Genomic DNA, 71252 nt, shown 5'->3' with positions numbered 1-71252 from the left:
TCTGAAAGGATCTATTTGAGAACCATAATTGCTACTATAGACCAAAAATAATAATAGTTTTACATGCACCTAGCAGGAGTAGGACATCCTCTTAAATTTTGGTCTGAGGAAGACTCATGAAAATTGATTGAGATGAGGCATCATTTAACAAGACCTGCAATCTTAAAGGGTCATATACGAAGATTGTAAGAAATGGGAAGGGTAACTAGGCAGACAGATTTAGCTTTATAATTCCTCCAGAAACCAAAGTCTTTCTGAACAGAAACCAACTCAAGGATAAAGCTTACCCACAGCATCCCTATGCAGAAGAGGGGATTTAAGGAAAAACCTAAAGTAAGGAATCAAAGGATCCTACCCTGAGCTCACAAAGTCCCTGCCCTGCAGTTCACCTCTGTCATTCTCAAGATTTTTGTTGTTTCACAACAAAACAAACAAAACCTGCACCAAACTGTTGTGTAAATTGAGACTCAGACCCAGGATTTACCATAAGACTCTGTTGCTTATGAAAATTGTACCATAGGGGCCGGGCGCGGTGGCTCAAGCCTGTAATCCCAGCACTTTGGGAGGCCGAGATGGGCGGATCACGAGGTCAGGAGATCGAGACCATCCTGGCTAATGCGGTGAAACCCCGTCTCTACTAAAAATACAAAAAACTAGCCGGGCGACCTGGCGGGCGCCTGTAGTCCCAGCTACTCGGGAGGCTGAGGCAGGAGAATGGCGTGAACCCGGGAGGCGGAGCTTGCAGTGAGCTGAAATCCGGCCATTGCACTCCAGCCTGGGCGGCAGAGGGAGACTCCGTCTCAAAAAAAAAAAAAAAAAAAGAAAATTGTACCATAGAAAGGAAGGAGGAGTACACATTAGTCAGAGACTGAGGATCACCCTAATGAACCATTTTAGGCTAATCAAGAGAAAACTATAGTTGCTGAAAAAGCTTGAGCTGAGTTATAATGAAAGCTATCCTTGGACCACATTCTGCCATGTATATAAGAAGCCATGAAATAGTTTATTTGACATTTGCTATTAGCTTGATGAAGCCCAAGCTCTCCATTCTTTAAGGTGCTCTGAACACCACCTTGCATGAAAGATTCTTTCAGGATAAATGCAAAAATATTTCAGAGTCATGATGTGGTGCCCTTAGACAAAACATCAGTCATTCAGAACCTGAAACCAATGGCTGATCCCAGGACTGTTTAGAGATCGGACTTAGGTGCTGTCCCTATGGGTACAAGCTGGAAGGCTCACGAGATTCACAGTTTTATTGAAATGGTTTTTGTCCAGTCGCCAACAAATTCCTCATTTTCTAGTCCAATGATAAAATTTTAGTTTTATTCTTTCTTGGTCCCAGTTTGATGCTATTGACCTATCCTAAAACTATTGAAACACTTTCCTCCATTGCTTCTAGTTCACCACTCTATGGGAATGTACTCTGGCTCCTGCGCTTACACTTTCATGGTATGTTTGGTTGATCATTCTTTCCTTACTTATCATTCTCTCCTTACTCCTAAAATACTGTCATCTCCAAGGCCTGCCCTTTAATTTCTACTTCTTTTGCTCTTGCAGAATGATTGTTTTTACTCTTTAAATATGCTGATGACTCTGAAAATCTGCCATTTCTGCACAATTATTATGTGCCAGGAACTGTTTATCTCTTTATACATTTTATTTATTTAAAATTTTACAACAACCTAATGGTTATTTTTAGCATCCCTGTTTTGCATGAGGACCAAAAAAGTGGCCTGTCTTGTTCAAGTCACAACTTGGAAGAGCTGGGATTTTATCTTAGATCTAACTACAAAATGGTTGCCTTAAACTTGGCATATGCCACTCAACATATTGCCTACCCAGATTTCCATCTTGAGCCTGAGACCAGGTCTTCACACAATTGGAGCACATTAGAGACATCAGTAAAAATGCTTTTAAATACAGTCTTTGTCCATCCTGATTCTCAGATGATAAAAATCTTGGCGGATGGTTTGATGCATGGATCTTTATATTCAGCTTTCTATTAGAACATCACCAGGATGCTTCCCAGGAACTTTGATTTTAACCTGAACAAAACCAAATCTACATTCTCCCAAATCTCCCCTTGTAGTTCTTATATTGTTAGTATATCATAATTCACACAGAGATAGACATTTAGGAGTCATCCAAGAGCCCTTCTCCTCTCTCACTTTTCTTATCCTTTTGGCTCCAACTCCTATAAAATTCATCCCAGAGATATCTGGACATCCCCACTGGTACTGCCATCATCTGTCACCTCCTAACCAGCCTCCTTATTTCTAGTCTCTCCGTACTCTAAGTGTGTCCTGCATCTTGCTGCTAAGGCCATTTTAGTTTTTCTAAGAAGTGTCTTTGGGTGACCATGTTAATAATTCTTTTATTATTTTCCATAAGGAAAATGAGGCAGAAAGAGGTTCAATATCTGGTCAAAATATCATCAAGTGAAAGCATCATGGCAGTTTAGTGGCACATTGGCCATTCTTGAATTTTACCTCTGCTGTTTAGCCTTTTGAACTATAGTTCGGATTTGAGTAGATACAGGTGATACTTCAGGAAATCATGAGAGAACACGGATAGGGAAATGGAGGGATAAATAAATGATTTCTGTTTTTCTCATTTTGAATTTTAATGTTTGAAAATAGAATTCCTAGAGTAATGTTCTGAAATGAAGAGAAACAAGGGATTAGTCATCTGGACTACATGTTAATTTAAAAATAAATTTTAAATAGTGGGCTTCACTACAAAAGCATAAACATTTGGGGATACATACACATTAATTGGTAATCTAGTTGTGTTTTTCAACTTGCGAGGCATAGATCCCGAATGGTTTAGGAATTATATAGCAAGGAGTTGGTGAATCTGAATGTTGCTGTCTCATTGTCTATAAATTGGAAAAAAGGTAACTGATACATCTGTGAAAATGATTTTTCAGATGTATAGAATGGCAAATGAAATACAAACTTAAAAGTGTAATAAAAGTCATAGTAGGTTGTTTCATTATGAGTTTTTCTATCAGTGGATACCTAAATACAACACTTCTCAAGTAAGCAATTTGTTTGCTATTTTGATGTTGGGAATGGGCCTCACATACCTGAAAAGGTTAAAAAGTATTGCTTTTTGACAAAAAAAAGAAGTAATTGGGAAAAGACTTCCTATTCAATAAACGGTGCTTGCATAGGTGGCTAGTCATATGCAGAAGATTGAAGCTGGACCCCTTCCTTACACCATATACAAAAATCAACTCAAAATGAATTAAAGACCTAAATGTATAACCAAAAACTGAAAACTCTAGGAGAAAATCTAGGTAATGCCATTCAGGACATAGGCATGGGCAAAGATTTTATGATGAAAACACCAAAAGCAATTGCAACAAAAACAAAAATGGACAAATGGGATCTACTTAAACTAAAGAGCTTCTGCACAGCAAAAGAAACTATCAACAGAGTGAACAGACAACCTACAGAATGGGAGAAAATTTTTTTCAATCTATCTGACAAACATCTGATATCAGAATCTACAAGGAACTTAAATTTACAAGAGAAAAACAAACAACCCCATTAAAAAGCGTGCAAAGGACATGAACAGACACTTCTCAAAGGAAGACATGCATGCAGCCAACGAACATATGAAAAAAAGCTCAACATCACTGATCATTAAAGAAATGCACATCAAAACCACAGTGAGGTACCATCTCACTGCAGTCAGAATGAGTTTTACTAAAAAGTCAAAAAACAAAAGATGCTGGCAAAGTTGCAGAGAAAAAGGAACACTTTTACCCTGTTGGAGTGTAAATTAGTTCAACCATGAAAAACAGTGTGACAATTCCTGAAAGACCTGGGGCAGAGATACCATTTGACCCAGCAATCCCATTACTGGATATATAACCAAAGGAATATATATCATTCTACTATAAGATACATGCACGTGTATGTTTATTGCAGCATTCACAATAGCAAAGACATGGAATCAATCTAAATGTTCATCAGTGACAGACTGGATAAAGCAAATTTGTACATATACACCATAGAATACTATGCAGTCATAAAAAGGAATAAGCTCATGTCCTTTGCAGGGACGTGGGTGGATCTGGAAGCCATTATCCACAGCAAACTAACACAGGAACAGAAAACCAAAGGCTGCATATTATCACTTATAAGTGGTAGCTGAATGATAAGAACACGTGAACACACGGCAGGGAACAACACAGTAGGGCCTGTTGACAGTGCAGGGGCAGGGAGAACATCAGGAAGAATTGTCTATGGATGCTGGGCTTAATACCTAAGTAATGGTATGATCTGTACAACCAACCACATGGCACACATTTACCTATGTAACAAACCCGCACGTCCTGTACATGTACCCTTGAACTTAAAAGAAAAGTTGGAGAATAAATAAATATTTTAAAAGATGGATTAAAGACTTAAATGTAAAACCAAAACCATAAACCCTTGGAAGGCAACCTAGGCAATACCATCCTGGATCTAGTAATGGGCAAAGATTTCATGACAAAGACATCAAAAGCAAACACAACAAAAGTAAAAAATTGCAAATGAGATCTAATTAAACTTAAGAGCTTCTGCACAGTGAAAGGAACTATCAACAGAGTAAGCAAATAACCTACAGAAGGAGAGAAAATATTTGCCAACTATGTATTCAACAAAGGTCTAATATCCAGCATCTATAAGGAACTGACATTTATAAGAGAGAAACAAGGCTGGGCGCAGTGGCTCACGCCTGTAATCCCAGCACTTTGGGAGGCCGAGGTGGGTGGATCACCTGAGGTCGGGAGTTTGAGACCAGCCTGACCAACATGGAGAACCCCATATCTACTAAAAATACAAAAAATTAGCCGGATGTGGTGGTGCATGCCTGTAATCCCAGCTACTTGGGAGGATGAGGCAGGAGAATCGCTTGAACCCAGGAGTCAGAGGTTGCAGTGAGCCAAGATTGCACCGTTGCACTCCAACCTGGGCAACAAGAGTGAAACTCTGTCTCAAAAAAGAAAAGCAACCACCTTAAAAAGTAGGGGCAAAGGACATGAACAGTCACTTTTCAAAAGAAGACATACATGTGGCCAACGAATATATGAAAAAAAGCTCAATATCACTGATCATTAGAGAAATGCAAATCAAAACCACAATGAGATACCATCCCACACCAGCCAGAATGGTTGTTACTAAAAAGAAAAAAAAAAAAAAAAATAGGCCGGGCGCGGTGGCTCAAGCCTGTAATCCCAGCACTTTGGGAGGCTGAGACGGGCAGATCACGAGGTCAGGAGATCGAGACCATCCTGGCTAACACGGTGAAACCCTGTCTCTACTAAAAATACAAAAAACTAGCTGGGCGAGGTGGTGGGCGCCTGTAGTCCCAGCTACTCGGGAGGCTGAGGCAGGAGAATGGCATGAACCCGGGAGGCGGAGCTGGCAGTGAGCTGAGATCCGGCCACTGCACTCCAGCCTGGGCGACAGAGTAAGACTCCGTCTCAAAAAAAAAAAAAAAAAAAAAAAAAAAAATAACAGATGCTGGTGAGGTTGCAGAGAAAAGGGAATCTTTACACACTGTTGGTGGGAGAGTAAATTAGTTCAACTATTGTGGAAAGCAGTATGGTGATTCCTCAGAGAGCTAAAAGCAGAATTACAATTTGACCCAACAATCCCATTACTGGGTGTATACCCAGAGGAATATAAAACATTCTACATAAAGACATGTGCATGGGAATGTTCATTGCAGCACTATTCACAATGGCAAAGACATGAAATCAACCTAAATGCCCATCAACGACAGACTGGATAAAGAAAATGTGGTACATATACACCATGGAATATTATGCAACCATTAGAAAAGAATGAGATCATGTCTCGTTCCTATGAGATTCCTATGGATCATTCCATCCATAGGAATATGGATGGAGCTGGAGGCTATCATCTTTAGAAACTATCACAGGAACAGAAAATATATTATTAGTTTAATGAAAAAATTAAACCCTAACTTTCTCCTCTGACAATCTTAATCATAACCTCTACACGAAGGAAAAGGGGTTAGTCTGGTCTCTAGCCACAAGTCTAACTTTCAGCAGCTAAAAACCCCATTCATCTCTCCTTAATGTGTTCAAGAAGAGCAAAGAGATCAGTATTACTGGGATGTAATGAACTAGGGAGAGGGAAGTCAGAGACAGTTGGAAGGCAATGGAGGTGGATGTTGTCAAGTTTTGGACTAACAATTCGACTCTGATTTTCTGGGGGCCTGTTACTCCAGGGCTCCTGATTCCTAGTTCAGAATCTATAAACAGCATCTATGACTGCACAGGGCATATCTATGTCTGGACAGGGCACAACCTGGAAATGCTTAGGGGAATTCTGTTTGAAGAAAGCTTTTGTTAATTTAACACACATTGTGTTCAGGGACCTGGTCTAGATAATCTTACATTCATTGTTTTATTTAACACTGTAAAATTATACATTCCTCGCCCATGAAAATGTCCAGTTCATCTGTCTCTTTCACTCCCATACTTCTCTCCCATAGCCTGTGACCAAGACTCTAATCATCACTCCTGTTATTGCTCTCAAAAATTAGGTCACTTATGGCTTTACTTATTTCCCTTCCAACTTAAAATATTCAAGCTCTATTAGCTAGTTTAGATTGGGTTATGTTGTAGTTACAAATGATCCCAAGTCTCAGACACTTACAACCAGAAAAGTTTGTTTGCACACTCCAGCTACATATTGATCATGGTAGGTTGTGACCCTTCTCTGCATAATTTTCATTCTGGGTCCTTGGCTGGGGGAGTTCCTCCTACCTGGAATACTGGCAGAGGAAAACAGTTGGTGTTGAGCTACATCATGGTTCTTAAAATTTCTGCTCACAAGTGACACCTGTCACTTCTGCTCACGTTTCATTGGCAATAGCAAGTCACCTGGCTATGCTGATATCAGTGGGCTAGATATAGCATAATCCTCTCCCAGGGAGGGGCACTGCATATTTTTGAGCAATAATAGAACATACCAAAAGTGCATCCCTATGGAGGCACACTCACTGTACCTGTCCTCCTGAGCCCTCTTATCCTTCTTCCACACACACTGTGCCAAACACAGAACCTGGATCCATTCCCCCGATGTCTTGACTCTGGCTCTCAGACTGGCCCAAGTTATTGGAGGCTCTGCCCTCTCTGACGGCGCCAGTCCACATTCATGCTTGGGTTTTCCTCCTTTGCTGGACCACCATGATGCCCATCCATCTTTTCTTTTTCCCCTCATTAACTCTGATATTTGTCTGTTATTTTCAAGTTCACGCTCGCAACACTCCAACCCTTCAGTACCTGCAGAAGATGAGCCTCCTGCTTTTTATGGAAAACGGGCCTATAAGTATGAATTCTTCTAAAACTTGTAAACCCTTCTCTGCATTCCTTTTCCCCTCTCTGCTCTGCTTTTCTCCACAGCACTTATTTATCATCATCGACATACTTAGCTTATAAATCTTGTATGTTGGTTAACATTAGATGTCAACTTGATTGAATTGAGAGCTGCCTAGAGTATTGTTCCTGTTCCTGAGTGTGTTTGTGAGGGTGTTGCCAGAGGAGACTGACATTTGAGTTGGTGGACTGGGAAGGAAGACCCACCCTCAAGGTGGCTGGGCACCAGCCAGTCAGCTGCCAGAGCAGCTAGAACAAAGCAGACTGAAGAAGATGGGATAACCTTGCTAGCTGAGGCTTCTGGCTTAGAAGCCTCTTTTTTTCTTCTTCCCGTGCAGTAAGCTTGCTTCCGTTCCTCCTGCCTTTGGACATCAGACTCCAGGTTCTTCCGCCTTTGGACTCTAGGACTTGCAACAGCGGCTTCCCCGAGGCTGTCAGGCCCTCAGTCTCAGACTGAAAGTTGCACTGCAGGCTTCCCTGGTTTTGAGGCTTTTGGACTTGGACTGAGCCAAATGAATATATACATAATCCATGTTTAATTGTGGGACTTTGCCTTGTAATCGTGTGAGACAATTCTCTCTAATAAACTCCCTTTTACATATATGTGTATCCTGTTGGTTCTGATCCTCTGGAGAACCCTAATACATCTTGTTTATTTTTTCTCCGCTGCCTTTTCTCTTCTTCTAGGCTTACCTAGACCACCACCATTCCTTCCCCCTTTCCTATTCTGAAGTAAAAGTTGTTTTTTCTCGCTTAGTGCATGGTATTGTGCCCATTTCCCATGGCTTCCCTCAGTCCTGCTCTGTTTATTCTTCTGGCTCTCTTAAGAGGAAATTCCTGCCTCTTCCTTGGCTTTTTCCAATTGGTCTACATACTGGTTTCTGTTGTTCCTAGAGACACACTGAGATGTTTCACGTCTCACTGTCACTTCTTAGAAGGGCTCTCTCTACCTCGTCTGCCTGCCGAGCAACCTCTTGGGGAGACACAGGTACTCCTGAGTCATTGAACTTGAGCTGTTTGGTGTTGGCATGTTAATTTATCTTCTTACACCACCTCCCACTTCCTTAACGTCAAAAGACAAGAATAATTATTATTTTTCATGGTTGATGTGAAGAGTACAAATAACTTATACAAAATGCATTGCAGTTAGGAGAGAATAAATGGCAGTGAATGCCCTTATTAATGTTATTCTATCAGTATCAGCTCAGATACCATCTGTTCTGTGAGCTCAACTCTGAATCATATCTAGTTCTTCCCTGGGTTCATTGTGATCTATTCTTAACTGCTTTAAAACAGCAATTATTCTGATTCTAATTAGTGATCCTTCCTAGTAAAATTTTAATTTTTTAGATCTCTTTCTCCCATCCCTGCCCCAGCCTTAGCAGTATTTTCTTATTTCTTTTTGTGGGTACAGGTTAAATCACTGGTCTTCTTTCACTTGTGGCTAAATAAATGTTTTGCTGGAAAAGTAAAGAGTTCCCAGTTCCATGAAATCTATAGTTCTACAAAATGAATATATACATAATCCATGTAAATATTTCACTTTTAAAACAATCTTTAAATATTTAGATAAAATTTAATTTGTGCATGTGTGTATGTGTGTGAGACCAGAGATGGTGGGGGGTGGGGGGGGTCTCACTATGTTGAGCAAGCTAGTCTTGAACTCCTGGCCTCAAGCCACCCTCTTGCCTTGGCCTTCCAAAGTGCTGGAATTGCAGGCGTGAACCATTGCACCCAAACTCACTTTTTGTTTTTGTCTCACACATCCGCGTGAAGAGACCACCAAACAGGCTTTGTGTGAGCAACAAGGCTGTTTATTTCACCTGGGTGCAGGCTGGCTGAGTCCGAAAAGAGAGTCAGCAAAGGGTGGTGGATTATCGTTAGTTCTTATAGGTTTTGGGATAGGCGGTGGAGTTAGGAGCAATGTTTTGCGGACAGTGGGTGGATCTCACAAAGTACATTCTCAAGGGTGGGGAGAATTACAAAGAACCTTCTTAAGGATGGGGGAGAGATTTGTAAAATGTAGATAAAGACCTATTTTCCCACATTGCTTTCCCTCATTGCTCTCAGGTTTAAAATACATCAATTAGGATACAGCAAAGTCTGTTTGATACTGAAAACTTTCCAGCAAGAATAATCCTTAGAACAAGTCATCTCTCATCTTTGCTCTTGCCTGTAACTACTAAGTGACTACTCCATCTTCTGCGCTTAGGGCTTTTAAATTGTTGGCATTTTTTATTTAGCCGGGAATGCGTTGTATGGGGATATCAAACCTGCATGCTCCCCAAACATTGACTGTAGTCTGATCATAGTAGGTCGTGCACATATAATTTTACTATTTCTCAATTTATTTCAGTGCTGATATAATTAGTAAAATACGATTTAAGAGTGTTATGATACTCTTTTAAATCGTGATGTCTTTTCTTCATCAAAGAGATACTTAAAAGCACATAATCATCTTGTGGAGGCAGGTTGACAAAATCCTTTTTGAGATTCTAAAAGGAATCTTTGTACTTAAAAGTTTAAGGACCACTGATATATTTTGGCTTCATGTATCAATCAGATTTAGATTTTATTTTATTGTTTTAGAGATGGGGGTCTCCCTTTGTCGCCCAGGCTGGAGTGGAGCTCACCGCAGCCTCAAACTCCTGGGCTCAAGCTATCCCTCTGCCTCAGCCTCCTGAGTTGCTGGGACTACAAGGGTGTGTCACTATTTTTTGTAGAGATGTGATCTCGCTGTGTTTCCCAAGCTGGTCTTGAACTCCTGGTTTCAAGTGATCCTCTTGCCTTGGCTTCTCAACATGTTGAGATTACAGGCGTGAGCCACCACTCCTGGCCCCGATTTATTAATAGATTTTATAAGGACATTTTAGGCCTCATGCATCAATTTCTTAGAACAAGCTTTTCTCTGCACTGCATACTAAATCAGACGGTAGTGCGACAAATAAACGGTGATGATTTCCCTAAGAACAAATCAAGTACAGAAAACTCCCTAACTGTCAGAACAGCAGGTAGTCTGGACGGATCTCTGAGGCTATCCTTAAACAGGTGCACTGACACGCAAGGTGCTGGAAACAAAAGAGCTCCTCCTTGCGCCCTCCCGCCGCCCCACTTAGTCCTGCTCCGCCCGGGCCACCCCGTGGCCCCGCCCCTATGCGCGCTGGTTGGTCCTCGCAGGCATGATGAAACTTCCCGCACGCATTACAGGAGCCAGGTTGGCATAAGCGCCCGCAGTCTAGCCGCCCGGCACGCTGTCCGCTGCCTGGCCTCCGCTCACCGTATCTCCTTGACTTGCTTACGCCCAGGTGAGCCGGACCCTGCGCCCCGCGCCCTGCGCCCAGCGCCAGCACCCTCCTCGTGTGCCCTGCGGCTGCTCCGGGAGGAGGGGGAGGAGGATGCGCTCTTAAGCCTGGCACCCGGCAGACGCGGTTCGGGGGCGCCTGCTGATGCTACGGCTCCTGCGGTAGAGAGGGCGGGGCGGACGCCTGGCGATTGTTGCGCAACTGGCAGCTAGCTGAAGGACCTCTCTGTACTGGTCCCCTGAGGCATCAAGAGGGAACCGCGTCCGGGAGGCCGGGCTGCTCCGCAGAGAAGGCAGCGGCGGTCTGAGCCCCTGTAAATGTTATATGTGTACTTTTTTTTACTATGTGGCGTCGAAGCCTGTGGACATTTTCGCAGGCCGGGTCCCTGCGGCGGAGGGGTCGACCGTGCTGGTGGCCAGGGCGCAGTCAGGCGTTGCGTGGTCCTGATCTAGGAAGAAGAGACTCTGGCTTTATTACCGCCTCGGTGTCTGTGCTTTCCCCTTCAACTGCCCCCGTCCTCACCTGGACCCCTCACCTTCCTCCTCCTCTCACCCCCCCACCCCTGCCAGTCCCCACCCCTCTCTGTAGACTGCAAGACTTAACAAGTGACTTGCCGAGCAAACCCTGCCGAGAATAGGTCTGTTTAGGGACACAGGCGGCCAAGTACAGAAAAAGGCAGAAGAACTAGCGTGCCTTTTTCAGTGGATGTCATTTTACAGGGCTGGCTTCAGATGATTGTTATAGTTTTAAATAAAAGGACAGTTTTCTTATCGGCCCTTGGCCTACATTATTTCTTTACTGTCCATTGCCCTGGGCGCTTGACTAATAATTTAACAGCATTTTTTGTTTTTTTTTTTTAATTTTTAAATCATGATTCATAGCATTGCTGTAAGAGTAATTAGAGGTAAAATAGAGCTTGAGCCTGTCTGTAGTTGGTTACCTACTGACATCTTAACATAAAAGTAAGGTGAGAGGGTGAAGTTTTAAGTAACGTTAAGTGGAATAGAAATTAAATGCCCTGAAACTGCCATGTCCGGTTCGGTAGGCGCTAGCTACCTGTAGCTGTTGAGCACTTGAAATGCTGGCTAGTCCTAATTGAGGTGTGTTGTGTTAAATACACTGGATTTTGTCGTTGGAGTAGGAAGAACAGTGTAAAATATCTGCTCGATATTTTTTTATATTGATTACATACATGTTAAAATGATACTATTTGGGACATATTGAGTTAAGTATATTTAAAATTAATTTCACCTTTTTCTTTTAATGGGGCTACTAGTATATTTAAAATTACATACGTGGCTCACATATTTATTGGACAGCACTGCTCTAGAAGTTTAAGAAGAAATAAGAAAAATGTTGAGAACAGGTCGCGGTAGTAGGAACTTTGCCCTTCTATAAGACCGATTCCAATAAAAATAATAGGTTATAGTTTTAATTGGCCTTTTCCTACTAGAAAAAATAAGTGTACTTTACATGCCCCTTTGTTCTCCCTCTTTCCCCTCCAGTTTAGTGTTTAGCGTGTATTTATTATAGCAGGATTAATACAGGGATTCACTAATCAGCGTTAAGAAAACTTAGGTAAATGATTCCCTGATGACCACACTTGATTTTCAAAGCACTTTCCTAACCCATTTTTAACTGGTATAGAGTCAAAGGCAGATGGCTTATTAGTAGTCATCTCATTTAAATCTTATGGAATTTTTCCAGTAAATCTCAAATAATTTATTATAGGCTATTTGGGCTATTTGGTCAAGTGCATGGAAGGGACAGCATAGGACATGTGGTACTTCATTTCCAAATTGCTTGAGATGATTTTCATTATAACCATATATTATTTGGCTCTGGTTTTCTGGAAAAGCCAGCTAAACCTTTGATTCTTTTAGATATAAATGAAATATCACCAAAGGATTGCTCAAAGTGACTTATGCAACTTGATATATTTTTTTCCTTAGGGTGTTTATCCCAAATTATCTGGGCATTTGCTGCAATTTGCAGTTTTTTTAAAAAAACACCAAAATAGTTATTTTTCAAGTTAGAGATGTTTTCATAAAAACAGTCATTTTGAGCTGGCAGCAGCCAAATAAAGTAGCCCTTTATTTCACAGTTGAGAATTTGAAATTGGAAAGTAATTAACATATGTAAGGATGACTTACTTGCTTCCTGGCTTATAGGGATGAGCCAAGTTTTTATTAGGGATGTTGTTGCTGTATATGTCCCACCTAATTTGCTTCCTTAGTGAACAATACAACTTTGAGACAGAAATATTTGAGAACATTTTTGTCACTTAGGACATTTTGATAGTGAACATTTTGTATCTTCTATTAACTTAAAATGTTTTATTTGTTATAAAGCCAGGATATCTGATATCAAATTAAATTGTTTTCTTTTCCCTTTAGATTTTCTTCAATCACATCTGAATAAATCACTTAGAGGTAACCTAGATGTAATATAGTGAAATGCTTAAAAGAGCTGTGTATCTTAGTATTACACTTAACAGCAGTATGATTTTCTGTTGTACCCATTATATTGTACCTGCAGCTAGTTTGGATAAAGAGAGGGCATTTAACTGTCAAGACAACCTGAGAGGAGACTCTAGTAATCTGGAAAGTCTCTTGGATCTTTGAGGGATTTTGGGATGGAGAGAGTGGGGCCGGGATCTCTGGCTAGGCTGGAGCCAGCCTGGATTTGTATCTATATCTTGGAAGCAAACTTAGAATGCAGAGACAGATGTGGCCTGGATGCTGCCAGCTCTAGCCAACCACTAAATCCTAAGATGGGAGAGATGCAGGCTTTGACTAGGTGCTAAGCTGCTGTAGCCCATTGAATGTAGAGGTCACTATATTTTCTGAATACCTGTAAGTAAATTAAATCATTCTCTACTCCCGTGTGCCTGCCAACCTAATGGGGAATCCCTATAGAAAAGATGGTTTAATTTTAGTCTTTGAAGTGATTTATGCATGTTTCTGAAATCAAGATTTAATGCAGACTTGGATTGGATATTGAATATTTTTGATTTATCTGCTTTTATCTCCACAGAGAGCTTATAGCTTCATTGCACCATGTGTGGCATTTGGGCCCTGTTTGGCAGTGACGACTGCCTTTCTGTTCAGTGTCTGAGTGCTATGAAGATTGCACACAGAGGGCCGATGCATTCCGTTTTGAGAATGTCAATGGATACACCAACTGCTGCTTTGGATTTCACCGGTTGGCAGTAGTTGACCCGCTGTTTGGAATGCAGCCAATTCGATTGAAGAAATATCCCTATTTGTGGCTCTGTTACAATGGTGAAATCTACAACTATAAGAAGGTAAGGAGAAAGAAACCAGATGTCTGGATGTGATTAAACTTAAGAGTTTGTTGGTCACGATGATATTACATATTCTGTATCATGCTTTTTACTTTGCAAGGCACTCTATATTCGTTATCTCATGTGCTCTAAGTATGTAAATGGGAACTGATGAATAAAAAGGTGAGTGAAATAACATCGTCACAAAAGAAGTGATAAAAATGAGAATTACAGTTCAGTTTCTTTGACTCTTAGAATTTTTTCTCCTTCTCCCCAGCTTTTCATTTTGAAAAAATTTCTAACATACAGAAAAGAACAGAACAGCGAGCACCTAGATTGAATAGTCATTAATGTTTTGCCATATTTGCTTGATTTTTTTTTACACACACACACACACAAACACACACACACACATTTTTGCTGAATCATTTGAGAGTACAGTGCAGATATTATGATACTTACTCCTAAATATATAAGCATTTGTCTTCTAAGAATAAGGATATTCTTCTACATAACATCAATACCATTATTAAACCTAAGAGTCCATAACCCACCTAATATCCAGTTTATTCTTAAATGAAATTTCCCTAAGTATCCCAAGAATTTTTTTTTTTTTTGAGACAGAGTCTCACTCTGTCACCCAGGCTGGAGTGTAGTGGCGTGATCTCGGCTCACTGCAACCTCTGCCTCCCGGGTTCAAGCAATTCTCTTCCCTCAGCCTCCCAAGTAGCTGGGACTACAGACACCTGCCACCATGCCCAGCTAATTTTTTGTATTGTAGTAAAGACGGGGTTTCACCATGTTGCCCAGGGTGGTCTGGAACTCCTGAGCTCAGGCAATCTGCCCACCTTGGCCGCTCAAAGTGTTACCAAGAATATCTTTATAGCTGGTTTTTGTTTGTTTTGAGCTAGATTTCATTCAAGGTTCATGCATTTGGTTGTGATGTTTCTTGGTATTTTTTGAGACTTCTTGATAGATAACCTGTCATGCATTGATAAGAGGTTTATATCCTAATCACATTTTGGACATTTTTTATCTCTGAACAATAGCTTTTGTCATTGTTTGTTGCCTGCTCATAGGAACACTCTTAATAACAGTCTTCTCATTTAAAAAGTTTTAAAATAGTTATCAGGAGATTCCTTTTACACATTTCTTTATGCCTTTATTAAGGGCCTACTATGCACCAGACATCATTTTTCTAGGTGATTGGAGATGAAATGGTGAAAAGGAAAGGCAAGAATGGACTTTCCTGCTAGTGGGAGGTAGAAGAAGAGAGTATTAAAACTTTTCTCTTTCTGAGTCAAATCAGTGTCATATACGTGAGAATGCCAGGTGGTGGTATGGCATTGTCAGCTTGGCTTTCCCCTTAAATGAAATAGGAAACGCCCTGCTTCCTTAAACAGTGTTGTTTCTTTTTATTAAAAAGTTACAAGAAGTTAAATATTTTGAAAATAATTAATTTCTATTCTGAATTAGCCGAATGTTTTATTTGTAAAAATAGAGAAGTTTGTTCCACAAGCATCTAAGCTTATGTAGTTGGGTCAGCTAGCAAACTGTCTAATGAGCAGAATGTATATTTTAGGCTTATATAAAGTATTCAAACCCCCCCCCCATACCTCCTTTTTGGTAAAAATAAAGTTTACCACTACAATAAAATACAGCCAGAGGTGTGCTGGGAGTAGAGGGAGACTGAATGAAAAACAGGAGGAATGGGGTCAAGGCTAGAGCAAAGAGCAGGACCTCTCCCTGCAGGGGAGTATCAGGGGCCTGCAGCCAAGTCAGATGACAGCATGACTTCAGGAGGTAAGATTTGAGGGCTTTTATCTAAGATGCAGCATTGGAATTTGGTTTCAGGGGAGTAGGAAGTGATACATCCGTTACCCAAAGGACCCTTCTCCTTTTTAAGTAAATTACCTGCAAAGTTTAGGCCAAAGAGGTGGGCAAGGTAGATTTTGGGAGCTGTTGCTTGCTAATATCAGTGAATGCTTTATAGTCACTAACCCTTCAGGCAGTTCAGCCCAGAACAGTCAGCAGAAGACTGTTTCCAGACCCCACCTGCTAGTTATAGATCATCCCTGATAGAGCAGAGGGGGTGACCAGGTAGTGACTTTACAGTCACTGGAGGCAAAGCCCATTTTTGGACAGTTCAGTGAGGACTTATAGACAAAAGATCCACAAATGATGGAGTGAGCTGCATGGAGGGTGAAGCATGTTTATGGGTCATGCACATACATAATAGGTTTACTTTTGAAATTTGAAAGCATGTTTTAAGCTTATCTAGGATTTCCACCTGATTTAAACCTCTTCTTTCTCTAATATCAGCCAAAAACCTGAGTACAAAGTTCAAAGAGGAATATATCAAGGACTTTTCATCCTCATAGTTTGCCAGCGATGGTAGAGAGTGTCAGAATTGGGGAGTAGCCTAATCAAACCTTCTTGCTCTGCATGCAGTGGCAGACAGTCCCTTTGCTGTTCCTTTGGGGCATGCAGACTAATAAAGTGCCACCATCATTTTGTCTATAAGTAAGGAGTAGCTTTAATGCTACTGCAGTGGTGGAAGCACTGGGCATTGTCGTCCACCCCTGGGGACCAGCCGCTTTGTTTTGGATCATGTATCTGTTATTGTGATGTAGCCATTTATTTTTCATGGAATGGTGCCAAATGATGTTTGTCCCTTTGCTTTACATTTTTATAGCTAGGACTTTGAAGCTGAACTGGAGGAACTTCTTAGCCAATACTATCTTCTCAAACCAAAATTTTTAGTTGCAGAAGACACGTTTTTTTAGTGTCATGGCAACCAGGCAACCTGTTATCTTAACTTACATTTAGAGGTTGAGCATCCCTAATCTGAAAATCTGAAATTTGAAATGCTCCAAAATCTGAAACTTTTTGAGCACTGACATAATACTACATGTGCATTTTGATGTCACAGTCAAAATGCAGGTGTAAAACACACAGTTTATTTGGTGTGTCCTAGGGAAAAAAGACCCTCTCAGCCCCCTTCAGCTGCAGTATAACTTTTCTACACATGCCCAGATTTCCCCGTGCAAGCATGCCCACAAAGGGTAATAGAATGGCATATGCAAGCTGGACACACCAATGGCAGGATCCAGGATCCCCACAGATGGGACCTCTGCGCATTACCCATTGTGTATTTTTGCTTATTTTCTGCTCTGTGGTGTTAAGATACTGAAAATGTCAAAAAGACCTGTAGATATTTATTTGAGCAGCAATGATAAGGAAAAGTAGAAACATAACACAGAAAGTCAAGCTATAGGAGAAATTGGACTGTAGTGTAAAGGTTTAGATTACATGATGAAAATGTGTGATAGAGATCTTGAAAGGCTGGAGCTACCTGCATTCATAACAGAACAAGAGGTCATGTCAGTTTATAAAATCGAAGGGAGACTTCCAAGACAGAAGCCGTTGTTAATGAGGCAGATGACTCTGGAGAAACACTTAAAAAAGTCATTTGGCCGAGTGCCTCCTCAACCTCAGAGGACCCGCTTCCTGGTTGCTCAGCTGCTTCTGATATTTCTTCTCACCTAAAAAAGGAAAAAAAAAATACAGTGTACAGTAACCTTTTAATCAAAACACAGCATTGTCGGTGGAGTCTGAAAGCCTGCCATTGTTTGTACAGCTGTTTAACTGCTGATACAGGTATTCTGGTGATACTACTATGCTACTTATTATTTTCTTACTGTGTTAATGGTAGGTCATATTTTTTACTTATGTATGAATAAGTGTATGAAAATGATTGCTCTTTAGTAGCATATAAATTCAGAGTCAGGAATGATGGTCAATGATGTCAAACAGCCACAGATTTGCCACATGGTAGCTGAGATAGTGACACCTTTGCTTTCTGATGGTTCCATGTACACAAACTTTGTTGCATGCACAGAATTATTCGAAATATTATATAAAGTTACCTTTAGGCCATGTGTATAAGATATATGAAACATAAATGAATTTCATGTTTAGACTTGGGTCTCATCCCCAAGATATCTCACATATATGCAAATATTCCAAAATCCAAAACACAACACTTCTGGTTCCAAACATTTCAGATAAGGGAGACTCAATCTGAATATATATGTATTACATACATAGTATGTATATAATATGCATTTCCATCCCTCCACAGATTACTGTTCTGGCACATTCCCATTATATTCTGTTTATCAGACTGCAACTAAAATTTTCATGGGTTCAGCTTTATGTTGGACAGAATTTGCAGATTATGAGTTGAAACAAACCCTAGTTTGATAATGCTGTGATTCTCTTAAATCACCAAAGTGCATGAAAGGATTATAGAGCTCAGAAATACTGAAGCAACTTTGCAATAAAAAATTATTAGTGAATGTACAAGGAATCTAACATTTTGGTTTTGCTATTGCTTCATAAGATGCAACAGCATTTTGAATTTGAATACCAGACCAAAGTGGATGGTGAGATAATCCTTCATCTTTATGACAAAGGAGGAATTGAGCAAACAATTTGTATGTTGGATGGTGTGTTTGCATTTGTTTTACTGGATACTGCCAATAAGAAAGTGTTCCTGGGCAGAGATACATACGGAGTCAGACCTTTGTTTAAAGCAATGACAGAAGATGGATTTTTGGCTGTATGTTCAGAAGCTAAAGGTAATAATAAATTTTTCTATAGACTTTCATTATTGTCTTGGTTGTATGTTTTCTTTTAAATTATATTTGAAAATCTCTTAGAGAGCAATCCAGAATTTTACAAGTGACTAATTAAGTTATGAGTCTTTACCTTTTATTAAAAAAACAGTGGAGTTGTACTCTCCTTTTCAGCACTTAAATTCTGTAATACTTGAAGGATGATTCTTTAGTGCAGTCATTTATTTTTTGCTATGCTAATATGCTCTACGTCTAGCTTGATCCTAAGTGTAGTTTTAAGTTTTCCTGTGTCATCCTATAATGGTAGGGTTGACTCTGCGATTATTGCACTGTGGTACTTTGCTGCAGTTATAGTACAGCAGATATTAGGATTTCTAAAACAGCTTTATTGATAATTCACATACCGTGTAATTCACCCACTTGAAGTATGCAGTTTGGTGGTTTTTAGTGTATTCACAGATGTTGGTAACCGACACTCCAGTCAGTTTTAGAATTGTTTTTCCACCTCAAAAAAAAAAGAAAAGAAAAGAAAAGAAAATCCTATGCCCTTTAGCTTAGTTATTGCTGGCAGGATCAACTAGGTTTTTTGTTTTTGTTTTTGTTTTTGATTTTGGAGATGGGGTCTTGCTCAGTTGCCCAGCCCAGGCTGGAGTGCAGTGGTTTGAACATAGCTTAGTGCAGCCTTGAGCTCCTGGGCTCAAGCGATTCTCCCACCTCAGCCTCCCTAGTAGCTAGGAGTATAGGCATGCATCACAACTCCCTGCGTCCTGTGCCCTTTAGCTTTGAATTCCATCTCTCCATATCCATCATCTGCACCCCCGCAGTTGTAGCCCCAGCAATCACCAATCTTTCTGCCTCTGGATTCCCTATTCTGTATGTTTCATATGAATGGGATTATATATCATATGGGCTTTTGTGACTGGATTCTTTCACTTGGCATAGTGCTTTCAAGATTTGTCTATGCCGTAACATGTATCAGTACTTACTTTTTATGTCCAAATGATACTCCGTTACATGGATACACTGCATTTTGTTTATCCACTTGTCAGTTGATGGACATTTAGGACATTGTTTACCCCTTTTGGCTATTACGAATAATGCTGCTATAAACATTGGTGTGCAAGTTTTTGTGTAGACATTTCTCTTGGGTGTATATCTAGGAGTAGAATTGCTGGCACACATGATAACTATGTTCAGTTGAAGAACTACCAGATTATTTTTCGAAATGGCTGCATTATTTTTTATTCCCTCCAGCGGTGTATTAAAATTTCAGTTTCTCCATATCTTCACAAACACTTACTGTGTGACTTTTTAATTCTAGCCATCCTAGGGTATGTGAAGTGGTATCTCATTGTGATTTTGATTTGTATTTTCCTGTTGACAGTGATGTCCAGCATCTTATCTTATGCTTATTGGCCATTTGTGTATCTTCTTTGGAGAAATATTTGTTCAGATCCTTTGCCATTTTTTTTCCTGCTAGGGATCATTTTATTTGAAAAACATAATAGACTTTATTATTTTTTTTTGAGCAGTTTTAGAAAAAATTGAGAGGAAAGTGCAGAGAGTTCACACATGTTCCCCCTACAGTGCCCCTGCCCAGTTTTCCTAACTCTTAACATTTTGCATTATTGTGCTACATTTATTAGATTTGATAAACTGATACTTATATATTAACTGAAGTTCATAGTTTACATTAGGGTTCACTCTTTGTGTTTTATAGATTTTTGGATTTGACAAATGTTTAATGCTATGTACCCACCATTACAGTATTATGCAGAAGTTTCATTGCCCTAAAAATCTCCTGTGCTTCACTTACTGATTCCTTCCTGTCCTCTTCCTCCTAACCCTCCCCCCCCCCGAGTCATTACTGATCTTTTTACTTTCTCTTTCACTTTGCCTTTCCCAGAATGTCATATAATAGTTGTAATCATATAGTTTGTAGCCTTTTCAGACTGGCTTCTTTCACCTAGCACTATACACTTAGGGTTCTTCTATGTTTTTTTCATGGCTTGATAGCTCATTCTTTAAATTGCTGAATGATGTTCCATTTGTTTGCATGTACTGCAGTTTGTTTATCCATTCTTGAATTATCCATCTCTAATTGGGTTATTTTGCCTTTTTATTACTGAATTGTAATAGTTCTTTATGTATTCTAGGTACAAATCCCTTTTGTTCATCAGGGTTTCAGGATACAAGATCAATATACAAAAATCAATGGTGTTTGACACACTTTAACTGAATACTATGTACTTAAAATGAGCAATCTGAAAATGAAATTAAGAAAGCAACTTCATTTATAATAGCATCAAAAAGAATAAAACACTTAGAAATAAATTTAAGAAGTGTAAAACTTGTACTCTGAAAACTATAAAACATTGTTGAAAGAAATGAAAGATCGAAATAAATGGAAAAGTATCCCACGATCATGAATCGAAGGCTTAACATTATTAAGATGTCAGTCCTCCCTAAACTGATTTATGGATTCAACTTGATCCCTATCAGAATCCCAGATGAGTTCTTTGTAAAATCTACAAGCTGGCTCTCAAATTCATATGGAATTGCAAGGGACTAAGAATAGACAAAACAATCTTTTGAAAATGAGGAACAAAGTAGGAGAACTCATACTTACTGATTTTAAAACTTACTACAAGACAATGGTAATAAGGACAGTATAATACTGGCAGAAGGATAGATGTATAGACGAGTGGGATAGAATTGAGAGTCAGAAATGAACACATACATATATAATCAACTTATTTTTGACAAGGGTGCCAAGTGTATTCAGTGGGGAAAGAAGTTCGAAAACTGGCACAGTGGCAACCAGATATGTAAACATATGCAAAACCTGGAGTTGAACCTTTACCCAACATCATATACAAAAACTATGGATACAAAAAAATGCATCAAATGAATCCATTTTGAACTAATCCACATAAATGTAAGGGCTAAAACTATAAAATCCTGAGAAGCAAACATAGAAGTAAGTTGTCATGACCCTGGATTTGGCAAATCTTTCTTAAATATGAGACCAGAAACAATAATACAAATTGATAAACTGGACTTCATCAAAATTAAACAGTTTTGCACGTCTAAAGGACACCATCAAGAAAGTGAAAAGACAGCCCGCAAGTTGGAAGAAAATACTTGCAAATCATGTATAGCACTTTTTGATGGTAAACTTGAGGAAGACATTTATTTTTTATCCCTTACCTACACAGTAGTAACATCCTAAAATCTCTCTCCCTGCCTCTTTTTGCCGTTCTTTAAATCCTTTCTCACTTAATTTTCAGATTTAATGTTGGCCAAAGCAGGGATAATGAGATCAGTCAAAGGGGTACTTAGGACGCTAGTGACAGTGTTTGTACTGATACCGCAACTGGCTTATTTTCAGGCATTTCTAGTGTGATCAGATGGCAAAGAGCAAGTATATATATGTATGTCAGTTGCCAGGACTGCTGGGCAAGCCTGGTAAAGAGAACAGCGGGGAAAAGCAGCCTCCTGCTCCCCTGGGCCTTCTTTGAGCCTGATGATCACTTGATATGGAACTAGAATCACATCCAGTTTACCCTCTGAAATTCCTTGATTGTTGTTTTCTATTTCCTTGACACTGTCCTTTTCCAGACCAAATTATCTCATCTGGAATACTGCAATAGTTTTCCCTTCTCAATGCTTTTAGAATAACCTGTCGAAAACTCATCTGATTATAGTGCTGTCTGCTTAAAACCTTTTAATTACTCCCCATTCCCTATGTGGGCTGCGTAGCTCACTTGAGCTCTGCTAGCTGGTGAGGGAATCTGGGTCCTTTTTCTGGTATTTGAATTCAGTGTTACACAGGTTACTGGCTGGGTAGACAGTCTCAAATTGTAAATCATGGGTATTCCATGTAGATAGTCTGTTACAATCTACAATAAAACATTGATGTTTGTGTCAAAGATCATGGTGGTGTGAGGTTGGGAACCATCAGTGAGAATTTATTGAGGAAATTTAAGTTATATGGTTTTATTCACATATAGTGTATAACACTAGTTAAGGGATAGATGTCTTCCTATCTGACTTTAAAGTAGCTAAGAGTGGATCATTGTACTTGTTAAAGGTCTGGGAACCATGGCTATTTTATTTTGAGACAGAGTCTCACTCTGTGGCCCAGGCTGCAGTGCAGTGGCCGGATCTCAGCTCACTGCAAGCTCCACCTCCCGGGTTTACGCCATTCTCCTGCCTCAGCCTCCTGAGTAGCTGGGACTACAGGCACCCGCCACCTTGCCCGGCTAGTTTTTTGTATTTTTTAGTAGAGATGGGGTTTCACCGTGTTAGCCAGGATGGTCTCGATCTCCTGACCTCGTGATCCTCCCGTCTCGGCCTCCCAAAGTGCTAGGATTACAGGCTTGAGCCACCGCGCCCGGCCGGCTATTTTCTGAAAATACCTCAGTGATGACAAATGACTACCAGACTATCATAACATTAGGACTCCAGTTCATCCCTTTGCTTCATAAGTATGTCTTTTCCTTTTGTATATATTTGCTTTGGTATAGAAGATAGATTTTCTTGATTAGAAATCTAAGAAGAAGAAATTGAACACTGGAGGTTTTTCTATTTCTTTCAATTACTAAAAGTTAGTGTAATTTGGCAGTATATCCCTATGCCATTATTATCTCTCCAGTAAGTAGATGGTATGGCTTAGGAAAATAGGAAATTTTTTTTCCTGTTTTGCTTATTTAGTGGCCATGTGTTTGTATTAAAAAGGGAAAATAAATAGGAATGTAGAGGATGTTAACTAATCGTGACAGTTATTGGGAAGGGTTACCTAATTTGAATAAAGGTATCTTTTTGAATTTGTAGGTCTTGTTACATTGAAACACTCTACGACTCCCTTTTTAAAAGTGGAGCCTTTTCTTCCTGGACACTATGAAGTTTTGGATTTAAAGCCAAATGGCAAAGTTGCATCTGTGGAAATGGTTAAATATCATCACTGTCGGGATGAACCCCTGCACGCCCTCTATGACAATGTGGACAAACTCTTTCCAGGTAGCAGACACGCATCCACCTCTTCCCCATCCTTCTCCAAGGGAAAAAAAATTTTAAGTTGTGCTCTCCCATCATTTGAATGATTTTAGTTTCAAAACCTACTTCCTCTTTTGTTTGGAGGGAACACATTACGATTTGGCACACTCCACCATTGAGTAAATACCATCATGATAGATGTTGATGATTGTGTATTTCATTTCAATAACTAATCCAGCCCAAGATTTTCTGGAGCTGTTTGGTTTACTTGCTGTGTTTATAGGTTTTGAGATAGAAACTGTGAAGAACAACCTCAGGATCCTTTTTAATAATGCTGTAAAGAAACGTTTGATGACAGACAGAAGGATTGGCTGCCTTTTATCAGGTGAAATCAATTAAAAAACCTAATTATATTTTGTGTGTGTTTAATTGAAATGATTTGTAGCCATCCCTTTTGTTTTTACTATAAAATATTTTCTGTATGATTTAATCTTTCCTTCATTATAGGATGGAAACAATTTTTTATAAGCTGCATTTAATACTCATAGTCATACTCCAACTTGAGTTACAGTATAGCTATGTTATTGGTGTTAAGAGTGAGCCAGTGGATGTTTGGAATTCTGTGTAGTGATTTTTAACCAATTCAAATACCACTATTATCACCGTTTGTATATTTTTCTCTTACTGAAGTTGATTTCAGTTTATAAAACTTGCGGATTTTAAATGGTAAAACTATGATCTTGGTGCTTATCAGGAATATACATCTTCTGTCCCTGTCTTATGCAAGGCACATAACTAGGACACTTCCACTTCCTCTTTTGCTTGTAGGGGGCTTGGACTCCAGCTTGGTTGCTGCCACCCTGTTGAAGCAGCTGAAAGAGGCCCAAATACAGTATCCTCTCCAGACATTTGCAATTGGCATGGAAGACAGCCCCGATTTACTGGCTGCTAGAAAGGTAAGGTGCTGTCTCTGTCCCTTGTGTAGTTAGAGTAGACTTATTATTAGAGTGAAAATGGAGTCAATAATGGGTGATTCTACTTCTGCTGCTGTATTGACTGGGACAATTGTTTTAAATTAAATGTATTAAAATAGAATGAAATGGCTGTTGAATATGCACTGTGTTGTACACTGTCCTCTGTGTACTTTTATCTGTTATGACCCATACAATTCTCACAAAGATTCTATGATGATAATTATGCTCTTTTGAAAGTAAAGGTATCTGGGCATGGTGGCCTACACCTGTAATCCCAGCACTTTACAAGGCTGAGGGAGGTAGATTACTTGAGGTCAGGAGTTTGAAACCAGCCTGAGCAACATAATGAAACTCCATCTCTACAAAAAATGCAAAAATAGCCAGGCTTAGTGGCGCCTGCCTATAGTCTTAGCCTCTTGGGTGATAGAGCCTGGGTGATAGAGCAAGACCTTGTCTCAAAAGAAAATAAAGAAAGTAAAGGCATAAGTCAGGTGCAGTGGCACACACCTGTAGTCCCAGATACTTGGGAGGTTGTGGTGGGATGTCTGAGCTCAGGAGTTCAAATCCAGGCTGGGCAACATAGCAAGACGCCATCTTGAAAAAATTTTAAAAAAAGATTTTTTGTTTGTTCGTTTGTTTTTTTAAAAAGAATGTAAAGTCATGGTATCGTGGCTAACACTGCAGGCTTTGGAACCTGACTTGTGATTTGAAATCCTGGTTCTACTCATTGATGTAACAAAAATAATAGTGTCTGCTATGGGGAAATTTTAAGGTGAAATGATATAATTCATGTAAAGTAAGTAGGATAGAACTTAGCATGTAGTAAGTACTTAATGAGTGTTAGCTGTTATTATTATTTTAAAAAGTACTGTATTTAGAATACTGTGGGCAGAGGGTAGCTTGTCTGTATTCAGTGAGCAGGTGACCTAGTTCCCACTATGGAGAACTTTCGTAGCATGGATGAGAAGGAGCTAGAGAGGACTCTCAATGCAAGGTGATCAATGCTGAGAGAATCCAAAATAGCCAAGGAAAGCAGAATGAGGGGAGGAGCCATTCTATATAGGAATTACATTCTGGATATAAAAGTAGGCATTTCAGAAAGACCAAGCTTAGCATGGGACCAGGTTGGACTAGAGAGAGATGAGGTGGGTTAGGTAAAATAGGTGAGGAGGGAGGTGCCTACTGGGAGAAAGGTTGAAGCCTCGGCCCCAGAGGAGCTGAGGGGAGACTTCCTGGTGGTGGAGTTGAAGCAGGCGAGGAAACAGTGCTGGATGGGGCTTGTATGTGGTGGGCTGTAAAATCATTTTTCTTTCCCTTGTTTAATTTTCCCACCATTGTTAATTCATAAAGCTTTGTGAACTCCCGTCATGTTTGATTTTCAAGGGAAGTTATTTTCTTTAACAAATAAATGGGTATTTCTTTATATAATAAGGTGGCAAATCATATCGGAAGTGAACATTATGAAGTCCTTTTTAACTCTGAGGAAGGCATTCAGGCTCTGGATGAAGTCATATTTTCCTTGGAAACTTATGACATTACAACAGTTCGTGCTTCAGTAGGTAAGGTATTATGATATTATTAAATAAAAAGCTTTTTCTAACACTGAAAAAAAGTAAGGTTTAAAAAATTTATTTCAAGCCATATTTTTAAAATGTTATTTAAGGATGAATGCAAATTACATCCCTATGTTACTGATTATTTAAGACCACTTAAGAATTCTCTGAATCTCTTTTGGAGTAAAGGGAACAATAAATACATAGTTCAACCGCCACATTGTTGGTATCACTGCTGGTGTTTCCCCAGGGAGCAGATACGTATTTTCTGCCCTCTGCCTCCCATTTCTCTTAGAGTTTCTCTGGCTACAGTCTGTATACAGTGAGGCAATAGGTCTATTTGGTAATGCATTTTTGATAAGAAATACTCATTTTAGATATATTTTAGTAAATATTCCATCACATAACTTACCAGTCACTAGCTATCATTGCTCTGCAAACAATATTAATTTTATTTTGTAAATAATGTATCTACTGAGATCAGAAGTATACCCCAAATTAGACTGATCCAATGTTAACGAACCTTTGTATGCTACTGCCTCCCTTGAGAGACTTGCCTTGGAGGGCAAAAATATCTTCGGTATTACAATGGTTTATGACCCTCCAAAACATCACAATAAATAAGCAGATAGACAGGATAGCTCTGGTATTGGAATTTCATGGGGCTGGGGTGGGGTTAGGAAAATAAGTGTCTATCACCTCAGCTCTCTAGCTGAGATGATAATAAAAACAAAGCTGAGAAGAAACACTAGTTTAGAGGGATGTGGTGGAGGACCAAGAAGGCAAGTTTAATAACTTATATAGTCTCCCCAGCTTTATGTGAAATCTGGTAAATGGGGAGTGGCAGGGGGAAAGTACCTAACAAAATTAACACTAAACCACCAAAATGGCTGTTCTTATTTTTGTGTCATAATACCACTATGAAAGGCATGATTTTTAGGTATTTGAGTCATTGTTCAGCTTAGCATAGTTTTGAAGTGAACATTCTTGGTCTAAAATCATTAGAATTTTAAAACCTGTTTATAAAATGACAGAATGGTTCTGGGTTATTTTATTTTACAGTAGTGCTTTTGGATTAAGTACATCTAAATGGCTTGTAAATACAAGGTCATTATTGTGGAAACTACTTTATATTAATATGAAGTCCAGTATGGTAGTAACACTTTCAGTTATTTCCAAAAATCAAATCAAAGGCATTTTTGGTGGAAGGTTATGTTGACATTAAAGTTAATTTCTCTCTCTCATTTAAGGTATGTATTTAATTTCCAAGTATATTCGGAAGAACACAGATAACGTGGTGATCTTCTCTGGAGAAGGATCAGATGAACTTACGCAGGGTTACATATATTTTCACAAGGTAACCACTCTGAAGTGGAGGAATATTCATGCTATATTAAGAAAACTATGAATTGTTTGACTATTTTCTATCATCTTTCAGTATGACAGTAACATTTTTGAGTCTCTTGTGAGGTTACAAAAGGGAATCTGATAGAGTTTGTTTTCTATCTCTTGGGAAAGAAAGAAATTTTAATAGTGTAAGATGATTTTTATTCTTTAAAACTAGTTACAGCTGGGTGTGATGGCTCATGCTTATACCCCCAAGCTGTTCAGGAGGCTGAGGTGGGAGGATCACCTGAATCCAGGAGATTGAGACTGCAGTGAGCTGTGATTGCGCCACTGCACTCCTACCTGGTTGACAGAGCAAGACCCTGTCTCTTAAAAAAAAAAAAAGCTAAAAATAAATAAATAAAACTAGTTAAGCTTCTTGAGAATCACCTTTCTGCCATTTCTTAGCATCCTGTGGAATTATGACTGTTGCCCAGTGTGTTCATTTTATTCTAATATTAGCAGTTTGGTAGGAAGGAAGGCATGTTTTGTAAAGCACTGCTTACCTCTGTTCAGTTATTTACTCCCTTCCCTAAATTTGTTTAACTTGTTGTCTTATCCAACTTTAGGATTGGAGAGGGAGAAAGAAAAACTGCTTTGTGTGCCAAAAGCAAAACTCTTGGTGTTTTTGTTTGTGAAATAGGCTCCTTCTCCTGAAGAAGCGGAGGAGGAGAGTGAGAGGCTTCTGAGGGAACTCTATTTGTTTGATGTGCTCCGCGCAGATCGAACTACTGCTGCCCACGGGTAATACTTTTAGAGGCTACTGTAAAACAAAAACAAAAAAGCACCAAAACAAAGAAAAGCTTGGCCGGGCGCGGTGGCTCAAGCCTGTAATCCCAGCACTTTGGGAGGCCGAGACGGGTGGATCGCGAGGTCAGGAGATCGAGACCAACCTAGCTAACACGGCGAAACCCCGTCTCTACTAAAAAATACAAAAAACTAGCCGGGCGAGTTGGCGGGCGCCTGTAGTCCCAGCTACTTGGGAGGCTGAGGCAGGAGAATGGCGTAAACCCGGGAGGCGGAGCTTGCAGTGAGCTGAGATCCGGCCACTGCACTCAATACCCTGAAAAAATAAAAATCCATAGCTGATTGGCTATATGTTGCATATAGTTGGCTATATGTTACAAAGTGTGACTTTTATAGAGAAAATGAAGCTGTTTCTTAACTTTGTCCAAAAGGATTAGGCCACATTTCAAAGTGTTGTTGTGGTATATGGAGAGAAGGCTTCTTCCATAGGTTGTTTGAGTTGGAGTTTTCACCTTTAAAAGGTAACAACATTCTGCTCACATCTGAACAACCAAGATGGAAGAGGGGAAGGCTGCTGCAGCAGCTACTTGAGTGTTTTAAAGAGAAGTAAAGATTGTAAACATCTTGTGACAAGTACTGAGTGTCCACCGTGCCTATTTGGTGCTGTAGTGACCCTGAGGGGATAGGGTAGTGAAGATGCAAGGGGTTTGATTACATTATAACGAACCAGGTATCTTTGGTATCATTTCTGGTTGTCTAAAGTTATGTTGAAGAACTGAAGACTTTTACTGTACAGGATAAACAACTGTCATTAAATGTTTTAGTTGCCTCTGCTGAATCACAGCTAGATCAGGATATAATTAAACATGGGTTTAAGGAATGAACTGAATCTGGTTATTATCCTCTCTACTTGTCCTAACTAGAGTCACTAGGCTTCAGGAAACCGGTGATACGGAATTTGATGAAATATAGTGGGACTCTGGTTTAAATTGCATATTGTATGTGAATTGTTAATCAGTGGTTAAAAAAATACTGTATTATCATCACAATTGTTAGAAGAGATGGTCTCACCTAGAAAACACTGATTTAGAAAGGTCCAATCAAGGTATCTTCTTAATGATTGGGTCACTCATGATTTGTAACTTTTTCTGCTTTTTGAAATATGCATTTAACTATTCCTAAAAAAGGAAAGTAAAAATAACAGTCTCAAGCAGTTAGTTTTACTCCTTAGATGACATGATACATATATTATTTTAAATGAAGATTTTTTTATATTCATTCATTAGTGTAGGGCAGTCATTCAGAGGCTTGTGACTGTATGACCTTAACATTTCTTAGGATCTGGTTGAACTGATGGAAAACTGAATCAGTACCTAAACTGTTGGGCACTACACACCCATTTTAATTTAGATTTTCTTCTTTTCTCCTTTAAGCCTTGAACTGAGAGTCCCATTTCTAGATCATAGATTTTCTTCCTATTACTTGTCTCTGCCACCAGAAATGAGAACTCCAAAGGTAGGTAAATCAACTCAAGATAAAAACTGTCCATTGCCATCAGATTATATTTGTAATTTTTAACTGATGCTCCTTTTTTTTTTTTTCATGTCAGAATGGGATAGAAAAACATCTCCTGAGAGAGACGTTTGAGGAGTCCAATCTGATACCCAAAGAGATTCTCTGGCGACCAAAAGAAGCCTTCAGTGATGGAATAACTTCAGTTAAGAATTCCTGGTTTAAGATTTTACAGGAATACGTTGAACATCAGGTATAATTACTTTTAAAACATTTTCAGGAATAGGACTTTGGATGCAGAGCTGTCATTGCTGTTCATTTTGTATTTAGTTTGAATGCTTTGTCCCTGTAAGAGAGATTCATCGTCTCTGTAAACAATTATCTCTTTTATGAGAATTATATAATAATTAAGTAGCATGAAGGATTATAAAGTACCATCTAGAATTGAAAGAGAGAGGAGACTTACTACTAACCATCACTGACCTTCATTTAACACATTTTTGGGCACCTGCTGGGTGCCAGATCTTGTTAGGCACAAATGACTAAAACAGAGCCACCAAGAATTAAAAATTTACACATGAATGTTCTCTAAAAGTCACTGCAGCTATGCATATTATGAATACTTTAACATTTTCTGAGTGATGGGTGATTCAAAGGGTCTCATGCAATTTACAGTCATGTCTTATCTTAATGTTTTCTATTTTGTGAAACCAGAGTAAACAAGCATTTCCTGCCATTTTAAAAAAACTGTTTGCTCCTATATGCTTATTCTTACAGGTTGATGATACAATGATGGCAAATGCAGCCCAGAAATTTCCCTTCAATACTCCTAAAACCAAAGAAGGATATTACTACCGTCAAATCTTTGAACGCCATTACCCAGGTCGGGCTGACTGGCTGAGCCATTACTGGATGCCCAAGTGGATCAATGCCACTGACCCTTCTGCCCGCACACTGACCCACTACAAGTCAGCTACCAAAGCTTAGGTGCTCTTTATGCTGTAATGTGAAAGCAAATATTTCTTCTTGTTGTATGGGGACTATGGGGAGATAGGGGAACAATGAGAGTCAACTCAGGCTAACTTGGGTGTGAAAAAAATAAAAGTCCTAAATCTAAAACATTGCTGTAGTCATTTATGTTCATACAGTCTCTTCATAAGAGGTAACTAAAAATTTTTTGCTGTATCACAGTAAAGTGGAGGGTAAGCTAGGAAAAGTGAAAAGGATCTGACGTCTGCAAGAACTCACAGCCCTCTCCTGGCAGATCTGCTTTAGATGACATTTGCGTCTTGTGCCTGTGTGGCTTCCTTCCAGTCCTTGCCTCATCTTAGGGACGTCATCAAAGGACTACACTATTTTGGTTCTGCTACATTCCTAACAGCTGCCTAATTAGACTTGAGACTTGAGTCTTCTATAGGAATTCATGACAACTCTATTTTACAAGATAGTAGTTCATTTTTTTCTCTTTTATGTTGAGCCAAAGCCACTTCTGGAGACTTGTCCTAGAGCAGGGGTCAGGCTTTTTAAAAATTTTAATTTGTTTTTAATGAAGAACCAGATAGTAAATATTTTAGGCTTTGTGGACCTCTTTTGGGAGTGTTCAGCTCTGCCATTGCAGTGCAAAAGCAGTCACATAGACAATACGCAAACAAATGAGCATGGCTGTGTTCTATTAAAAGTTACTTATAAAAGCCAATGGTGGGCCAGACATGGCTTGTGGCCCATAGTTTGTTGATGGCTGTTCTAGAGGAACAACCAAGCTAACTAAACATTTCTGATAAAAGTCTAGACCTACTTGAAAGAGAAAGTATAATAACACATTCAAAGAACAGGTAAACGATTTTCATTTGAATGCTTACTGATTGTTTAAGGACAACATTTTGAAATATAAAGGTGAATTTAGCTCTCAAAAAATTTTGAAAAGGTAACTGCTGGTGTACAGATAATACAAGGATGCTTAATGGAGGAAATTAAGCAGAAAATTGTCTGGTAAGTTGGAAGAAGGGTGTATTTTAGGCTAGCTGTAGGCCTTTATGATTTAAGAATATCACTAAGAAACTGAGGAAATGTCATTCATACTAGATGACTTTTTTTGTTTGCTTGTTTTGTTTTGTTTTAGACAGTCTTGCTCTGTCACCCAGGCTGGAGTGCAGTGGCATGATCTCAGCTCACTGTAACCTCCACCTCCTGGGTTCAAGCAATTCTTGTGCCTCAACTTCCCAAGTAGCTGGATTACAGGCAGGTGCCACTGTGTCCGGCCAGTTTTTGTGTATTTAGTAGAGATGGGGTTTCACCATGTTGGTCAGGCTGGTCTCGAACTTCTGGCCTCAAGTGATCTACCCACCTTGGCCTCCCAAATTGCTGGGACTACAGGTGTCAACGACTGCACCCAGGCCTAGTAGATGACTTTTAATGATAATCTTGTGTTTGTAGGTGCTTAAGTTGCCTAAACCTAGAATGATTTGATTCTAGGCATATTTATTCCTGGTAAAGCCTCAGACAGCCAAGCTAAATGACATTGAAAATACTTGGGAAACTTCCTTGAGAATGATTACACAATGTACATGACAAGATTAATGTATGACATAAACCCCAAACTGCCAGTTTTCCAGGGAGTGGGGTTTGGCTCCAGATTTTTAACTTGAGTGACTGAGATCTGGCATATTTCGTTACCACCCAGAAGTTTGGTAGTAAAGATACTTAGTTAAGCCAATTTCATAGCAGCAAACAATTATAATGGTAGCACTTTTCTGGATTTCAAACTACACACAAGGCTTACAGAAGGTTCTTGGCACAAAGAATAAAGCTAGCTTTTTCTCTTCTTTTGCAATTTAAATTGTAGAAGATTGGAAGAAATGGTGGCCTTTGGGTTGTTGTGCACATGACTTAATAGCTCACTTATTGGCCAAGCCTGTTTTCCTGGATATTGGTAATTTTGTGCCAAGGAGGCACTAATCTACACAGCATCTCTAAGAACCAATAGTCCAGTTCTTTTGAGCATAAACTAAAAGATTATTAGCTGATGTCATTCTGCCATTTCAGTCTGATGTGAGCACTGTCGTGAATGACCTGCCCTTTAGAGGTTTATTTCACTTTCTCTTAAAATTTGCTAAAAGGTTTTACTATACAGTTTGAAAGAATGATACATTTCTATTTAAAAAAAAAAAGTAAAATCCACCTAAAATCTACTTGTAAAGTTTTAACATTTTCTTGAAGATCTTTTGCTATAAAGGGACAATTGTACATGTGTGGTAGATGATCTTGGTTAACGTAAGGCCTGAAAGCTTCTTAAGTCCTTTACAAGGAAAAATATAAAAAGGAATTAATCCTAACCCTATGAGAGCCCAGTCTCCAAAGGATTATACTTTGTGGGAAATTTGCTTGTATTAGACTGTGGTATGAACATCTTGAGGCCACAGAGTTAGAGCATGCTCCTGAATGCCTCCTGTCTTGGAATTGCCTTAGTTTGGTCTAGAATCTTTGATAAAGGATCCTTGGAGCAGGTCCTTAGGAAGGGAAAGTCTGGCCACGAAGAAGCAAAGTGGAAGCTGGGCAGGGAGGCAGTTATATGTGGTTCTAGACTGTGTGGTGGAAAAATCAACACCAAGCATGTAATTAGCAGCTTTTCTAAGTACTTTTATTGTGTCAGCTCATTCTAATCTTAGGAAGTGTGGCAGATTTTATTTTCTAAAAGTGGCCATAGCAGTGTTCCTGGTCCCATGTACTCTTCCAGAGCCTGGCTGCCCCTCTGAAGAAGCAGCCTATTTCTTCTCTCTTGAGGCTGGGCAAGATTTTGCAACTGCCTTATAGTAGAATACAGTGGAAGTGATGCTGCGTGACTTCTGAAACCAGGTCACAAAAAGTGATATAGCTTCTGTTTTCTGTCTTTTGATGTATAAGGAAACCCAGGCCACATGGAGAGGCTGCATGTGAATTTGGGCTGACCGCCCTAGCAAAGGGCTCAGTCGACAGCCAACAACGGCCACCAACTGCCAGCTGTGTCAGGGAGTGAGGCTCCAGATGGTTCCAGCTGCTAATCTTTGAGTCTTCTACCTGGAGCCCACACATGGAAAGGAGAGAGGAGCCATCCCGGCTGTGTGCTCTGTCCAAGTTCTTCATTCACAAATCTGTGAGCATAATAAAAACCTGTTTGACACCATTAAGTTCTGTGGTTTCTTACACAGGCATGGTAACTGAAACAGATAAACACTGTTATCTCCATTTTACACATATTAAATACATTGCTCATTTGGCTAATTAGTAAGTGGTGGAACCTTAAATTAGCCAGGTAGGTTGACTGCAGAGCCTTTGAGTTATTCTTTTCTAAATATTGTCTTGTAATGTCAGCCTGAAACCATAGCCTGGGTCTCTGGTGTGAGTTGGGAGACTAAGGAAAAGGGCTTTTATTGGGAGCAAGAACCAGGATTGCAGTGAATCTCCCAGGGATTGCACTGAGGCTAATTTTTTTCTGTAACGACATAGGCTAGGTGATACTGAAAAAACAATCCCAAAATTTCGGTGCATTACCACAAAAGGGTTTTTTTGTTTTTGTTTTTGTTTTTCTCAAACTGTATGTCCACCTTGGCCTATGGAGGGCTCTGCACATTGTTGAGGGGGTTATAAGCACTCTGGAACCCAGGCTGATGGAGGCACAACCTTGACATAATTCCACCATCAGCAAGGCAGGGGATAAAGTGGTGAATTAGTTACTGAAACTTAAAGCTTCCACTCTGAAGTGACACATCACTTTTGTTCACGTTATGTATAAGTCATATCGCCACACCTAACTTCAAGGGAGCATGTACCAGAAAGGAAAATAAAATATCTGGAGAATAGCACTAGCGACTCCCCAAATCTGCTCTTCAGTAACAAAATATTGAATTCACTCTCCTGTGAAAGAAATATATTCACCCCCTTTGGAGGGTTACAACTGAGGAATTCCACTGTGCAAGGACTCCAAGCCCAGAGTTTAGGATCTTTGGGTGATGTACTTATGTAGAAATCTATTTCAGGGCTGGAGATGGTACTTCATGAACTAAGAAAAAAGTGATCTGCTCCCCATCTGTCCACTATATAATGCAGCAGGAATAGAATAACTGCAGCAACAACAAAACATATTCAAAAAGGATAAAAGAGAAGAAATATAGCAAACCCTACTCAGGAGCAATTTTGACATCATGCAGTCAGTCATTTGAGGGCCTCCAGCTCCAGCAGAAAATTGCCCTTCAGGGGTCAGCAGCAGCCAAGACATCAATGTGTTGGCAGAAGGAGGCAGATTGAAAGAACTGGGAGAACCAGTATCTAAGCACAGGTGAGAAACAGAACAGTTCGAAGGGGAAGAGTTGATTTCTAGCAATAAAGCCAATTTGGCACATACTATTATAATTTTGGTTATACAGAGTGAGTGTTAACATTAATTGGTTACCCTTCCCGAGTGCCAAGGACTGCTCTAAAAGGTGTAATCAGTCTTCACAACAGCTGGTGAAGTTTGTTCCTTTGAGCTCATCCATGTTTTGTGGATAAGGAGAGCAACATACAGAGGTGTTACACTGCATGCCTGAGGTCACATAGCTAACACGTAATAGAAGTGGGATATTGGATCCCAGGTTTCAGAGTTTTAGAGACCTTATGCTTAACCCCTACTCTATTACTTTTCAAAGGGATAGACTGTAGAATATAATTATGTACATGGAAAAAAATATAATTCCATATTTTTTCTCTACTTCTGTCTTGTTAATGGGAGTATATGGTCTATTTTATGGGTAGCTCATAAGTTATTTAGGATATCTACAAATTTAAGCATAAGATACTATTTTAATTTTTAAAATTTGTCATGAGCGTGTATGTGTGCGCATCAGTGGAATAATTTAGATCTTCTGTGACTTAGATGTGATTTTCATCTTTGTGAGTTTTTACCTGATTTCAGGCCCTACCTAGTCAATAAATTGATACCAATAAATTAATTCATAGTCCTCTTTGCAACTTGGTGAATTTTAATAATACTAGGAAGAAAACCATACCTAGAAATTGCCAGTATATTTTAGAAATTGGTTGTGGCAGTGTAAAATATTTATTTACTATCTGAGGGCTACAATATAAAACAAAACCACAGGGTGGCAGCCACAACACATATTTTTCTCTGGAGGCAATTTTATGCCTTTTCTGAAAGGTACTAGTGTGGGGAAAGTATTTTATGCTAAATTGAAGAGATGACATCTTTATTTCATAAAATCATCCAAGCACAGAAGCTCTATAATTCGCTATAAGTAATTAGCAGTTTTAATAATTTGCTATAAGTAGTTAGTGAGCAGTTTTAACTTGTAGACATCATATGACGGTTGTACAGGCCACTGTGAACTTGTATACATATTGTTTTTGTGAACCTTTTATCTCCTTCTTCTTTGATCCCCTAGCCTAAACACACCTGCACAATGTGCATTCTTACATAAGTGAGATCCTTTATACTCTGGAAGGTAAGAAAAGATGTGGACAACCTCAAATCTGTTATTTGCTTTTTGAATGTAGCAAAAATCTACATAAACTCATTTTCATAATCACCCACTCTACTAAACCCTGACTTGTCTCAGTTTATGCAAATGTAGTTAAAAGACAAAATGTGTATTAAGCACTTAGTTTACACGTAATATCAGCTAACGTGTGCTGATGACTAACTGTGCACCTAACCCTGGTGTAAGACCATACTCAGTCTCTATGACAATTCTGAGAGGCACCCACTGTTGGTACCATCCCCATTTTATGGTTGAAGAAACAATGTACAAGCAGCCCAAACATTGAACAATAATATGGTCAATTTGTGGCCAATGGAATAATCTATCAACTATAATGGATACCACAGAAAAGAGTTCTATATTACAAGGCAATTTTCATATGTACATAGATGACTCATAGAACTTTGTGAGCCACCATTATGATGACCTCCTTTCTGTGCAAGAAGTGCCTTTAGTTCTTGCCAGCAAAGAACTCACAGGCAGTAGTTTTAGTGGAAGTGTTGGAAGTTATGGAGCAGCAGGTATGAAAGTGGAAGGGCAGGGAAGAACCCAGCATTTATGTTGGTCCATTTCAGGAAGCGAGAAGAAAACACAGTTAAAAAGAATGATTGAGGCCGGGCACGGTGGCTCACGCCTGTAATGCCAGCACTTTGGGAGGCCGAGGCGGGCGGATCAACTGAGGTTAGGAGTTGGCAACCAGCCTGACCAACATGGAGAAACCCCGTCTCTACTAAAAATACAAAATTAGCCAGGCCTGGTGGTACATACCTGTAATCCCAGCTACTCTGGAGGCTGAGGCAGGAGAATCGCTTGAACCCAGTAGGTGGAGGTTGTGGTGAGCCAAGATCACGCCATTGCACTCCAGCCTGGGCAAAAAGAGCAAAACTCCGTCTCAAAAAAAAAAAAAAAAAAGAATGATTCATTATTGCATAAAGTGGCTGGGTTTCTGGGGCTCTGTACCAACTGAACAGATCAAATTCAATGAAATGCTAGCTTCAGAGCTTTGCTAAACACACCAAAGGCAACCTTATAGCAATCCTATTACATTATCCTGTGACCAAGGACAATGTAAGACATTATCTGTTGTATTTGGCACAGGAGTTATCTAGGTTGTATGCTCCCAAATGACCACAAGGTGGCACAAGATGATACTCAACTGACTGTCCCACAAACAGGGTAATTTTCCTGTCGGTTTTAACATCTGAATCTTGTGCATCTGTTAATTTGTAGTTTAGCACTTTTCGTGGTCATAGATTAAAACCAAAACCCCAGCTAATGACCTTGTACACATCTTTGTCATACTGTGCCATGTGATACGTAATGTCACAGACTTTGGATTGCATTGCAAAGCCACCTTTCTTCCATCTTCCTGACACTGTTCCCCGTGCTCCGCCCTGACTCTGATTCACCTTGGCTAGTGGTGGGGGAGGTGGTCTCCCTAGCTGATAGTGAATACAGGAGGAAGCAAGGGTTGGGGAGGGCCACTGGGGAAGGGGGGGAGATGTGAGTTCTTCTTTGTGCAGTAATATGGTTTAGATGCTTGTTCCCTCCAAAATTATGTTGAAATGTGACCTCCAATGTTGGAGGTGAGCCTAGTGGGATGTATTTGGGTTATGGGGTCAGATCTCTTATGAACGGCTTAGTGCCATCCCCTTGTTGATGAGTGAGTTCTTGCTCAGTTAGTTCACATGAGATCTGGTTGTTTAAAAGAATCTAGACTCTCCCCCCACCCCTGCCCCCACTGTTTGCTCCCTCTCTCGACATGTGACCTGCCTGCTCTTCCTTTGTCTTCTGCCATGAGTGAAAGCTCCCTGAGGTCTCCCCAGAAGCCTAGCAGATGCTGGTGCCATGCTTGTACAGCCTGCAGAACTGTCAGCCAAATAAACCTCTTTTCTTTATAAGTTACCTAGTGTCAGGTGTTCCTTTGTAGCAATGCAAAAGGACTTAGAACAGCAGAAAAGTTTGTGATGACAGCTGTGGACATATGGACCATGTGATATGTAATGTCATATGTTATCACCCAACCAGAAATTACACACTGATATGCTGCAAGGGGCCAGGCAGGTGGAAATGTGAAGCCTCCTGAGCGGGGGTGGGGAGCTGTGGCCAAAGACAAAGAAAGCCCAGGCAGTCTGCTCCTCAGATCCAGCCTTTTGATGCCATGTGGCAACACTGGTGGTCTTTTATTGTGAGAGAATCCAGAAATCCAGATTTTTGTGGGAAAAAAAAAAAAAACTCCTGATTTAAAATATTGATTAAAATGGTTATTTTTATTATTTTTTTGAGATGGAGTTTTTCTCTTATTGCTCAGGCTGGAGTGCAATGATGTGATTTCTGCTCACTGCAATCTCTGCCACCCAGGTTCAAGCGATTCTCCTGCCTCAGCCTCCCGAGTAGCTGGGATTACAGGCATGTGCCACTACACCTGGCTAATATTGTATTTTTAGTAGAGATGGGGTTTCTCTATGTAGGTCAGGCTGGTCTTGAACTCCTGACCTCAGGTGATCTGCCCACCTCAGCCTCCCAAAAAATATCAGTTAAAATGTTTAAGAATTTTCAGGTCAAACAAACCATGTCCTATGTGCTGAAATTAATCTAGATAGATTAATCTACACATACTCTGTATAACTCACAGAATCAGTAGCCCTCCCTTGACTCCTCTTCTTAATATAAAGACCATAACATTGTTAAACACCAGAAGGAATTTTGTGCAGTTTTATTTCACTTCTGCATTGCGGCATTCCTTCAATAAACCTGTGTTGAGTGCCTTCTTGTTGGGCATTACTCTACTCCATGGAGAATAAGGGCTGTACGTGTAGGGAAGGAAAATATCTTTTCCTCATCCATCCCAGGTTCATGGCTGAGGCTCCTATAAAAAATACAGATTAACAAGAAAAAGGCATACACATTTATTTATTTGTTTATTTATTTAGGAGGCAGAGTCTTGCTCTGTCACCCAGGCTGCAGTGCAGTGGTGTAATCTTGGCTAGCTGGAACCGCCACCTCCCAGATTCAAGCGATTCTCCTGCCTCCACCTCCCAGGTAGCTGAGACTACAGGCATGTGCCACCATGTCCAGCTAATTGTTTTTGTATTTTGGTAGAGATGGGGTTTCACCATGTTGCCCAGGCTGGTCTTGGACTCCTGAGCTCAGGCAATCCACCTGCCTTGGCCTCCCAAAGTGCTAGGGTTACAGGCGTGAGCCACTGTGCCCTATTGGGGGAACCTGCCCCCAATATTTTAACATAGATTCTTTCTATTTTCCATAAGTATCAGCTGGCTGAGAAATAAAGAGAGACAGTACAAAGAGGAATTTTACAGCTGGACCACCAGGGGTGACATCACATATTGGTAGGACTGTGATGCCTGCCTGAGTCTCAGACCAGCAAGTTTTTAATTAAGGGTTTCAAAAGGGGAGGGGATATAGAACAGGGAGTAGGTACAAAGATCACATGCTTCAAGGGCAAAAAGCAGAACTACTAATAAGGGTCTAACAAAGATCACGTGCTTCTGAGGGAACAGGACAAAGGGAAAAAGCAGAACCACTGATAAGGGTCCAACAAAGATCCCAGGGCAAAGGGCAAAAACAGAACCATTGATAAGAGTCTATGTTCAGTGGTGCATGTATTGTCTTGATAAACATCTTAACAGAAAACAGGGTTTGAGAGCAGAGAATTGGTCTGACCACAAATTTACCAGGGCAGAGATTTTCCAACCCTAGTAAGCCTGAGGGTTCTGCAGGAGACCAGAGCGTATCTCAGTCCTTATCTCAACTGCACAAGACAGACATTCCCAGAGCAGCTGCTTATAGACCTCAGCCCAGGAATGCATTCCTTCCCCAGGGTGTTAATATTCCTTTCTAGTAAAAGAACTTAGTGATATCTTTCCTACTTGCATGTCCATTTATAGGCTCTCTGCAAGAAAAAGAATATGGCTCTTTTTGCCCAACCCCGCCGGCAGTCAGACCTTATGGTTGTCTTCCCTCATTCCATAAAAATCGCTATTATTCTGTTCTTTTTCATGGTGCACTGATTTCATACTGTTCAAACACATGTTTTACAATCAATTTGTATGGTTAACACAATTATCACAGTGGTCCTGAGGTGATGTACATCCTCAGCTTACGAAGATAACAGGATTAAGAGATTACAGTAAAGACAGGCATAAGAAATTATAAAAGTATTATTTGGGAACTGATAGATGTCTATGAAATCTTCACAATTTATGTTCCTTGGCTGTGGCTCCAGCTGGTCCCTCTGTTCAGGGTCCCTGACTTCCCGCAACGGTGCCCAGCCAAATTTATTTAATATAAATTTTTTGTGACATGAGAAACTTCATAAGAAATGAAGACCCAAAGAAATGGTTAAGCCAGTATATTTTTATGTTAGATTTGATGAACAGTAGACAGTTGAGAAATGTGATAAGACAAAGAGGGCATGATCTGATGGCAACAAACAGGGAAACTTAAAGGGCTGTTTGCTCAGATTCCTTTGTGATCCTTCATCTTTAGAGATAAGGACATGCCTTTCCTCTGGGTGTAGAGGACACCTCTTCCATAAGGGTCTTATGTCCTACTTCAGGGAAAGGTGAAAAAAGAAATCCTTCCTAGGTTTTATGATCTACTCCAGGGAAGAAGGGGGGCAGGGAAAACTCAGAGACTTCCCTGTTTCTGCCAGTTTTCAGTGTGCCAAGGTGTTATATTTTGGGATAGCATGTCCTGAACCCCATCCTATGTATCTGCCCTGTCATATATAGGTGTCTTGATTCTCTTGTCTCTGACAAAATTTTTAATTCCCAGTGGTCATGAACCATAGTGCTTTAGTTTTAAATATAGTATGAAGCTTAATTTGGAATCATGAGAGTAAAAGACTCTGAATAAAGATGTTAATTGATTTATGTACCATTTGTACTTATTCAAAAGACATCTATGTCTCTATTTTGCAGAAAGAGACACAAAGATGTTTTTAGTCTGTGGAACAACTGATAGAGTAATAGAAATAGAGTCAATCTCAATTCTCCCATCCGTTCTTATTTGCCCCTAGAACTAAAACTTCATCAGATGGTTTGGTGTTAAACGTGACAAATATATCAGCACTTTAGACTCATATCTGACTTCCTGTTAGGCACCTCCACATGTCCTCTGGTGTTATCACAAATTTTGCTGTTCAACTCAGATCTCATATTCCCACACCCCAATTTCTCTTATATTCCCTATCTCAGCTGGGAGACTACCTTCCCCACCACCAGCCAGGTGAGTCACAGATCAGGAAGCAACACTGGGCATGGCATACTTTAATGTCAGGAGCATGGAAGAAAGTCGGCTTTGCAATGCAACCCAGGGTCTGAGAAAGACACAAACAGTGCAGCCTTGGACCATACTGACTTCCAGTCATACAAAGCATTCATATTTTTCAATGTTGACATTAGGACGATGTATTTGTCAAGGTGGTAGGATGGGACATATTTTATTAAGCAGTTGTGGTTGTGTTTGCTTATTTATAACTTTTGCTCATTTAGATATGCAATATGTGGGATTCCATTTGTACTCTTGTACCAGTATCCACAACTGTTAGTAAGGTCAAAGTGATGCTGGTGGTGGAGGTGACAATTTCTTACCCGGACCCTGTGGCACTATGGATGGGAGATTCCTGCTTGTTGGGAGAAATATCTGAGGCTTCCTTTGCCAGATTCTAAAAGATCACCAGAGAAGAAAGAAGATCACAATAGGAGTAGAGTTACCTTCCATCCCTCCTCTGCTCCTCCTGAGGTTAAAAGGCTTCCCATATGCCTCTGCCTAGTGGCAGAAATGAGTGGATGAGCGAGGATGGCTGGCATGGATTCACAAACGGAACAGGAGACTGTGAAAATGTGTGTGACCCAAGAGATATTTTGGGACTTGCTTACTTCTAAGAGAACATTTGCAGTCTAGCAAACATGGGGGCATTGGGAATGGGGACTAGACATGAAAGACTTGGAGATAGTGGGGAGAGAGGAGTAACATGGAGCAGAGAAGACAGGATGGTTTTCAATGGCGTCGGAAAAGTTCTTTTGTCCCATCCAGAAGGTGTAGTGAGATCAATGCCTTCTTAAGGCATGGGGAATGAAAAAGTCAGTGAGGGAGAGACACTGATTTATTACTGGGTACAGGGGGCACCTGATATTCAATCCCATCTCTTACATCTGTATTATTTAGGTTTTTTCACTAAAAACCCTGGTAAAGAACTGCTTGAAGTGTGTGTGTGTGTGTGTGTGTGTGTTTCTTAGGCAAGATGCCCATCAATAGAGGAAACAGATTACCTGAAATCTCCACAAATCTTTGCACAAGAGCAGGCATTAGAGACCCATCCCAGCAAAAAAATGATAGATCCGTATTATTGATTTAAAGACAAGAAGCCTAATGGGATCACAGGTCTGGAATAAAGAGTTGACCAACCTCCCTCTCTGCCTCTATGGTCCCCACAGTGGTGCATGTCACCTAAGGCAGGGTGCAAGGTAATCTGTTGAAATGCAGGGGAAACTGAACTTCTATTTTTTATTTTTTTCCTTTAAAATTTCCTTTAAAATTTCTATTTTGTACATCATTTACAAAATGTATGACATGTCAGTATATTAATAATTAAACATATATCATGCTCTAAATTTTTTACTGATGGTGTAGACAAATGTTGGAAGATCATAGCACTCATAGATAAAGTTCACACTCCCTTCATACAGCTTATAAGAAGTCCTTACATGATTAGGTTAAATGCCTATCTCTCCAGCTCATAACTCACCATGCTTTGTCTGCATGCTCAGGCAACTCCAAATGGTCTGCAGTTCTGCCACACATCAAGAAGTGAGGAAAGCAGTCCGGGTGCAGTGGCTCATGCCTGTAATCCCAGCACTTTGGGAGGCTGAGGCAGGCAGATCACCTGAGGTCAGGAGTTTGAGACCAGCCTGGCCACCATGGCAAAACCCCATCTCTAATAAAAATACAAAAAAATTAGCCAGGTGTGGTGGTGATTTCATAAGAATCACTTGAACCTGGAGGCGGAGGTTGCAGTGAGCCGAGTTTGAGCCACTGCACTCCAGCCTGGGCGACAGAGGGAGACTCCGTCTCAAAAAACCCAAAAAACCAAATGAGCAAAAAAAGAAGTGAGGAAAGCAGAAAATAGGACAGAGGAAAAGTTAAGCAAAGATGAAGTTTCTGCTGTAGTTCAGCCTTAGCCTGCTCCCACAGAGTTTGAATGGCATAACAAAGTTGTCATCACCTTCAGGTGAGGGGCCAGGTTTTGCAGGCCTGTATGTCAGCCCTCACCTGCAAATGCCTTTGGAGGAAGTCAGAGTCTTCCAGAAACTTCCGGGTGAATAGCAATTCTTCAGAGAAGGCTGCAGTTGTGAACCATTTGTGGCTATCATTCACAGCAGCTGGCGAACTTGGTGTACCAATCTGGTAAGGGTTTGGGGTGGATGAAGCACCAACAGCATTACTGCATTTTGCCACACTGATTTCTACAAATGTGTAATGAGCTTTACAGGAATGGTAACCATGCAGGAAAACTGTTGTTTTATTCTTCATCAACATGCTAATTGTAAGTTTGGTAACTTTTTTAGTCTTGTGTGTTTTCCGCTTTAAATACAGTTTTATTTTTGGTTATCCAGGCCTTCTAAAACCCAACTTATTTTCTAAATACCTTAGTTTCTGAATCTTTCTTTGCACCTAGATAATTTCTATTAATCTTTGAGACTTACCTTAGATGTCAGTTTCTCTGGGAAGCCTCCTTCAATCCTCTAAAGCTGAGATACTTTCCTGCTACTCTGTTCTCATAAAATCTGATATAGTCTGGTTTTCATGACACTATAGCAAAGTTGTAGAATTATCTAGCTATGTGAATTATCTGGCTATGTGTCTGAGTCAGTCAGGGTTGGTCAGGAAAACAGAAGGCACTCCATGTTTTGGGGGCAGAAGGGGTTATAAGTTATTAGGGGCTTGCTTGACTATTGGAAAAGCTGGGGAGTATTGAAGACCAGGCAAGCCAGTGGGAAGGAAGCGGACACTGGAGATATCATCCTGAGGCAGCAGGGCAGCGGGTTCTCAGGAACTTCCCAGCAAGCTGCTGCAAGTCTTAGGAATCTCTAAGAGGCCCCCCCACTGCCTCACAGTGCAGCAGCCACACAGATGGGGGTCTCAAGAGCTCCCCAGGGAGCCACTCTGAATCTCTCATTTGCTTCAGGCAGGATGCAGTTGCCTCTAGAGAATAAAACTTCTCTTTTTCTTCTGTCTTCCAAATCTTGAGTGACTTCCATGGGAAACTCCACGTCCTGTGTAAATGGATTATGGGAGAAGACCTTAAAAGGGATGATGGTGGTGTCTAGTTGACAACAGATGATTCAGCATAGTATTTCATGGTAAATGTTAAGAGGCAAAATTGCAACAAGTTTAGTTAAATGATCAAATTGGCTTTTATTTGTGATTCGTGAGTCAGGTAGCAACTCATCTAAAAAATAGAGTGGTGCTCTGTAGGGCATGATGGAAGAGTCAGTTTTTAAAAGCTTGAGCAGTAGCAAGGAAACAGCATAATACAAAAAGCAGATTGGTTAACAGCAGGTTACTTTCCTTGTAAGGGTTAAAGCGGAGGGGACTTTTTTTTATCATATTGGCTAAAACTGGCCTGTTTGGGGATTTGGCTATTATTTCTTTTTCTTTCTTAATTTCTCAGAAGGTCAGATTAACAACTTAGTTTCAGTTTGTTGATGTGGAACTTTAGCCTGGGTTACTCCATTTTGGTTTGGTCTGTTGGGGCCTAGTGCAGGAGCTTAGTTCAAACCAATGGCCTTCTAGAAATTTTACTTAACAGAGTATGAGCTTTTCACCAGCTGGAGAATGTATCTTTCTCATGTTGTGTTCCCAGAGTCTAGTGCAGTTCCTGGAAAATAAAGGTGTTCAATAAATGTTCATTAAATAACAGAATAAGTGATGAGGAGAGGACAATAGCTCCCTGAAAGCAGATAATTTCAGTTATGTTATAAACGATGTTATCAGAGATCAATAGTTAGTCTCCAGAAGAGCCTCGTGTTTAGTAATTTATGGTACAGATAACGGCAATTCAGGTTGATATTTTTTCTACGCTGACCAAAACTGTCACACTTCTGAAAGCTAAAATCCTAGGTAGAAGGAAACCTTTGCAATTCAGGGCACTGAAGCTGTTGAGGCACGCTAGGCCAATCTGCAATATTATTACCTCTTTTCTTTTTCTTAAATTTCTTCCAGCTCTCAGGAACCATGTGTATATTAAGTGAGCTGCCACGAGGTGGCACTCTTGCTGTTTGTTGTACTAGGCCACTGCCTTCTATACAAGGATGTGATGGAGCCAGAAATGTTAAGTCTTAAAGCAACTAAACTGTCCCTGAAATTGTAACATTGTCGTTAGTTGAAGATACACACATTGCTTCAAATAAGAATTAAAGCAAAGGCAAAAGTGAAAGAGAAAATCAGAGCCTAACGTCGTCTATAATGCTTTCACCATCTGAGTTACTTGCCAACTGGCACTAGAATCTTGTTCTCCGAGGTGTCCCCAGGGGCTCTTCTCCTTAGTTACTCAGTCCCAGCTTCCTGTGTAAGGTGGGATGATTCAGTAGTTTATTATCTTATCTTACTTCTGAAGTCTATGAGGGACTCAATCCTCTTCTTCCTTCTTCCTCCTTCTTCCTCCTTCTTCCTCCTTCCTCCTCCTTCTTCCTCCTTCTTTCTTCTTTCCTCTTCTCCTCCTTCTTCTTCTTTTTTCTCTTTCTTTCTTTCCTCCTCCTCCTCCCCCTCCTCCTCCTCCTCCTCCTCCTCCTCCTTTCTTCTTCTCCTTCTTGTTTGTTTTTGAGACAGTACCTCCCTCTATCATCCAGGCTGGAGTGCAGTGGTGCAATCACAGCTCACTGCAGCCTCGACCTCCATCCAGGGCTCAAGCAATTCTCGCACCTCAGCCTCCTGAGGAGTAGCTGGGACCACAGGCATGCACCACCATGCCTGGCTAATTATTTTATTTTTTATAGAGACAGGGTTCCCCTATGTTGCCCAGGCTTGTCTTGAACTCCTGGGCTGAAGCTATCCTCCTGCTTCAGCCTCCCAAAACGCTGGGATTATAGGCATGAGCCACCACGTGTGGCCTGGAATCACTTTTCTATGGGAGAAAAATCCCAGCAGATGAGTAGACTTTTAATTAGCTCAAATTATGGCTCAGATCGTGCTGATCATGACTAATAGAGGCACACTTGCTGTAGCATGACTGAAATCCTTCCCTTAAGATCCACAATTTCTTTCCAACCCAATTAAAGCTTTCTGTAGGACTTACACTTTTTTTGAAATCACAAACGTAATCCATGCTCATTTTATAAAACCACCAAAAAAATATAAACAAAGAGAAGAAAGAAAAACATAATTAATCTCAGCCTCAATAACCAATAGCATTTTAGGGAATGTCCTTTATTACCAATTTATTTATATATGTGATTGACTTGGTACACTTTTAGCACATACTCTCTTCCAGGCACCATGCCAGGTCTTGAGTTTGCAAAGAAGAGTAAGATAGACAGTCTTTCTCTCCAAGACAAATATAGCCCCCTCTCTCTGATTATATAAACACATGCATATATGTTTTATAAAAAGAGTGTCATATTTTACAAACAGTGGGCCCTCTGTTTCTCCCGTTCTGCATTCATTAGTTCAACCAACCGCAGATCAAAAATATTTGGGAAAAATTTTTTACAGTACAATAGAAAATAATACAAATAGAAACCAATATAGTATAACAACTACTTACAAAGCAATTGCAATGTATTAGGCATTATAAGTAATTTAGAGAAGATTTAATGTATTTGAGAGATTGTGTGTAGGTTAGATGCAAATACTATGCTAGTTCATGTCAGGGACTTGAGCATCCTTGAATTTTGATATCCACTGGGATCCCGGGACCAATCTCCATGGATGTGGAGCCTTGCTTTTTCCCATTAATGATATACTAAGAACATTTTTCCATGTCATTAAATAATTTTCAAAAGCATTATTTTAAATTCATAATATTTTATTTTCTGGATATACCATAGTTTATTCATTAAATTTTCCTATTCTTGAAAATATATGTGTATCTATTCTTTACTACAAAAAATAATGATTAATGGCTATGAACATATAGTCACAATGAATAAGATCTAGTATGTGATAGCACAACAGGGTGACTACAGTCAATAACAATTTATTGTACATTTCAAATTAACTAAGAATATTATTGGATTGTTTGTAACACAAAGAAGGGATACAAGCTTGAGATGATGGACACTTCCATTTGCCCTGATTTAATTATTATGCATCATATTCCTGTATCAAAATATCGTATATACTCCATAAATACATACACCTACTATGTACCCACAAAATAAAAAGAGAATCAGTGAACAATATTGTGGCCAATTTTTTGCCCACAACCACAATTATATTCCTAGTGCAAATTGCCAAAGCTGGGGTTGATGGATTAAATGACTTGCAAAATTTTAAGGCTTTGCTAGCTATGGCTAAATTTCCTTCATAAGGGCAACATCAATTTTGTCCCTATTCTTGCAGTTCTGTGAATCCTCACCAGTACTAAGTATCTTCATTTAAATATATTTTCACTGTAGATAAAACATCGAAATAAATTTCATTGTTGTTTAAATGTATATTATTTATCCCTGATTACTAATGAGGTTGAATACGGTTTTTTATGTTATTAGCTGTTTTTCTTATTGTTTGCTTGCTAATTCCTCTGTTCAGTTTTTTATTGGACATTAGTTTTTTCTCATTGCTATGTAGGGATTTTTTGTATATTTAAGTTAGGAACCTGCAATTATGTGTCTAGTTTCATATTTGTATTTTTTTGTATTGTTTTTGTCATACAGAATTTAACATTTCATAAGTATTTTTTATTTTATTTTCTCTTATTTTTTGATAAGTATTTTTCGTTTAAACTTTCTAATTTTAGATTAGAAAATTATTTAGGCATCCTTTAGAGGTAGAAGCAAGGATGAACATTTTAATTTGCTCATTGGAAATTATCCTCTAGAATTAGCTCTCTTTTCTTTGATTTAGAGTTTCTCAAAGAATACTTGACCATACAATAGGGTAATTACTAAATCCTTCAGCTTCTTTTGGGAAGCCTTCCCAAAGATTGTTAACTGGGAGAGAGGGCAGCACTGTTTCCTTGGGGGCCATTCTGAAATCCATGGGAGCGTTTCTGGTTCCCATACATATGACTGGGACAATCTACTGGCACTTCGTGGGTGGGATCCAGGAATGCTAAACGTCCTGTAATGTACAGAACAATGAAGAATTGTTACTCCTGACTGCCAATAGCAGCTCCCATTGAGACAAACTGTTAGACTATCCAAAGACATCTTTAAAAAATACTGTTTCTTGAAAACATTGTATCAAAACACATTTCCAGCTGAGGTGTGGTAGTATTTTTTCCACAGTGTATTTATATATGTAAACATAATGGATTGGAATACATCAAACTTTTGCTTTAATAAGGTTTAAATTGCTTTATCCAATCTGTCAAGATAACATAGGCTTGAGTTGAGAATGGACACTAGACAGGTGACTGGTTATCAATTTGAGTTATCAGGTAAGTTAAATTACTGATTTGCTCAGAAAGAGTTGCAGAGGGGGTTGGAATTAATTAATTGGACTTGTAAACTGAGAGTAGTTATAATCTTAGTGATGCTTAAAAAATGCTATTGGGGATGCCTCTCTTTCCCATTTCATCATGCTCTCTTTCTATATTCTTTAGTAAAGCTTGTGACCTCATGGTTGCCAGTGCAACTGCTTTTGCTCAGTTTATTTTTCTGATTGCTCTGGGCACTGTTTGTGCCAATGCAAATGTAGAGGGCAGGAAGTAGACAAGTGCGTTTTTATCTGTTAGTGCATTGTTCCCTGGAAATATAATTATTTTGTTCACCTGAAACTACCTTTGATCAAACAAGTTAGTATAAACCAGAGGATTTTTTTCTGTTGCCTGCAGATGGCAGTGATTATTAGCTTGTCATTCCAAATACAAGGTGTTGGTTTTACCCAGGAGTCTAAAGTGCTATGTTAATTGCAGGGTTTATTGTGTTCTGATAAAAATTAGTAAGAGTCACACCCTGCCTTTGGGGGAGAGGACTGAATTTACATGCTTGATATAATGTCGTTTAAAATAATAGTTAACGAGACATGGAACACAGAAGAGTTATGAAATTAACTTCACTTGAGTATGCAAAATATTGAATAGTGACGAGGATTTAACAACAAAATTTGATTATTGTGAACAAATCAGGTAACATGTCTTGGAAAATTAGATTCAAAAATATACTTAGAATATGATAAACTTTGTTCTCTAAGGTTTAGCTACAGAACAGGATGTAGCAGTCAGTAATGGTTGATTGTTCTTTGCAGACACTGGCAAGATACATTCTGGAATACAGACAACAAATGATGCAGTCCAAATGGAAGGAATCATCAAAAAGGTAATGGAAATCAAACTACAAACACCACGTTTCTGTTATGTAAGTTCTTGGATAGTGTATGCAAATCTGAGGAAGATGTAGTGGAGTTGTAGAAGTCTAGAAAGAGTCCACTAAAATGGTCCAAAGAAATGAACAAGAACCATGTTAAGGCGAACTCAGAAGATGAGTCTTCACCAAACAATAAAGGGGAAATGGGAATGTGATCAGAATATTTTTTCCATGGTCATTGGGCATTGTTTTACCTTCTAAAGGGGTTAATATATGCTTTCAGATGTGTACATTCATGGAATTGGCATATCAAGAGTGTGTAGAAGATGAAATTACAAACACGTTGAAAGTGATGCATCTAAATAAGGTGTTTTCCAGTAAGTTTCAAAAGGGAGAAAATGAAAGTTTTGGAGATACATCCCATCTTCGGGGTTGAAGTAACTGAGTGAAGCTAGCTCTGCCTTTCTGCAAATGACTGTGGGTTATGGAGAGAGGTCACTTGAGCTAGAAGAACTCAAAGCTAGTGCCAGGGATTATGTTCAAATTTTTATCAGAATTACAATTCTGTTTGGAAAGGTAAATGCAAACCATTGTACTATCACGAGTCTAGAAAATTAGTAGATTGAATTGACAATTCACATATTGAATAGTCTTATTGGAGGTGTTCAGAGGAAGCTGGACAGATCTTATGGGAGATGCTGCTAGAAAAGACTTATGCATTTGATGTGACCAGATTAGATTTGTGATTCTGTGGCTTACTCTTTTGAAAGAACTCTTAAGAGAGCAAAATGAAGATCAATCTTATGAGTAGTATGAACCTAAATATAAAATGTTTTGATTTAGCAATAGACAATGGAGCTGCAAGTTCTCTTTATTTCTTTTATTTCCCCGTCTCCAAATTGAAATTACCTCATTTATTTATTCAGTAGATATTTGTAAAGCTCCTACTCTGAGCCAGCACTATAGGCCAACAGTAGATTCTCAATACATGTTAATTTAGTGAACAAATTATAACTAGTAGGAGAACAAGGAAGATCAAAGCATAGTTTCCCTCCTCACATGGGCAGAAAAAATAATGAAGAAGAGAGGAACAGAGTTGAAGAAATGGGCTATAGATCTACTGAGAAAATAACCATAATGTGAAGTGCTAAAAATTTCCCTAAGTAATTCTTTAACACTATCCCGTAAATTTTGAAATGTATTTTTATTGTCACCTGTTCAAAATAATTCCCAATGGCCCTACTGATTTCTTCTTTGACCTGTGGGTTTCTTAGAAGTATGTGATTTAGTTTTCAAGTATTTGGGGGAATTTTCCAGCATTTCTTTATTTGTTGATTTCCTATTTTATTTCTATTATGGTCAGAAAGCATTGTTTGTGTGATTTGAATTACTAAAAAATTAGTAAGTTTTTAAAACTTTTATTTTAAGTTCAGGGGTACATGTACATGTTTGCTATATAGGTAAACCCATGTCATGAGGGTTATTTTGTCATCCAGGTATTAAGTCTAATGCCCAATAGTTTTTTTTCTGATCTTCTCCCTCCTCCCATCCTCCACCCTTTGATAGGCCCCAGTGTCTGTTGTTTCCCTTTATGTGTCCATGTGTTCTCATCATTTAGCTCTCACTTATAAGTGAAAACATGCGGTATTTGGTTTTCTGTTCCTGCATTAGTTTGCTAAGGATAATAGCTTCCATCACCATCCATGTTGCTGCAAAGAACATTATCTCATTCTTTTTCATGGCTGCATAGTATTCAATGTTGTATATGTATAACATTTTCTTTATTCAGTCTACCATTGATGGGCATTTAGGTTGATTCCATGTCTTTACTATTGTGAACAGTGCTGCAATGAACATACATGTGTATGTATCTTTATGATAGAAGGATTTCTATTCCTCAGCAAACTTTCACAAGAACAGAAAACCAAACACCGCATGTTCTCACTCATAGGTGGGAAATGAACAATGAGATCACTTGGACATGGGAAGGGGAACATCACACACCAGGGCCTATTATGGGGAGGGGGGAGGGGGGAGGGATGGCATTAGGAGTTATAACTGATGTAAATGACGAGTTGATGGGTGCTGACGAGTTAATGGGTGCAGCACACCGACATGGCACATGTATACATATGTAACAAACCTGCACGTTGTGCACATGTACCCTAGAACTTAAAGTATAATAATAATAAAAAAGAAATAAAAATACACAAATAAAACTACAATAACTATGCCCATTTGAAAAACATGGCTGGGCAAGGTGGCTCATGCCTATAAATCCGAGCACTTTGGGAGGCCGAGGCAGGCGGATCACGAGGTCAGGAGTTCAAGACCAGCCTGACCAACATAATAAAACCCTGTCTCTACTAAAAATACAAAAATTAGCAGGGCATGGTGGTATGTGCCTGTAATCCCAACTACTTGGGGGGCTGAGGCAGGACAATCACTTGAACTTGGGAGACGGAGGTTGCAGTGAGCTGAGATCAGGCTTCTGCCCTCTAGCCTGCGTGATAGAGCAAGACTATCTCAAAAAAAATTTTTTTTGAAAAACATAATGAGCCCAAATGTTAGCAAAGATATGGATTGATGCATATCCTTTTTATTTGGCTTGTGGAAGTTTAAATTGGTACACCAATTTTGGTGCGTAAATTGGCAGTATCTAGAAAAGTTAAAGATAAGAATACCCCTGAAACAGTACTTCCACTGCTGAGAATATATCCTAGAGAAACTCTTATCCAGGTATCCAGGGAGATGTATACAGATGTTCTTCACAGTTATTTTCAATGAGCATTTTTCTGTTAGTGTAATTTAGAGCATGCTGCTCAGACTAATTTTAACAATAGAATGATTTAGCTATCTCCATCTTTAATTGATCAGTGTGTTAATGTAAAATAATTTTGATGGCCAGCAAAATTACTTAATGATTCTAATTCACATGTTTATTTTCTTTTGCATTTATTAGGTGCCTAGTACATACTAGATGCTATGTTAGATGGTGGAGTGAATAAGGCATAGTAACTACTGGCTGTTACTTTTCAGTTTTAAAAAATTACTTAAATATTTCTGTCTCTGTTCTTATAAACATCTCTATTCCAGAAGACAAGTTCCAGCTTTACAGGAAGTGTAATATTCTCCAGATTAACCCGCTTTTGTTTCCCATCATCTGTATCTTGTCATGACCATGGAGGATGCTCAGTAATCACTGGTTGGTGGTGATCAGTGATAAAGTTCTTGTCTGCCTAACTCCTGGGCTCTCATCTGTAAAGAGACATTAAAGACATTCATTTAGTCACTAGCAGGAAATGAATAAATGGATACAGAATGGCTTGTGAAACTGCAAAACAGACAAGAATAATTTTCTGAAGTTCCATCTTTAAGAGCTGTTCCATGCCCAGCTTCTGAGATGCAGAAAAAATAAGAATAATAAAATATGAAAAAGAAAAAAGAGAAAGAACTTCTGGTGTGCTCTTAGTACACTTTCTAATGCATTGCTTCTAAAGCATTTCAAAGTGAAAATGAAATGCATTTTAAAAGTTTTTTTTCTTTAGAGGATGTTTGTTCTCTATTTACCAAATGCAGTATTCTATATATTTGATACAAACCAATTTTTCTATTCCACATATTCATCAAATTGTTGAACATTTCCCTCTCAGTTGGCAAATTGGATTTTAATCTGATAAGCCTGATTTCAGAGTCTGCAGTGTTCATCTCATCAAATCTGCCAATAGGATGGAAACATTGCAGCCAAGCAATGAATAATTATTAATCATTTTGTGTGAAGTTTTGGGAAAAGTAACCTAAGATTATAGGCAACATGAAAAAGTCTCTCTCTTGTGACAAAATAATCTCTACTTGTAGCATACATATCCAAACTATGCACTTCTGGCTGAATTTTTCCTGCTTTGTGTGGAAGCAATGAAGAGCACAGATACATTTTGCTTCTCTTTGGTTTTCCTCCAAGGAAGCTAGTCAGACTCAGGATGGTCATCAGCATCTATAGCAAAAATGTGTTAATTTCATAATAACAGTGCATGGTAGAGAGGGTAGATAAACTCTGAATAAACTACACCTTCACTAGTCCTACTCAAACACTTTGGGAGAATTTCTGCTACCAACCATGACCTCCTTTGCTTTATTGCTACTGAAGAGTTCTACTTCGTGAGGTCCTGGGGCAAGAATGTGTCTCTTATATTCAAATATACTATATGTTGTAATCACCCTGCAGAAGCTGAATTGGCCCCCACCTGCAATTTAGTTTTGATGTCAGGATCAGTGATACTACATAGACATAAGCTCTGAAATGTTTATTATTTATATAATGAGGCTTTCTGAGGAGAGCAAGGCTTGAGAGAGCAAGGAAAGGAGAATGGCTTGGAGTTTTTGTGGTGATTAGTGGGTGGGGTTGGGATTAGATTGGAATTGCACATAGGCAGAGGCTTGTCGATATGGTTTGGCTATGTCGCCACCCAAATCTCATCTTGAATTGTTGTTCCTATCATCTCCACTTGTCATGGGAGGGGGCTTGTGGGAGATAATTGAATCACAGTGGTGGTTCCCCCTTGCTATTCTCATGATAGTGAGTACGTTTTCACAAGATCTGATGGTTTTATAAGGGTCTTCCCCCTTCACTTGGTTCTCATTCTTCTCCTTCCTGCCTCCATGTGAAGAAGGCTGTGTTCCTTTCCCTTCCACCATGATTGTAAGTTTCCCCAGGCCTCCCTAGCCCGTGAGTCAATTAAACCTCTTTCTTTATAAATTATCCAGTCTCGAGTATTTTTTCATAGCAGCAGGAGAACGGACTCATACACTTGTGTAATTTGAATTTCCTGCTGGAGCCAAGGGTGGAAGTATCCTGGGTTTCTTAACGGTTTGCCCATACATGGGGCAGAAGGTGCGGCATACAAGTTCTCATCAACAAATAGTGTAAGACTTTATTATACCATCTGTATCTTCTTCTATCAAGCAAACCACCCACTCCTTAGACTGGGGAGAGGGGATAAGGATTAAATTGCTTTTTTTACCAAGACACTGACATTTAGAAATTCAATTCACTTTTAATGCACAAAGTACGTTACATCATTACTTCTTTAATGTGAGCTTATTCTCTCTGCTTAGTTGTAACATTATGCATTGTATTAAACTTTCTCTAAATTTAACGTTTGTTTACGTATTTTTGCTTGCTTAAACTCCTCAGTACTTAGAGTGTTCAAGTACAGTTTAAAAGTACATATTTATTGGCTAGGCGCAGTGGCTCACAAATCCCAGCAATTTGAGAGGCTGAGGCGGGCGGATCACAAGGTCAGGAGATCGAGACCATCCTGGCTAACACAGTGAAACCCCGTCTCTACTAAAAAGTACAAAAAATTAGTTAGGCATAGTGGTGGGCACCTATAGTTACAGCTACTCAGGAGGCCAAGGCAGGCACCTGTAGTCCCAGCTACTTGGGAGGCTGAGGTAGGAGAATGACGTGAACTAGGGAGGCGGAGCTTGCAGTGAGCCAAGATCATGTCGCTGCACTCCAGCCTGGGCGACAGAGTGAGACTCGGTCTCAAAAAAAAAAAACAAAAACAAAAAACCACATTTATTAACCTAATCTGATTAAGCAGTCTAAATATGTGCTCTCAATTTTAGGCTAAGTAATAAGTGTGGTTTCAAACAATGATATTCAAATAATACTTGAGGTAGAGGGTGGGATTAATAGGAAGAAAGTAGAGAGGACACAGGGCTTTCTTCCTTCCGTAGCTGTGCAAGAGAATCCAAGATATGAAAAAAAAATGAGATAATTAGATATGCAGAGCAACACACCTTTCTCTCTTCCTCTGGTTAAAGAGGATGAGGGGTTTCTAGATAGGATGGAGAAAATCATCGAAGAAGAAAGCCAAAGAGATAAGTATTCTGGGGATTTGTGACCACTGTGGATGGAAAGTCAGTGAGCAGCAAGTACTCACAGAGGTGGGAAAACACCCAGGCTCACTTCAGGCAAAGCTCTGCGCTGGGGCTAGACCAGACTTGGGGAGAGGCTCTTCTGTCTGGGAAAAATGTGGAGCAGCTCCAACAGTGGGGATAGAGAATGAGAAGCTTTTCTGGACCAGTGCTTCAACAGAAAGATGACAGAAAACTGGCCAGGGCTTTCATGAATTACATGAGGCTTGGGAAGAGAATGATGGACAAGAGACAAACAAGTATGCTAAGTAGAAATGCAAAGAGATAGGTGAAAACTTCCTATGAAAAAATAGGAAATTGATACCTTGGAGTCATGTTTGATATCAGATACCAGTAGATGTATATAAGTGGAGATGATACCTACTCTTAGGAGAAACATAGTGCAATAAGTTGGGATCGAAGTTCCAGACTATATTCATTTATGTGTTCCCTCATTCAGTCTTCAACAAATCTTTTCAAGTGCTTTTTATGTACCAGGCTCTGTTTCAGATATGGGAAAAAAGTATATGGAAGATGAAGAATCTATTTTCAAGAAGTCTATGGTCTTGTTTAGTGCCTGGAAAAATGGAGGGATGAAGTCTTGACTACGTTCAAGTCCCAGGAAAGTCAGCAGGTAGAGAATAAAAGTAAGCATATCCCACATTTATATCTACCAAGGCTTTAGAAACAGAAGACTCATTATTTTTTGATTGATTGGGAGCTGACTATAGATGTGTTTTTCTAGAACTAACATATACTTAAAAATATAAAAATACAGCTTAAATGTCAGTAACAGGCTTCTCTACCCCTCAAGACTTAGGCAAAATGGATGTAGAACTTCAGTTTTCTGCGAAATCCTTAAGGCAGGAGTGTGAGTGGTACTAATTGATCATCTTAAGGTCACTTCACCTGTGGAGTTATGGATTGCCACCATTGCAACCCTTGCACAAACTTTGCCGTTTCTTCAGCTTCCACCCCTGCGACACCTGAGTTATTCACTGGCAAGGAGAAAGATCACCATGATTAGATGGCCTTAGAGCAGAGTTTCTCAACCCCAGCCCTATTGACATTGAAGGCTGGATAATTCTTTGTTGTAGGGGTTATTCTTTGCATTGTCAGGACAATGTTCAGCGACACTTCTGGCCTGTGTTCATGAGATGACATTAACATGATAGTAGTAACCTCCCCTCAACTTGTGACAAACAAATATTTCCCTGGTGTTAAAATCACTCCCGGTTGAGAACCACTGGCTTAGATTATTCATTCTTCACTTTGGAGTTGGGTTTTGGCAATGATGTGGGGCTAGAGGGGTGATTGTGGGATGGATGTCAAGGAGTGTTGTGAATATTTGCTAGTTCAGTGCCAGCCTATCACACAGCTCCAGAAGGCACCCTTCACTTTGTGTTTTATGTAATGGCACTCCTAGCACACATATCTCTCGTGAATCGTGTTCCCGGAGTAGTTTAACACAGAAGTACCATAATAATTATCTATGCAATATGCAATCTCCCCTTTCATTCTCAGTAACAGATTCAGGCCCCAATCTGTCAGGAGCATCAGCTCCAACACACTGTGGATTAGACAAAGTTCGTCTTTAGTGTTCTCAGCTTTCTCTGTCTGTTCCTCTTTGCTTTCTTCAACTTTTCACACCCAGTTCCATCCTCAGGTTTCCTGGCACTTACTGTCCTCTTGTCAAGGACAAATTCCACTATGAATTAGTGTCATGGGTCTGAGGAGGGTCTGATAAAGGAGCGAATCTCTCACAGTGGAAGCACAGGCCCTAGAACACTTGGTGATCATAATAATAGTATTAGCTAATATGTCGACCACTACTAGATGTCAGTTACTTTGCTAGACACAGTATTTGTATGTTCATTTGATCTTAACTACTATTTTCTGAGGCAAGTGCAATTCTCATTCCCACAAAGCAAGGAAGTTTCCTAGTGTTAAACAGCTATTAGGTAACAGATTTGGACATTGAACCCAGGTGGTCCAACTCAAGGGTTGGGACTCCTAACCACTTTTCTGTAAAATGGCATCTCAAATTAGATCACACAAATAATCACTGTGGAGATAAACACTTCCTGCACTCATGTCAAAGTCTGGTCTTGTCCATTCCAGTAACAGAGACAGAACTGAAGAACTGTGCTCTACCTTCGGGGATTAGGGTAGGGATTTGAGAAAGCCAGTAAGAAGCACCAGCCAGATAGGCTGGCCCTGGGGTAGTCTCAAGGTCAGGTTTGACTCAGGTGAGATAGATACCTGGGGGCAGCTAGAGACTGTATATGGGTAAAGTATGAGGCCAGATCAAATTTGAGCTGGAGAGAAGAATACCAAAATGTCTCAAACAGGAAGCCAAGCACACCTGGAGCTGGTGGACTGTGGAGGCAGATGTGGAAGGGAGATCCAGTGTGGCCTAAGGTGAGCACTCAGCATCCAAGATGCCCGAGTGTTTTTAGCTGCCTGTCCTGGAAGCTGGCTCTCCTGGGTTGGTGATGGTCCATTGTATGGTCCATGTTACCATACAATGTGCTTCCATGGTAGCACAGCATAATCCAGATCTTCCTGGGGTGGTAACCACAAAAACTAAACATAGAAATAGGACTGTACCCCTTCCTGTAAGACCAACATTCTATGTGGCTTCAGGAGCAGATGGAGTTATCAATTACTCAGCAGGTGAAACTTAAGCGAAAAAGAAGCACCAAAAAAGAGCACCTTTAGTCTCCAAAATCTCTCTCCTAGCTGCCTTTTATGGCTTGTAAAATTTCGCCACCATAGATTCATTTATTTGGATTAGAGCTCATGTAAATGGCCATAAAAGGTAAGATGGCAAGCCTTCATCTTCCATTGGTTACTTCAGAGAGGATGAGTTTCCATTGTGAAAGCAAATGGGTGATATGGTTTGGCTCTGTGTCCCCGCCCAAATCTCATGTCAAATTGTAATGCCCAGTGTTGGAGGAGGGGCCTGGTGGGAGTGGTTTGAATCATGGGGGCAGACTTCCTCCTTGCTGTTCTTGTGATAGAGTTCTCCTGGGATCTGGTTGTTTAAAAGTGTGCAGCACATCCCCACCCCTACTCTGGCCACTTGAAAACCATGCTTGTTTCCACTTCTGCCATGATTGTAAGTTTCCTGAGGCCTCCCCAAAAGCAGAAGCCTGTACAGCCAGCAGAACTGTAAGCTGATTAAACCTCTCTTCTCAGTAAATTGCCCAGTCTCAGGTATGTCTTAATAGCAATGTGAGAACAGACTTATACAACGAGCCCTTGTAGAAGGTACATAGAGTAAGTAAGTTTAGAGGGTGGTCTAGAAGGGAAGGACAGATTCTGGGTATTAAGAAATGCTCAGTAAGAGCAAGGCCAGGTAGGAACAGCCATGGTAACTCATTTCAGTGGGGGGCAGAATGAGGACACAGGGACACAGTGAGATGGGGAGTTACTGGGAATGAGAAGAGGAACAGAAAATGTGTGGTCACAGGGGAAGGGTTGGTGATACATCAGAACTCGACTTGTTAGTTATCTCAACATTTGAGGGTCCCAACCCTTTGATTAGGGTCTTTTCTGTTGTTGAACATCATTTTGAATATTTTTTTATTTTTTGGTATGTAGAATTTTCTTTGTTGTCTTAAGTTAACCTCTCTTTCTTTCTCTGTGCATATTGGGTGTGGCAACATCACTTAGTATGAGTAACTCAGACCAAAAATTTCCCTGTAAAATGTCCTTGCCAATTTTCAGGGTATTCAAACGTTTCCAAAACTCACAATGTTCTTTGGTAGTAATGCAGGAGTGTTGTGCAGCAAAACACTCTTAAAGATGATATATTACAGCATCATTTCACCAAATGCTAGTTCTGCTTTGAGTGTTTTGAGTATTTTGCAGAGTATGAGAAAATAGTTCCAATGGTGGCAATAAAGAGTTGGAGCATTTTTATACTTAACTATTAAACATGGAGTTACAGATATTTAAGCAGAATATCAAATGGGAAAGCAAGCTGGGTACATGAACAAGGACTATTCAAGAAAATAAATAACTCTGCAGACATGATCAGAAGCTCAGTAATGAGAACATTCAGTAAATGCTCGTGCTGGGAGGGATGTTTTATTAATGCCATGTCATTAGTAGTTTCAGAAATGTCTGTAAAATATGGCTCTTGAAGTTGAGTTTCATGAAATTGAGATGTACCCGAGAAAAGTGGGAATAGCTGGAGTAGGTTGTCTGGGGTTTCTTTTGGCAGGAGCCTGGCAGGACAAGAAGATGCGGTGGGGTGGGAATAGCTGAGTAGGGGGCACAAGGCATGGCATACTAGGAGTAGTGTTACCTGAAGGCAAATATGAGGAAGGAGCAGCCAGATTCTAGGTCAAGGGAGTGGTCCTGCAATGGAAGTCAGAAGCATGGTCACATCTGACAGAGTCAGTGTAACTGGGTGGGTGTAGAGTGTGCACCTAGAGGAGGGTGTAGTCTTGTCCAAGTCTTCACAGAGGAGTCTTTTAGATGGCCTGCCCTGCTCACAGCATCCATTTTAGGCTCTCTCTCTTTTTTTTTTTGTAACAAATAGATTTTTAACCTTTAATTAAATTAAATATGAACTATTTCAGGCATGGAAACAAGGATTAGGAGCATAATAAACTCCTATATATGCATCACTAAGCTTGGAAAATAACATAGTACACATACTGTTGAGGTCCCTGTCCAGAGGTAAGCACTATCTTGAATTTCATGTTTACCATTGCTACTAGTCTTGTGAGAGCTCTATGACATATGCAGGTGTCAATGTATATAGTATTGTTTTATAGATCAAAAATTTTTAGGCCAGGTGTGGTGGCTCATGCCCATAATCCCAGCACTTGGGAGGCTGAGGCGGGTGAATCACCTTAGGTTAGGAGTTGGAGACCAGACTGGCCAACATAGTGAAACCCTGTCTCTACTAAAAATACAAAAATTAGCTGGGCATGGCAGTGTGCACCTGTAATCCCAGCTACTCAGGAGGCTGAGGCAGGAGATGTGCTTGAACCTGGGAGGTGGAGGTTGCAGTGAGCCAAGATCATGCACTGCACTTCAGCCTGGGTAACAGAGTGGGACTCCATCTAAAAAAAAAAATTGTTTTTAAATTAAGGGTATATACTTTCTGCAAAGCTCACTTATTTCTGCTCAACATTATGTTTTTGAGATTTACCCATTTTAATCATTGCATAGTATTCCATTGAATAAATATTCCACAATTCGTTATTTATCCTCCTACTGATAGATGTATGAGTTTTTCTAGGGTAAATGCCTAAGAGTGGAATTTCTGGACCATAGAATTTGTGCATCTAAAACTTATCCAGATTATTACAAGGGAGAGTTATTAACTCATAGGAGTTATTTATTTATTCTAGACTCCGGTTCTTTATCAGTTTATACGTAACAACCAGTGACTTCTCTCTTATTTTATGGTGTCTCTCTATAAATAGGCATTGTTTAATTTAGTTGAATTTGCTGATCTTTTCTTTTAGATTGTACTTTTTTACCTTAGGGTTATAAAGATGTTCTTCCAAATTGTCTTAAGTTTTAAAGTTTTGATTTTTAAATTTAGTCCTCAATCCATTGAAATTTGTTGTTGTATATAAAATGTGAAGTAATAAATAATGTTTTAAATATGGATGACCCATTGTCCTAACACAATTGTTGAAAAGTCCATCCTTTTCCCACTGATCTGTGAAGGCAACCTGTTTCTATATATCAGTAGGTACATTAGCAGCATCCAGATTCTGCACTATTTACTTGCCAGCACTACTAGGTATTATTTACTGTAGCTTTTATAATAAACCTTGATATTAGGGTTTTTTAAAAATTTAAAAACGCTATTGCTGAAAAATGCTAACATTCATCTGAGCCTTCAGCAAATCATAATCATTTAGCTGGTGGAGGGTCTTGCCCTAACTGTTTGATGGCTACTAACTGATCAGAGTGGTGGTTGCTGAAGAATAGGATGGCTGTGGCAATTTCTTAAAATAAGACAACAACGAAGTTTGCCACATTGACTGACACTTCCTTTCACAAAAAGTTTTTCTATAGCATGCAGTATTGTTTGATAGTATTTTACTCACCATGGAAATTCCTTCAAAATTGGAGTTAAATCTTTTAAACTCAGGGATATTTTTGACATAAGGTTAGATGAAGCTGGGTTGGATAGCAATTAAATAAACATAGGTGAAAAAGGCAGCAAATTATATATAGATATTTTCCTGAGAGTTTATTCTTATTTTACATATTTATCTTGATTATTATCATTTGCCTTTTGCTTTTTCATATTAACTTCTGAGAGGGTTTTAAAATTCCTTCCCAGGTAGCTGGGACTAGTGGTGCATGCCACCGTGCCTGGCTAGTTTTTAGATTTTTTTTTTTTTTTGTAGAGCTAGTGTCTTTCTATGTTTCCTAGGCTGGTCTCAAATTCCTGACCTCAAGTGATCCTCCCACCTCAACCTCCCAAAGTGCTCAGGTTACAGGCATGAGCCACTGCGCCTGAACTAGTTTTGATCTTTAAACTGTACAAAGGCTTTTTATACAAACTTGTGTGTAAGTTATATTTTATAATTCTAGCAAAAGTCACCTATAGATAGATAGGGTAGTAACCTCTCATAGATTTAAGATCAGCTTTTCATCAGCCATGAACTCTTTTGTCTTTAATGCCTTTGCTTCATCTATTCATCTGTTGATCTGGATGCCTTAACTTTGGTCTTTCTTTTCAAGCCTTCCCTTCCCACTCTTCAGGCTTCTGCTTCTTTATTTCATTTCAGTTTTCAGTAGTTCACTGTCCCCCGACTCCTTAGTACTCTGCTCACATGCCACAAACCTGTGAACCTATCCCACTAATGTCCCTCTGTGGCCCTGGAGAGCGGTAAAATGCAGTGCTGCATGAGAAAAGTACCTAGGCAAGAATAGAATTACATAACCTGATAACTTAATTAATTATGTAAGCTCATTTTTATCAGAGACCTTTTGTGTGCCAAGCTGTTTGCCAAGTATGAGGATACAACCTTATCCCCAGCAGGAGACCCACAGCCTATTACAATCTGTCAAGCGTGTTTCCCCTGGCTTGCTAATGCTGATGAATTTGAGGTGGCTTCTGCTAGTGGGACTATTTGGGGAAGCCATCTGTGTCATAGATTTGCTATCCCTAGATTTAAAGTCCAAGCACATAAAAGAAAGGTGAAGAGGACAAGCGTGACTCTAGAAAGAGTATCTGAATGTATCAACATGCACATGTGTGTTAAAAATAAAACAGATACTTTAATATCAAACAGAGGAAGAAAAAGTTCGCTCAATAAACCCTTGCTATGAAATCTTTTTCATGTGAGCGTCTGTGGTACGATTTGTATTTTCCATTTATTTGGCATTAGCCATGAACCCTTTTGTCTTTAATGCGTTTGCTTTATCTGTTCAACTCAAGTATTAGCTTTGTATGGGAAAGAGAGTTTGCATTTACATCTCACATGGAAATTAATGATAAGCTTGTATATTATATGTTTAAGTAGTATTTATTGACTGATTTGTCTAACATGATTTTAGCACCAGGACTGAACCAAATATTAAGTACCATTTAGATATAATGGCTCGCAGTGAGCCAAATTTCTTCCTTTTTGGTTTATTATTCTAAGGGGAGTGGCTTACATTTCTTGGAAATGAAATAGCCTTGGACTCTGATTCTAACTTGTAAACCAATGATAAACTTATTATTGTGTGGGGAAAATTAAAGATGCTTAATAATTGAATTGTTTCTTCCATAAGGAAACCTTATTTAAAAAAAAAATGTAGCACTGTACTTCTTTTTATAGCATTCCACCTACATAGTATAATTTAGGGTAAGTGCTTTATAGCATATTTCAAATACAGGTTGTCATCTTAATATATATTTTTTATCTTATTGCTAGAAGTTGTTAGGTAGTTTGTATGCTACAGAACAAACATTGTCCCTCTCTGCCTTAGGAACATTTCTTTTAGGCAGAAACATGTAAACAGGAGATAACAGAAATGAACCAGAGAAAACATTTGAGCATAGTATAGCTTAACTATATGACACTATGTTTCTGACTTTTTGATAGAAGATCTAAATCTTCTATCAAAAAGTCAGAAAGACATGTATTTTAGAATCAAAGGGAAAGTGACAACTAAGTAGAACAACTTATTTGAAAACTTGATCTACTAAACCAGAGAATAACATTAGTTTTTTTCTGCATTTTAAGAACATTTTGGGTTTAAAAGGACTGGTCTCATGGGTCTGCCTATGTCTTGTGGTTTCAGGTAGATCTGGACCTCTCTCATGCTCTCCAAAATCATTCCCCATCTGCCGGTTGATGCTGTAAATTTCTACGACAGTAGGCAACTCATTCATTCTACTATTAAATTTAAGATTTAAAGTGAAGTTTTCATGGGAGAATGTAACACAATGATTTACTATCGAACTGAGATTTCCGTTACTGATAAGCAGATTCTTAATTGGAACAGATTTTGGTAGATGAACAAGGGAGGAGAGCATAGAAAGGATCATACTAAGCATGAGAAATCCAAACTAAAAATTCAATTTACAGCTGCTTCTCTTCTAAAATGTCAATGTCACAAATAAAAATTTTTAGGGCCCAGCCTGGTGGCTCATGCCTGTAATCCCAGCTCTTTGGGAGGTCGAGGTGGGTGGATCACCTGAGGTCAGGAGTTCAAGACCAGCCTGGCCAACATGGTGAAACCCTGTCTCTACTAAAAATACAAAAATTATCCGGGTGTGATGGTGCACACCTGTAGTCCCAGCTACTTGGGGGCTGAGGCAGCAGAATCGCTTGAACCCAGGAGGCAGAGGTGGCAGTGAGCTGCGATTGCACCACTGCACTCTAGCCTGGGTGACAGAGCCAGACTCTGTCTAAAAAAAAAAAAGAGAGAAATTTTAAGTGTGGTGTGTGTGTGTGTGTGTGTGTGTGTGAAATATCATGCGTAAAGTATTTAGGAAAGGTAACTTTGCTCCTGATGTTGGCTAGTCCCCAGTCCCTTATTGCCAGTGAGCTTCTTATCACACTCCAATCCTGACAATCATGCTGGACACCATAAAAGTGTTTAATAGATATCCTTTATTTATTTTTATTTTTTTATTACACTTTAAGTTCTAGGGTACATGTGCACAATGTGCAGGTTTGTTACATATGTATACATGTGCCATGTCGGTGTGTTGCACCCATTACCTTGTCATTTACATTAGGTATATCTCCTAATGCTATCCCTCCGCACTCCCCCAACCCCACGACAGGCCCTAGTGTGTGATGTTTCCTTCCTGTGTCCAAGTGTTCTCATTGTTCAATTCCCACCTATGAGTAAGAACATGTGGTATTTGGTTTTTTGTCCTTGCCATAGTTTGCTGAGAATGATGGTTTCCAGCTTCATCCATGTCCCTATGAAGGACATGAACTCATCCTTTTTTATGACTGCATAGTATTCCAAGGTGTATATATGCCACATTTTCTTAATCTAGTCTATCATTGATGGACATTTGGGTTGGTTCTAAGTCTTTGCTATTGTGAATAGTACCACAATAAACATACATGTGCATATGTCTTTATAGCAGCTATAATAGATATCCTTTAAAACAGACAGAATATCAGCTCCTTTTTCTGCATGTCTGTGCCATGGGACAGTGATAGAAATCAATAGAAAACTACTTTTTCTCTCTTGGAAGCTCTGTTGGGGAACAACTCAGCATTGGCAATACCAATTTCATCATAACTGTGGATAAATATAGAAATTAGTGTTATATAATTTTTATCTCTTTAGTATATTTCTTATATAATTGGTATAGGACAAAATTAATGGATGATAATGAGAAATTATTTGATATCAGTTGTATAATGGGCAGAGTTGGTATAAGAATATTTCTTAACACTGGTTAAACATTGATAAATTTGAAAATAAAACTTGAACATTTTGTGGTAGACAGAGAAACAGCCTAAGCTTTTTTTTTTTTTTTTTTTTTGAGACGGAGTCTGGCTTTGTCACCCAGGCTGGAGTGCAGTGGCGCGATGTCCGCTCACTGCAAGCTCCGCCCCCTGGGTTCACGCCATTCTCCTGCCTCAGCCTCCTGAGTAGCTGGGACTACAGGTGCCCGCCACCACGCCCGGCTAATTGTTTTTCTATTTTTAGTAGAGACGGGGTTTCGCCGTGTTCGCCAGGATGGTCTCTATCTCCTGACCTAGTGTTCCATCCGCCTCGGCCTCCCAAAGTGCTGGGATTACAGGCGTGAGCCACTGCGCCCGGCCAGAACAGCCTAATCTTTATCAGGCTTATGGAAAGTCAGTTTGAGAACACGTATTCGAGACAAAATCCACTGCTTGGGTCAAGTGCAGTTTAACTGTATGTCATGAACAGATCTTTTCCTTGGTTATTTACTTTAGGTTTTGAGAGAAATTTCTCAATATGACATAAGCAATGGTTTGGCTACAGGAATAAAAGGAAATAGTATTAAATTTCCTGCAGAGGAGAATTACAGTTGGATAGCAGTGACATCCTCAGAATTAGGATTTGAAGAAAGTGCACGAGTCAAAATATCGTGAGTACTCAGATTTAGAAATGGCTGAATGAAAGCAGTGAGTAGAAGAATGACCTGGGAGCATCCCCTTAGTGTTTCAGTTATCCTTGAAGCTGGGCTAAATCTGGGGCAGATACAGGGGCCTTGAATTACTCAAAGGAGTTGACTTTGACTTTTGTCCTGAATGTACAGGCTAAAAGGACACACGGTCATACCACTCTCCAAGATAATATTATTATCAAAATGGGTAATATAATTTTTGTTTTAGAAGCAAGTAAATGGAGAGGTCATGTGGGTTAGTGTTTTTAGGAGAAGTTTCTAGTTAGGATAATAGATTGAAAATAAGTTACAAAATCATCCATCTCTAATACTTCACAAAATTAGCAAAAATAAATACCAAATAGCAGGAAAAAAATCATCCACAACAATCAAACAAAAAGAGGCATAAGGTAATACAATCAAACACAGCCCCCACCATCAATAAGCCTGGCACCTGAGGAAGAAGCAGAAGGCTCTTATATGCTTATACAGACAGAACAGCAGAGCAAAGTAAGTTCTTAACCTCCATGCTCCAGAAAGCATACAGGTGAGTCTGCTAAACTTTGACAATACTGAACTGTCAGAAAAAATTGTGAGGTTTTTTGAGATAGATTTTTAAAAAAGAAAAAGCATTAAAGATTATACTTACTGTCCTGTTTAGTGCTCTCTTCCAGGTTATCTCTGCCTTTTCCTGTTTTTGAATTAGTTTACAAGTCTATAATTTGTAGGGAAGTGATAGGAATGCAAATGCTTTATTCTATAAAAGTATAAATTATGTCCAATGCAATGCAACTGATTATTGCCCTGTGGATTCTGACCAGTTTCACTAGGTTTTGTATCTATGTATAAATTCATTTTAGCATTTCTTATCTGCCTGTATGTATGTAATATTTTGAATTCTAATTTGAACAGGTTTTAACACCTTATAGTTTCCTTCATTTAATTAACGAGTTAAATAAAATCTTTGGCATGCATTTATTTTATATCTATGTGAGTCCTGATTATACTCTCTTTTAATAAGTATCCTTTAACATTACCAATGTTTTAGGTCTAAAAAAGACCAATCTGACTGGGCATCTTTATGTTTTTCTCCCTCTGACTGGTGAGTAGTGAAAACATCTGGGAAGAAATAGATGTAATATGTAAAATGTACTATGGAACTGATTCTTGGTGATAAAAATAAACGCTCTAAGGTCACATATTGAACAGGGAACATGCTGGAGCCACCTCTGCAATCCTCCTTCCCCACCTCTAATTCCTCCCAGCCCCAACCCACTGCCTGCTGTCAGCCTTCACATATGGAAGTAAGTGGAGTGAAACCTGATTAAAAGCACTTATGAAAACTCAGAAGTGAGAATGGAGCCAGGATACTGCAATAAATAAAGAATATTGCCTTAGTTGTGTTCTTCTCCTTCCTACCTACTATTTAATCGCTGCCATTCCTTCAAATTACAGACAAGTGGATAGACTTAAAATACTCAGCTCTTAGACTGTATCCCTAACAGTAAAGAAAAACTGGTCTCATATTGAGAAAAAATCGTAGCAGACAATCATAGCTTTTCTAGCTATGGTACTTTGCCCACATCCTTCAGAGCACTACTAGTCTACCATTTGCCAGTATCTTTAGCTCTTTTCCTTAAGGCCTCCTCTGAATTTACAGGAGGCTTCCTGGCTGTGGGGTCGGGGTGGGGCAGGGGAGAGTTAGCACTCCTCTGAGAGCTGGCCTTGACCAAATGACTGATAGCAGTTGATGTATGAGTACTCCAGCAACCTTGCTCCTTGGGTTGGATAACTTTGAGGAGTATATTTTGAATTATTTATTAGAATCTACCCAAGGAATTAAGCTCCAGTTACCTCCAGTAGTGGCTAGCCTTATAGACACACCCTTTATTCAGTGACTTCCCTTCTAGCTCATTGCTCTACTCCCTGCTGGACTTTTACACTTCCCCAATAAATTACTTGCTATGGAATATTTGCTGTAGAATATGCTTCTGATTACCCAAATTAAGACAGGATTCAAAAAGCCATTCATAATATACCAAAGCACATACAATGCCTGGCCAAAGCTGTCCAAGTGCATCAGCTAGGGTCCTAGCAAAAATGATGGCAAACTCAAAGGTTTTAACTGAAAAGCATTTATGGAAGAAACTGTTTACCAAAATTTGAATGATGTTAAAGAAACCAACAGGAGATGGAGAAGCACTGGGGACTAGCAGAGCCAGAAAGATATTTCCTAAAGAGAAGAGGAGAAAGAATTGTGCTAGTGGAGCCATGTCAGTGATGGAGCCATGGAAGAGAGGCCACCAGGCAGAAGCTTCGACAGTGGAGGGATGTGGTCATTGTAAGACCATGGCAAGGCAGGAAAGGAGTGGGGATAAGTACCTTGACTTTTCGCTCTTTCCATCTTCCAACCTCCTGCCAATTCTTCCTGTTGGCAGAACCCAGTAAAAATCCAGAGGGCAAAGGAGGCTACTGTGGTAATGAAATCAATGTAAGTCAGCCTTCTTGGGCACAGAGCACATCAGAGGAGTGTATAAATGGATCTGGGCGTGGTAAGAAGAAGGAAAACAATAAGCACACTAAGTGAGCAATATCTAAATAAATGGAATGGAAACTATACAAACATTTGACAGCAAAATAAAAAAGGAAATAAGCAAGTATGCAAAAGATAGCCAATTCACTCTAAAAGAAAATATCAACCAAGGAACATTTGATTTACACTATAGATAAAAATTTGAATCTGATATAGAGTTCAAAAAGAAGGTGCTAATACAACAAAATGAGATTAAAAGGATATTTCCAAACCCAAGAAAACAATTTGAGGATCAAAATCTCAAAATAACAGAACTAATAAATGTACAGAAATGTCAAGAAACAGAATTAATATAGCTGATACTGGAGAAATGAATAATCACAGATAATGTTGATAAAAAAGACAAAAAGATTAAAACAATTAGAGAAACTAGTAAGTATTGAGGACAGAAAAGATCCACCATAAGAATGGCAGACATCTTTTCAGTAGAGAACACATGAAAGTAAAATAAGTATCAAAAATATAAGATAATGTCCCTATAATAAAGAATAAAAATTCTGATTGAAAATACATGATGAATTATAAGTAAATTTCATCCATAACACTCAACATGAACATATTCTAGTTATAATGTTGTACCTTAAGGATGAAGAACACTCTAAGCATCCAGGCACAACAATCAAATCATCTACAAAGAGAAAATAAAGAAGTTGATTATCAGATTTCTCAATTGAATACTGCAAATTTGAGAGGCATTGGAGAAATCTTTATTCCGAGGGAAACAAGGTGTAACTCAAGGATATTGTACCAGCCAACATATTTTTCAAGCAGAAATGCAATAGGCAGATGTTCTCAAGTGTTGTTAGTAAAGATTCCTGAAGGAGCTGGGATTTGTGAGCATCCTGATGATGGGCATTGGATAGGCTTGGAGGAAAGTAAGGAGTCTTTTTAAGGAGGAAAAGAGATCATTGGCAAGGATGTGGAGGGTGATTCTTGAAGACAGCAGGAAGACAATGATGGCTAGAATTGAGTGCATGTCTTGGTGAGTAAGCGAGACATAGTTACACAGGTAAGGTAGGCCCAAATCATGGAAGGGCTTTAAAGGCAGGATGAAAAATTATTTGTTTCAGTGGGTTAAGAATGGGTCAATGGAGATTCCTGGGAGGTAGATGCCATATCAGTCATGTATCTCTGGTGGATAGTTATACATATAGTTGCCATTTCCTGCAGAGCTTAGGACTATGATCAATTACTGCTTAGATTATCACAATACTATACTACTGCTACTCTGGGTGACCAATAGATTATTTCCCTCAATACTTATGTAAACCAATGCAATTACAGTCCTGCTTGTAAACTTGGTGTTTAGACATGTTTGTGGACTCTTTCAAGTCACTGGATGAATTATTGTTCTGTCTTATTTGTGCTCTCTTAAATGTGTCATCATTTCATATGTACTTTAGTTACAGTTGCAGAATTCTACATGACCCCTCAGTAACCAGAATATTAATTCATCTTCCTAAATGCTGACATACTACCAAAGAGATCATTAAGCACTTGACTGTATGGATACGTTAATTCTCAATTGGCCAACTATAACAAAGTCTTTTGTATGAGTGGATTTCAGAACTTATTTGTTTCCCATTCTCAACAAGAATAAGTCAGTATCAAAATAAAAGAATGAAAAATTTATCCCTTTAATCAACAAATGTATATATAGAGAACTCATTCTGTAGAAAGCTCTGCAAATGAGAAAGACAAGATTCGTGCTTTCAAGGGACTTGCTACCTACTGTTTCCTACTGTGGAAACCTACTGTTTCCACAGTACAAAGAACAGGTAGTGAGGTGAAAGTGAACAAAGGGTTATTGTAGATAGAGAAGAGGCTAGGTACTTCTGAGAGTCTGGAGGTTGCTGCACTGGGAATAATAGGTGGGATATTTACAGACTCAGATGAGGCTGAGGAGCAGAGTAACAGGAATCAAATTTGGTGAGTGTGTGCAAGTTGAGTAAAAAAAATGAAAAAAAGGGACCCTAAATCCCTGGTGAGGGGCCAAGGCAGAGTCCAGGAGAAAGATAGAGAATTACGGAAATAGAGTTGTAGCTGTGGAAATGGACAGATGGGACAGCTACCAGCAGCAGGCGACACATTTTGATCTGTGTAATAAATGCGTTTTTTACTGAGTTCAAAAAAGAGGCTTAAGATCATCATAGATGGAGCATTGTTTTTGCAATATGCAAAGCCATCATTTGCCATTTCTTTTATTTTCACGATGAAGGGAAGAATCATAACACAGCTCTTTTATAGGAAGAACATAATTTTGAATAGTTGATATATATAATCTCAAACTAGAAATTATAAAGTGATCCTGTTTCCTTCAATAATCTTATGAAATTTCGTTCTGGTATCT

At 39.4% G+C, this 71252-nt stretch overlaps 1 protein-coding gene across 1 annotated transcript; it reads left to right on the top strand.

Moving 5' to 3' along the window:
• The first annotated feature begins 10582 nt into the window (after positions 1–10582).
• Positions 10583–30925, top strand: ASNS (asparagine synthetase (glutamine-hydrolyzing)). The gene is given in 13 exon segments (XM_033192840.1): positions 10583–10713; positions 13747–13854; positions 13857–14017; positions 18402–18639; positions 23473–23658; positions 23918–24019; positions 24463–24590; positions 26041–26167; positions 27412–27518; positions 28191–28291; positions 29728–29809; positions 29904–30059; positions 30584–30925. Coding segments are annotated over 12 exon segments (1683 nt in total). The 5' UTR covers positions 10583–10713; positions 13747–13769; the 3' UTR covers positions 30794–30925.
• The last annotated feature ends 40327 nt before the right edge of the window (positions 30926–71252 follow it).

Source organism: Trachypithecus francoisi, unplaced genomic scaffold (genome assembly GCF_009764315.1).
Source record: "Trachypithecus francoisi isolate TF-2019V2 unplaced genomic scaffold, Tfra_2.0 Lachesis_group4, whole genome shotgun sequence".
NCBI lineage: Eukaryota > Metazoa > Chordata > Mammalia > Primates > Cercopithecidae > Trachypithecus > Trachypithecus francoisi.
Note: the sequence above shows the minus strand (reverse complement) of the source record. Positions and strands in the feature narration are given on the sequence as shown.